Source organism: Pleurodeles waltl, chromosome 8 (genome assembly GCF_031143425.1).
Source record: "Pleurodeles waltl isolate 20211129_DDA chromosome 8, aPleWal1.hap1.20221129, whole genome shotgun sequence".
Taxonomy (NCBI): Eukaryota; Metazoa; Chordata; class Amphibia; order Caudata; family Salamandridae; genus Pleurodeles; species Pleurodeles waltl.
Genome location: NC_090447.1, coordinates 619,966 through 692,054, shown reverse-complemented (window position 1 = coordinate 692,054; position 72,089 = coordinate 619,966). Strand labels below are relative to the sequence as shown.

General features: G+C 47.0%; 1 protein-coding gene across 2 annotated transcripts; it reads left to right on the top strand.

Annotated features, from left to right (window-relative positions):
• Window positions 1–23,885: 23,885 nt before the first annotated feature.
• Window positions 23,886–54,852, top strand: LOC138249648 (zinc finger protein 84-like). 2 transcript variants are annotated; one of them, XM_069203593.1, is made up of 3 exons: window positions 24,026–24,151; window positions 35,105–35,258; window positions 52,416–54,852. In XM_069203593.1, the coding sequence occupies exon 3, from the start codon at window positions 53,181–53,183 to the stop codon at window positions 54,693–54,695; it is 1,515 nt and encodes a 504-aa protein (XP_069059694.1). In that variant the 5' UTR covers window positions 24,026–24,151; window positions 35,105–35,258; window positions 52,416–53,180; the 3' UTR covers window positions 54,696–54,852. The 2 variants fall into 2 exon arrangements, with proteins under 2 accessions (XP_069059695.1, XP_069059694.1); XM_069203594.1 differs by lacking the exon at window positions 35,105–35,258 and having other exon boundaries at window positions 23,886–24,151.
• Window positions 54,853–72,089: the final 17,237 nt, after the last annotated feature.

Sequence of the window (72,089 nt, the reverse complement as noted above, 5' to 3'; positions counted from 1 at the left end):
TTTTAAATTGCATTTTCAATATCACAATCTTGAATAAATTACATCTATGAAAGTTACATTATCATTAGTAAAATCCGCAATCCAGCTACATCGTCATTAATAAAATAGTTTCACATCATTATCAGCAGGAGCCCTTGGTTCAGTCCTTTAACAGCAACATTGGAAAAAACAAGTCATGTGTCGATGTTAACTCACATTCTGCCATTACCATAAGTGCTATTCAATCTTCCTATCTCAAGCAGGTACTGCAAACATTGAAAATCAACAGTGACATCCATGAAGCTATAATGACCACTAGGAAGCTATTCGGGGACATCAAAGGGTGTAACAGAAGGGTGTTGTCACTCACCCATGGACAGGCTGGAAGGGGTTATGATGGAGGTGTGGGAATGTGGATAAAAGGGGATGGGGGAGGAGGGGGTTATGTCCCCGCCAGGGTAGGTTTAAGTACGGGCCACCAACTCTTGAATGTGTGCAAGTCAAGTAATAGTGCTTCCCATTCCACATTTCTGGGGTATTTGCGTAGTCCTCATATTTCTTGCCTCCTGAGCTCCTCTCCCTGTCCCCACTTCAGTATTGCCGCACACCAGTGGGCTATATCTAACAATACCTGGGCTTTCCAGTGCATGGCGATTAGTCTGCATGCTATCAGCAATGCTTGGTTTATAAACCGGTTCGTAGCTTTATCTGTTTTTGAGCACCTGAACAATCCCAACAGTGCAACTTCCATTGTGAACACATCCAGTCACCTCTCAGCAAGTTGGACACTGACACCCATAAGGTTACAGACTGAGCAACTCCAGAATACGTGCATCGTGTCAGCACCTGCATGTTGGCATCTCGGGCAAACAGAGGAGGACCCAAACATTTAGGACAGAGTTGCAGGAGTGAGGTAAGCTATATGAAATATATTATGCAGGATCTACTTAACTTGGTATTCTGCATCATACTGGGGTATGTAAGTACTGTTTCCAGTATTTCCTTGTCGACTCGCCACCTAAGCCCCTCTCCCTAAGGACTACATTTAACAGGTTGTGTGCGGTGTATGCTAGTGCACAAACAAACCAGGTGACAAGTCTACAGCCTCAACCCAATATATACAGTGTGTGTATGAGAGGGTGCTTATGGGGTTGCCATGGAGCCAAAGATGGCAGCCGTGGAGTAACTTTGCTCCAGGACCTGAATGCCGCAATCAACATTAATCCTGCCATTACACACACACACACACGACACACACACAGACAGACACAGTGCTGCATCAGACTGTCGACTGGCCAGAACCAACCTTGCATACCATACCGGGGCATGCCCGGCACAGGGGGAGGGGGAGGGTGTAGGGAGCTGGCTACTACAAAGACCACAGCTGACACTAGCAGACTTTTACCCCACGGAACATGATTTTAGTCATCCTGCATACAGTGATCCAGCAACGTATTGGCGCGGTAGACTGGGAACACACCATGGGTAAACCGAAATCACCAAAACCTCACCCCCGTCCACCCTATCCCACACTCCATCATGGGGAGGAGCCTTGACACGGGGCAAAGACCTCCAGCTCTCCACAGGACTTGGGTGAAAAACAGGCCACCATCCTACTTACCAATAAATCCTCTTGCTCATCAGTAGAAGCGCACATAAAGGAGATATGTGTGGAATTTGGACTCCTTCAGAAGGACCTGCGAAAACTGGCTTCCCGGTTCACCAACACAGAACGTAATATCACAGAGATGGTACCACAGCTGAAGACCCAAAAACAGACCACCCAAGACCTTCTGGACAAAGTGCACTTGTTAGGTACATGCTGAGTCATGCCAGGCTAACGCCAAGTGAAGCATGCCAATGAAACTCATGACCATGTTGTGACCCTGCCATTTGCGGACTACCTGTAAAAACCAAAGACCACGGGCCAGCCCATCCACTTCTTTCTTCAACACTGTAGGCGGCTTTTTAATCAGTCTGCTCCACACTATTAACGAGGGCTTCCTAAGGCACCGTACTGCAGTATCTCTCAGATTGCCAGCCTAACTCTAGCAAATACACAGCTCGAATCCACTCATAAGGGGACAAACCTTGATAACTGCTGGTGTGGTGGTCCCCTACAAGAACAGAAATCACCCTGCCTACAGGCTGGATATTACAATTGCAATCTGCCATTCTTCAGTATGTATCACTCTGACCTACACAGCTAACTGGCCACCCCTATAAATATCTGTCGCCTATTCAGTGTAATAGACCAGGCATCCCCACTATATACTAGATCAGCCTAATAGTCTGTATTGATTGACTCTTATGGAGCACCTGTTTTCCACCCTATCATCCTTCGTTCTAGGTCCATGCCTCCTAGCTTACAACAAACTACTAAACATAAACCTCTCTTCAAGGGTCCAAGTGGGCTGCCTAATATTGCCCCCCTTTCCTGTTGGTCGTGGTTAAACAGGGTTGTCCCATCTCCCCAATCCTGTTCTCCATATCCATGTAGCCAATGGCGCACTGCCTCAGTTGGAAGAGCCCCGTTTGTGGGGGGGGGGGATACAGCTGCACGGAGGAACTTAGTGTTCCTTTACGCAAATTATGTTCTACTTTACATCTGAGACATGAAAATCGACACCTCCTGTTCGACATCTGCCTTTCGGGACTTCGAAGCGGTGACTGGGCTCCAAGTTAACTAGGGAAAATTCTATACTTTCTTGTTCCGAGATGAAACCCCACACCGCCAGCATTGCCCCTACACCCTTAGCTTGGAAGTCCACAGCCTTCCGTTACCTGGGGTTCCACTTCACCACTTGCAGGAAGACAAATTTGAGGGCAACTCTGTCAGCAGCTCCCCAGAGCCCTCACCGGCAAGATTGCATTCTCAAAGATGATAATCCTTCCCCAATTGCAGTATTTTGTCAATGTACCAGCCTTTCCACCATACCACTTCTGTGATCTAGATCATTTGATGGGGGATACAATCTGGAATGATGGGTTGACAGTGGTTCAGGGAGGTTTGAGGGGACCCATGTTTCGAGTCTTACTACCTGGTAGCACAGCTTGATTGGGTGGCTCGATGGCTGGTGGGCAAAAACACATTCAAGATCACCACTGATGATGCCCTGCTCCTTCCCTGGATGGTTGCCGTGGAAATGTCTAACCAGAAACTTTCGCCTAACAAACAAACCAGATTGCTCCATATGCCCCTAACATTGCAATACAGGGCCTCACCAGCGTGTAGGGCTCATTGACAAGAGAGCAGCTACCAGACTGGCAGGCACACTCATTTGACACAGTGGAAGACCTCTTCCGGGACGGCCAGCTTTTGACCAGGACTATGTCATCTCCCAGGACAATTCATCCCATACTGATGCCTGCTGCCTCAATGGACTACCTATGGTAAATCCTTACAGAAAAAACTAGACACAAAGTTGTTTGTACAATATATCAAATGGTACACGGGTGACATCTTATCATTTGGCTTTGTAAAGCCATTGGAACACTTCGACATACCCCTGATGCAACTTAGGCAGTTCTGTATGGAGAACCACAGGAGGCATTTTCATGATCATCAATGTGCCAGGGCCCTGGAATCACATAAGATGGTAAGACATAAAGCATGCTACAAGAATAACCAATAAGTGCTTCTACATAAGGGCTACCTCAACCCCTCCCCCCCCTTAACAGAATATTCCTAGTGGCACACCTCACCTGCCTGAGATGCTCTTTCCCAGTGGTGCACCTTCAACACATGCTCTAGTCCTGCTCCACATTGGCACACTTTTGGGACAAGCTGCATAGCACTTTGGCCACAGTCCCATAACTTAATGCACTGAAAAAATGGGATGCCACCGCACTAGGATTATTCCCATTGATGGAACCAACACAAAGTACAAGCCAAATTTGCTAAGCTGGCCCTCTTATTGGCCAAATGCCTCCTCTCTTTGTATTGAAAGGCCCCGCAACCGCGTCGCAGGCCCATGGCAATTGGCAGTGTCCTGCTAGGATGAGGCAGATAGGCTTGCACTACACTGGTTGTAGGCCGGCTGTATCAGACAGGGCCCCATCGCAGCAGCATGGGATGTGATGTTGCTACAATATAAGGCCCTTACAGGAGGTGCTTCCCCTTGAAAAACCCATAACTCACTAAACCACAGCCTTACCCAATGACAAAGTGGAACCTTACCCATGCCAACGGGAGGCCCCATATTGATGAAGGCATCACGATTTCATCAGTTTACCCACACAACACCTCTCAATTCCCCAGTCAGATGAGAACTTCTCTTGCAATGCCCCTATGCAGGTGTACACATCACAAAGGAGAACCGCCACCTTTCTCCTCAATCCACCCATCCCCTCCTGTTAAAGCAACCTCTCATGTAACTACCCTTTATGTGCTCACTGTCACCAGGAACTTCATACAATTAAGAGGCCTGAAGGACATCCGACACATGGCCAAAGTTTGCCTTTCTGCTCCCAATTAGAGAGTTCAGCTCTTTTCCAAATAATTATTTCTGTTTATTTCCCAACACAGCACTTATTACATACAGCGTAACTCCGAGTGCTCCTGAATTCCTTGACCAGCAGCCTTCCACCATAGTTAGCCGTCCTCAAATTGCAAATCGTACCAGGCAATTTCCACTGTCCCAACCAGACAGCCCTCACAATGCAGTGCACATGATACCCCAAGCTGGAGTACGGCCACCCTCGAGTGACGTTCCCATGCACACGAGATTACAAGGTACCTACATAGCTGATAGCTATGTATTGCATGATGTAATTCACTGCCAAATTTCCTTTTCCACTGTATAAACTATGTGTAATGTGTTGTTTGTCGCTGTACTGGCATATTGTCTGTGATGGCCCAGAGTATTTCTACGGTGGCCCAGCAAGCGCCCGTATGCCAAGAAATGACCTGCTGGAAGGGCATGTTCCTCTTGTAAGCATTTATAAGAAAATAATGTACCCCCCTGATACAAAGCAACTAGTGTACTTATGCCTGCCTCTACCCAGGCCCTCGTGCCCACGCTACCAAACATTTTGCTGAATGAGGTTATGCAGCTCAGTGGTATCTCAAGCAAAGAATCTGCGTGATGTATCGCAAGCTCTGATTAAAACTCTCATGTGATCAGCAATAATCCATTAGCATCATGTGAAAGCCTGTCCTGGGGGAGGAAGATCCGCTAGACCACAAAGTGTGCTCGGGCTGCTGTGGGAGATTCAAGTTCTTCTGTGTGATGGCCTGACAAACAACTTGCCGACCAATGCACCTGGGCCGCCAACTAGTAATGTTCAAAATCTGGAGCCCCAAATACCCCTTAGTCTAGGGACAACTGTAGTTTACGGAGTGCAATGTGGCAACTCCCCTTGTTTTGAATGAAACTCCTTATGGCCAAGTGTAATGGATGGGATGTGCCTCTGGGTGACACAGACCAGGAGGTTATAGGAAAAGTAAAGTAGCAGAGGGAGCATTACCATCTTAGATAGGGACACTCTACCTAGCAAAGTGCTCCAAAAAGCCATGTGGGGATGCGGGTTGCTATGCTTCTTATAAGGTTGTCATCTATTAGATACTTTGGGGGTCATTCTGACCCTGGCGGTCGGTGACCGCCAGGGTCACCGACCACGGGAGCACTGCCAACAGGCTGGCGGTGCTCCCTCGAGCATTCTGACCGCGGCGGTTCAGCCGCAGTCAGAAACGGAAAGTCGGCGGTCTCCCGCCGACTTTCCGCTGCTCGGGAGAATCCTCCATGGCGGCGGAGTGCGCTCCGCCGCCATGGGGATTCTGACACCCCCTACCGCCATCCTGTTCCTGGCGGGTCTCCCGCCAGGAACAGGATGGCAGTAGGGGGTGCTGCGGGGCCCCTGGGGGCCCCTGCAGTGCCCATGCCAATGGCATGGGCACTGCAGGGGCCCCTGTAAGAGGGCCCCACAAAGTATTTCAGTGTCTGCAAAGCAGACACTGAAATACGCGACGGGTGCAACTGCACCCGTCGCACCTTCCCACTACGCCGGCTCAATTCTGAGCCGGCGTCCTCGTGGGAAGGTAGATTTGCCCTGGGCTGGCGGGCGGCCTTTTGGCGGCCGCCCGCCAGCCCAGGGCAAATCTCAAAATACCCTCAGCGGTCTTGCGACCGCGGAGCAGTATTTTGTCAGGGGAAGACTGGCGGGCGGCCTCCGCCGCCCGCCAGTCTCAGAATCACCCCCTTTGTCTCGTGATAGATGTTTATGCCAAGGTATCAAAACGTGCGGGGCTCCTAACACAAAGGATTGGAATCCACAATGAAATGCTGCTGGGGACAGTTCGGGTGCAGCATAAACAGGCATGATTTGGCACAGGTCACCCCCAGGCCAGAAGCAACATGAAACTCCAGGGGTATGTCTTGGATATCAGCTATGCCCTACTGTATGTTTCGGATGTAGAATAATGCATCATCTGCATATAACAAGACTACATGGATCTCCCCAGACAATGGGATACTCCAGGAACGCCCCTGCTGTTGGAGCCTCAGGGATAAGGGCTCCATTGCGAGCAGAGGGGACAGCGGACAGACTTGCCACATTCCTCTGCTCACTCAGAAACAGGGGAAGATACACTGGCCAATATTCACCCGCACTGTGCGTTCAATGTATATGAGTAAAATTAACGCATCTAGTCATCCCTTGATGCCAAAAGTAGTCATGGTCAAAAACGGGCAATTTCAATCCACTATATCAAATGCTTCATGCAAGTCCAGCACCAAGCATGCAGCAAATGGCCACTGGACCAGAGGAAGCTTCATTACCCTGTGCAGAAGGTGTATATTTAAAGTGGTGGTGGACCTACCTGTGTGTACCAGACGTGGCATGTGTTCACACAGCCTGCCCGCTATAACCTTGTTCAGGATTTTATAATCAGACCTCAACATAGAATGCGGGTATTAAGAGGCAAGCTCCATGGGGTCTTTCACAGGCTTGGAAAAGGATACTAAGATTTGCGGAGGGTGGGCAGAAGTCAACCGTCCGTTTGGAACTCTTGTTAAGGTTTGAGGAGTTTCAGGGCTAAAAGGTGCTTGTAGGCTTTGTAGAATTAGATTTGGAATCCATACCCAGTGTTTTATGAGTTGCTGTGCCCCGCATGTCTCTTTCTCTCATGACAGGGGTGCGTTAAGATCTTCCCTATCTAGTGGACGACGGACTACTAAGTTGACAGACGCAAGAAAGTGACATATTGCAACCTGACTGTCCATAATAGAGGGTCATATGCGGTCTGATAATGCATAGTAAATGCCTTGTGAATCTGACTGATTTGTGACAATTGCTGGTGAATCCCTGATTATCGTGATCTGTGTGGGCAGGTTGATGCTGCGCAGGAGCCAGGACAATAAACATCTGCATACTGCTTCGCTTGGTACGCACGGATGTCGAGGTGTTGTAGTTGCTCACTCATTTGAGCATGTCTATGCAGTGCCTTAATCATTGCACCCAGCATTGTACAGTCAGCTTGGGCCGTAGTTTGCAGTGCACCCAGGGATGTCTAAATGCAGGACATGTCACTGTGTGGGCCTGCCTTCACCCCTACAACCGCATGGATGCAGTGACCTCTGAGGATAACTTTCATCGCTTCCCAGTCAATTACCTTGGACACAGATGTTCCCCAGTTGTCGAGTAGGCTATGGGAGAGTGTCTCTGCTGTTGTGTCACAGAATACCTTATCTCCAAGCATGGTGGGCTGTAAATGCCTAGCGGGAACCTGTGACCATGACACACCCCACAAAACTGTACCTGGAGGGGATTAAGGTTGGAATAGGTCTTCCCCCAGATATTCTGCCCTTGATGCCAATAGCCTAGTAGCTGTGACACAGAGTATCCAATCGAATCGGATACGCAAAGCATGGGGGGGGGAGGAGCGGGAGAATTAAAGGAACATTCCCTAGAGTCTGAGTTCAGCAATCTCCTTCAGTCCAACAAAGTCCAGTGTTGAAGCCTACACCGGGGAGTATGGGAGTTGTAGGTGGGATCAATCACGCTGTGGGTCAACTACACACCTAAAGTCAATGATACAGGGGATGTGGGCCCATTTAGTGAATATGGAGAACAAACGTGAGAAGTAGGCCTGCTATGTTGAATGGAGGGCCCTAAATACTTCCTAACAAGACCGTCCTCCCATCTAGTTGCCCCTCGACCAGCATGGGACCGCCCTTCAGGTCAATTTTGATTACTGTGAGCCTGAAGAGAAGACCTGGTCTAAGCAAGATTATGGCTCTGCAAGCAAAGCCAGACTATGTGGTACAAAACATTTCCTTCTACAGCATTTTTTTAAACGGGAACCCTCCCCTCCCATGATATGAGTCTCTTATAGCAGTGCAATTTGAACACCCCATCACCTAAGATACTGCTGAACCGCATGTCTGTTACGTGTGGAGCCCATACCATGGACATTCTACCTGATTATGCTAAGTTTAGACATGTCAGTATCCTAAGTGGGGAGAGTGTGGGCTCTGTAGCGGATCATAGGCCACATCATCACAGTTATACAAAACTGTAAAAAAAAAAAATCCCTACCGTGGACAGCCCTCAAACATTATGATCACCTAACAGTAAAAAAAAAAAAAAGGCCCATGGATGAAAAGGTCCTGCATGTTACCAGCATGCATCATGTTTGCTAGGCAAGGGGGGTAGCCAGGCTGTCTTCAGTTTCCACAGTGTGTAAGCAGTCTGCAGTTCTACTCTCTCTGGGTCAGTTGGGACGACCTGTTACTACAATCTGATGAATACAGATTACTTCACCTGAGGTTCTTGTTGTGATATAAGCTCCTCTGCTGTTTCCCTTGTCAGCTTCTTCACCCCCGCACCAGCTGTCCCTGCCACGCACTGCTCCTGCACATATGTAAACTATATTGATTTAGAAGGAGTGGAGTGGCATTGTGTTGCATGGCACTGTGTGGAGTGGAGTGTAGAGGAGTGAAATTTTATTAAGTGGACTTATGTTATGTTGCAAGAAGTATAGTGCACTGACTGAAGTGGAGTGCCTTGGCTTGGGAGAAGTGTCATTTTGTGGCCTGGAGTGTAGTGTATTGTCATTTAGTGGACTGGCATGGTTTGAAGTAGCATTGTGCAACATGTAAAAGAGTAGCATTGTGTGGATTAGAGTAGTGTGGTACATTGTGGGATGGAGTGGCACTGTGTGGCTTGGAGTGTACTGGAGTGGCATTAAGTGGTGTGGAGTTGCACTTAGAGGAGTGGAGTACAGTGCCATTGTGTAGAACAGGGGGCCTTTAAACTGGGAGGTGGGTTCCCCTGGGGGGGCCTCAAATGATCCCAGGGAGGTGAGGCACCAGGCTATGGCCAAGAGAAGCATTATGCTGAGAACCGTGCTGTGTCTTAAGCTGAAGAAAATGAGCAGTACATGCCTGACCAGAATAGTATGGTTGGCATCATGTATTTGATTGCATTTTTTATAACAGTAACACAAGTTATCTGCAATATTTAAAAAGGTTTAAACATTGCACCTTTAATAGAATAATTGTGAAACATGTGGTGTGGGTGTGTGTGTCTGTGTGGGTGTATGTGTCTGTGTGGGCCTGGGGTTAAAAAGTTTGAAGATCAGTGGTGTAGGGTGGAGTGGCCTAGTGCTGGTGGAGTGGAGTTGGTATTGTGTGGTGTGGTATTAAGAGCGGTGTAATTGTGTGGTGTAGGGTGGCATTGTGTGGCTTGGAGTATAATGGCATGGAGTGTAGTCATTATGTGGTGTGAGGTGTGAAGTGGTGAGGCACTGAGTATAGTGAAGTGGCACTGTGTGGCTTGCAGTTGCATTGAGTGGAGTGGAGCCATACTGGAACCCACAGATATACATGGACTTATGAGAAAAAGAGGAATAGCAATATTCCGGCCATAGACACAGAGGAGTACACCAAGTACAAAAGAGGACTACATGTTGGAATTTGAATAAGACACTATTAAGTCAATGCAGTAGCAGTAGGACAACAATAAAAGGGCACAATAAAATGCAAAGAGTGCAAAAGAAACACACAGACCCACCAGCCAAGACATAACCGACAACAAGCATCGAGTGACAGTGCCTAGGGGCCGAGCTGAGCAATGAAAAGGGCAACTGCAGACCAAAAACGGTGCTAGGAGATGGTGGGGCAGAGAAGGAGCCCTGCTAAACAACAAATAACAAGGCATCAACTGGACTAGCAAGAACAGCTAAGGTCACACAACCAAGGGCAAAAAGAGGCCTACCTCTCTATGTGAAGAAAGTTACATAAACACAAACCAGGCTTGGCTACTATTCAGTCTCCAACAAGGTAAGTGCAAGAAATGCATCCCTGCAAGAGTGAGCTACACACTAATGAAATATACTATCATGAGGTGTGAATAAACTGTCATACAGCATGAGCATTGATACATTAAGACAACAGCTCAGCTATATAAGTAAAGATAGATGCAAATGAAGCACCTTGCAGCTGATGCACGTCTCAAAGGAGTAAGTCTGTGTTGATTGCGGTAGATAGGATTGAGGGATATCCGGGTAGGCTGCAGTAGAGTGGACTGAGATACACTGGAATGGGGTAAATTGGGGAATAGTGGATTGGGGTATACTGGAGTAGATTGGAGTGGAGTAGTTTGAAGTGGGTTAGATTATAGTGGAATAGTGTAGGTTGTAGTGGAGAAGAATGGGGTATAGTGGAGTAGATTGAGGTGAAGTAGATTGTAGTGGAGTATACTGCACTAGACTGTAATGCCGTAGATTGGGGTGGAGTGGGTTAGATTGCAGTGGTGTGTGGTACATTGTTAGTGGGATTGATTGGAGTGAAGTGGGGTAGATTGGGGTTAAATACAGAGTGGTAAAGGGGATTAGAGTGGAGTGGGCTAAACTGTAGTGGAGTACAGTGGGGTGGATTGGACTGAAGTAGAGTGGGGGTAGGTTAACATGGAGTGTGATACACTGGAGCAGAGTAGATTGGGTAATTTAGAGTATGGTAGATTGAAATGGAAGGTTTGAGTGGAGTGGCATAGATTGTAGTGCAGTGGAGTGGGGTAGATTGGGTTGTATTGAATTGGAGTGGAGTGGGGTGGGGTAGAATGGAGTGTAGCGGTGTGGAGTGGAGTGGCGAGCCGTGTCATAGAAAGTCTTACAGTGGAGTGTCTTGGAGTGGAGTAGCACGGTATGAAGTGAGGCTTGCATGGAGTAGAAGGGCATAGAGTGGAGCAGAGTGTTGCAGAGTGAAGTGATGTAGAGTGTTGTAGGGAGGAGTAGTGTAAAGTGGAGTGGTGTGGTGTTGCCCTACGTAGGAAGCTTATGCCCAGATGTTTATCCTGTGGTCACTGTACCACTGAATTCAAGCTAGCCTGGCCCATAGGTGGTGATACCCTAAAAACGGTCCCAGAATGCTTGTTTATGGTCCAGGGAGGATCTGGCCTGGCATTTCAGGCTGGACTGTTCCTTGAGCAGTAGGGTAAAAACTGCTTTGCATATGGCAGGTTCCAAACTGGGGTGATATGGTGGCATGTTGGGCAAAAGAAATGTTGTAATGGGATGCTGCCCGAGCAATTTCCATGGGCCGGGGTTAATTCAAGCATTCCATCCAACACCTTGTCGTTTTTGCGTCCGGTCCAACAGCAAGCAATGAATAGGCTACAAACCCCAAAAGGTAAGCTGTATATATTGCAGAGGCAGTAAATGCACTGTGGGTAGTGCAGACCTAAGAATGGAGAGGAGGTGACCCCTAAGACATCAGACGTACGTACACTCCTAAATCCCATACATTCTTCCAGGCACCTGTGGAATTCAGCTTCCCAGAGTCCCAATAAAAACATAAAAAGAAAATGTAACGGGATATGTATAGTCTAACACACTAGCTTTGGTCCAGGGGTCCCCCTGGGACCCCACCAGGGCTTAAAGGTATTTTGTTTTTAAATCTCTGCAAAATCTGCGGCTGGATCTGTAGATTTTGCAGAGGTTTAAAAAAATGGTCTCCCAAGTTTCACAGTTATTTTGCCCCAGGGTTGGCCAGGTCCTCAGGGCATTATGGCTTAAAAATAGGATGGGGGCACACAGGATCCCCCTTACTAGTGCTTTAAGAAGCCCCAGAGACCACCACCTCCCCAGGGCTAAGCTTAGTAACTATGCAAGGGCTGCGCCTAGCCCCCACACTCTGGAGACCACCACTTCCGCAGGGCTAAAAGTAAAATAATATGATAGAGGTTAAATATAACTTGTGCACTCGCCGTGCGCTGATAATTAACCCATATATTACAGCACTCATTACATCTGTTATAACAAAATTGATGTGTGGCCATAACATTTGTAGGAAAATGTTCGATGACATAACTGCATGGCGGGCGGAGGTTCTAGTTACTGTAGCACGGCTGGGTGCGTTGCGCTGACTGTGGACTGTACGGCCTAATGGGGGAACAAAACCTCGTTGCAGCAAGCTGTACAGTTAACTAGTGCGCCAATACCGTTCAGGCCGGGCACCTCTTTATTTTATAACCTCCGCCCCGGACAACGTATGGTGTCACAGAGCAGGCAACAATGTAGGGGAGAGCCCGGGTGATTGCCTACTTCCCCCCCATGTTTTAGTGAACTACTACAAAAACATTCACCCTCGAACAAGGCATATGAATAAAAATAACAACCAGGGATACAAAAGAAAAGAGAGAGAAAGGAAAAGAAGATAACAGCAGGAGTTATTGGCTGTACACGCACACCAGTCACTTTTCTTTTAAACACATGAAGTCTCTTAAGACTTTGGCTGGGTTCAGGGTTGGGCAGCAGGTGGTACCTTTCACTTCTCCCGCTCTGCTTCAGCCCTCGTGCGGGTCCCCGATATGGGGAAAAGGACCCTTCGAGATCTCTGTTGGGACCTCCGTCACTTCCTGGTCAGCATTCATCTGGAGAACTTGGCTGTGAAACGTAGCCTCCTTCAAGCTCTTCGCCACTCTCCTCCAGCGGGTCAGCTCCTGAATCGCCATCCCGAGGCTCCACCCTCCAGAACCACGACACATTCCGGGTCACCTGACGCCCCACTTTTGTGGCAGAAGCGATGGTCCCAGCGTTCTTCTCGACTATCTAGATGTCAGGTTCAAAAGGGGTACGGAACTTCCAACCTGGGTGGCGATCCTTCAGAATGACGGATTCCCCCACTTTTAGGTCAGAATGTTTCGCCCTTCTCCTCTTGCTGGCCTAGACATTGGTCTGTTTTCGCTTCTCCTGCGTCTTGAGTATATCCAATTCAGTAGGTTGCCACTGCTCATCAGCGTATCTGCAGTCCTGTGGTGGCGAACGAAACATCAACGCTGCCGGGGCACACCCCGTCGTGCTATGGGTTGTCTGCCGGTATGCCCTCAGGAACGCATGCAGGCATATCTTGGCGTTCTCTTGTTGACTTACTCCAGTTCGTAAAGCGGGGTTCAAGGTCCACATGAAGTGCTCAACATCCCCGTTTGCCTGGGGATATTGAGGGGTAATTCACCAGTGTGATATGGCGAACAAAACCTGAAACTCCTGGCCGTGAAATGGAGGACCATTGTCCATTGTTATGTCCTCCAGCAGACCCAGGAGAGCGAAAACCTTCTCCAAGACAGGATGGACATGCTCAAATGCCGTGGACGTCACCAGTTCCACCATCGGGAACCGGGCGCACAAGTCAGTCATGACAGCCGTCAGCCAGCCATCAGGAAAAATACCAAAATCCAGGCTTACCCGGGGCCATGGTCGAGTGCTGGGCGGTTTGGTCATCACTGGAGCAAGGACGGGATCTCGAGCAGTGATCGCACAGGGATCACCTGTTGGTATCAGGTCATCTACCATGGCGTTCATCCTGGGGAACCACACCTTCTCACACAAACAGTCTTCGCTGTCCCCTGATGACCCTGGTAAGCTAATTCTACAACTCTAAGGTGTAGACTGCGGGGTATTACTAAGCGCTGGCCCTGGAGAGGAAGACCTTCTGGACTCACGGAGAGCTCCAGCCCTCACATTCCAAATCCACTGCATCGTCTTGCGCTCCTCAGAGTCAAAATCGTACTTCTTGTCAAGGAAACATTTGCATGACCGATTGGCTCAGCCGATGACTGCATCTCGGATTGAGGCGTCAGTGATCTCCGTCACCATCAGCGCTGTGGGACATGCTAGGTTCACAATCATGTTTACGAAACTCTCTGTCCGTCCATCCTCCTCCTCTTCTTCTACCTGCGTACGTGGCCGCAACGGATGGCGTGATAAGTAATCTGCAGGTTTGTTGACTACAGGCCAGTAGACAATGTAAAACCGGTAGGGCTGGAGGAGCACCGCCCACCTTTCAATTCTTGGCGGGGCAATTCGGGCCGTGCCCGCAAAGAGGGATACCAGTGGTTTGTGGTTGGTAACCATCATAAATTTGTGCCCTCAAAAATACAAGTTGAAATGCTGACAGGCCCGTCGTATGGCCAGCGCTTCCAGCTCAATTTGCGCATACCGGGCATCCGTTGCCGAGAGGGCCATGTTGGCATAGGCCACTAGCGTCCACTGCTGGTGGCTCTGTCCTGCAGCAATACGGCTCCGAGCCCAATGGGGCTGTAGTCCACCATGACTTCCGTTTTCTTGTGCGGGTGGAAGTATGCCATGACCACAGAGTCCAACAGTGAACTTTTGACTGCTTGGAACGCCTTGTCCACTTCTATGCCCCACTCCCACGGGGTGTTGGCCTTCGTGAGCTGTCAAAGAGGTTCGGAAAGTGTGGCCAGATTGGGGATGAACCTCCCATAGTACGTTGCCATACCTAGGAAGCTCCTGACTTCAGTGGCGTTGCGAGGTAAGGCTGCTCCTTGGATGGCCTCTAGTTTCTTGGGGTCAACCTTCAGAAGTTCCCTTGAAAAGATGTAACCAAAAAAAGTCAATGGAGTTGTGGTACAAGGCGCATTTCTTCCGGTGCAACGTTAGTCCTGCTTCTGCTAACCTCTGGAGAGTGGCTCTCAGCTGTTTTTGATGTTCCTCTAACGTGTTGGAGAAAATTAAGATGTTGATTAATGACGCCGGTCAAACCGGACAGTGTCTCCCGTATGGCATTGTGGAAGATATGCACGGCCGAAGAGCCCCCAAAGCTAAGGCACTTGTAACGTCGCAGCACCACCTGGTTTGAGAATGTGGTGACGTTACGGCTTTCTGGGGTTAGCTCCCGCTGATGGTATCCCGAGTATAGGTCCAACTTAGAGAACCACTAGGCCCTGTTAAGATCCACAACAATATCATCCATGGTGGGTGTGATGTGGCGTTCTCAATTTATGGCAATGTTGGGAAGGCGCATGTCCACACACAGGCGAATGGTGTCAGGCTGCTTAGGCTTTGGGGCGATGACGAGTGGCGACACCCAGGGCGTCGGGCCGGTCACCTTCTCTATGACCCCCACTCCTCAATTGTCTGTAGTTCACTCTCCACCTGGGTCGTAAGTGGAAAGTCACCCGCCGGTGCCTTAGGGCAATGGGTCGTACTGCAGGATCAACATGTAACTGGAACTACTTTCCTTTCAGTTTTCCTAGCCCCTGAAACAACTCCGGGAAATGGGCCAGCACCGCCTCAGCCAGGGAGTCGTGGACTTGCCGGGCGAAAAACACTAGCTCCAGGTCTTCCACCGTGTGGCATCGGAGAAGGGTTCCTTTCTTGCCTTCCAACACATGGCATTTGGCATGTGTCGAACGGCGCTCACTACCAACAGTAACCTCTATCGCCCCTCGCCGGGGTAACGGGTCCACGCCCCTATAGGCATATATCTTGGTCCAGCATGGTGTGAGCTCTGGTGGGGGAGATATCTTGCTGTATTGTTCCACATCCATAACGTTTACTGACGCCCCAGTGTCTATGAGCACTGTCGTGCCATTTACCGTTATGGTACACATGGGTGGTGGTCTCCACCTCTGGTCCAACCTGTCAGCAAACGAAACAACAAATATCTCCTTATCTTCATCATCCTCGTAGGGTTTGTTTCCTGGGTATGCGTCAACCGCCACCATCCCAGTGCCATCGTCTGGCGTAACTTGCTTTATTGCCGCCTTCCGGGCCAACATGGTCACGGATCTGGGCCACCTCCCTCGGAAAACTTTGGCAAAATCGTTGGGCTTATCACATTTGGAGAAGTTCTTTCCCTTGGCAGGGCATATTCCTGGTATCCTGTGCTCTAGACCACAGCTACCGTACCTCTTTTCCTCCAGTCTCGGTGGTCGAGCCACATGCGGCTGATTGTAGCATCCTTGGACGGCGTCAACCCGTTCTTCCTTTACTGGGCCCAATTTGGCCTGGCCTGGTGCCGGAGCAGATCGCGCTAGGGCAGCATCCATGTCCTCTGCGACTATTGGACAGATTGTATGACCTTGCAAGGATAAGTATTTCATCCTGCGATATGCCTGTATAACATCACGTTTGGGGAGGCAACGACAGACGTACAAGCTCAAACATACAGGCAGCAGCGGTATTCCTGAGCACCCTCTGACATCAGGGGGAGCGAAGACAGACGGGGATGCGCAGACAGACGGGAATGCGCAGACAGCTAGAACACCGGAAGAGAAATGCTTTTGCATTTCTCTTCCAACCGGGAGGTGGGGCGGGAGGGACAAGAAAGGAAAGGAAAGACCTTACCTTTCTTGTCTCTCACAGCATTTCTGCTGTTCGATCGCAATGCGATTGGGCAGCCGAAATGACCACTAGACACCAGGGATTTTTTTTTTAGGTACTGTCAATAAGGGGAGCATCCCCTTGGGCAAGGATCGCTCCCTAGGGGTCCATATTATTTTTAGGCCATTTCTGCCGCCCCGGGTGGCAGACAGATCTAATATAATTAGGCCGATCTGCCCCCAGGGGGCAGAAAGCCCCTAGACACCAGGGATAATTTTTTTTTTTTTTTATGTGTGGGGAGCAACCCCTTAGGCAAGGGTCACTCCCCGGGAGCCAAATTATTTTTAGGCCAATTCTGCCCCACCTGGGGGCAGAAACCACTAGACACCAGGGAATTTTATTTTTTTAGCATGCTGACACATAAGGGGAGCGGCCCCTTGGGCAAGGGTCGCCCCCTAGGGGCCCATAATATTTTTAGGCCATTTCTGCCCAGTCCCACCAACCCCATGGGGGCAGATCGGCCTAATATAAGCCCCTAGACACCAGGGATATATATATATATTTTTTTTTTTTTTTTTTTTTATATGTGGGGAGTGACTCCTTAGGCAAGGGTCACCCCCTGGGGGGGGGGGGGAATTATTTTTAGGCCATTACTGCCCACAGGGAGGCAGAAACCACTAGACACCAGGGATTTTTTATTGTTTTTATAGTTACTCAGAAGGGGAGTGGCAAAACATTTGTAGGCCATTTCTGCCCCCACGGTGGCAGATCGGCCTAATATAATTAGGACGATCTGCCCCCAGGGTGGGCAGAAAACCCCTAGAGACCAGGGATAACTTATTTTTTTGTTTATTTTTATTTTTTTATATGTGGGGAGCCACCCCTTAGTCAAGGGTCACTCCCGGTGGGGCCTAATTACTTTTAGGCCATTCCTGCCCTCCCCCCCAATTATTTTGGATCTTGGTTTTACGTTTGGGCCATGAGAGCTTGGTAACTCTCAAAAGTGTGCCACTTGGAATGTTGAGGGCTGCGCTTTTTGGACTTTGGGACGCTGCCATTTAGAAACATCCACAACACCTAGACACATCTGAAAACTAAACATCTAGTTGATTCCAGGATAGTGTGCTTCACATACACCCCACACCATTTTCTTTCCCACAATGCCTTGCAAACCTCCAACTTTGCTGGGAACCACACATTTCTACTACATTTTTGTGATGGAACCTTCCGGAATCTGCAGGAATACACAAACCTCCTACCTCTCAACATTGTCTCATCTATACCGATAAAAATTATGCTGCATTTGTCAGACAACATTTTTTTTATTTCAAACTGCCTTTTTGGACCCGCTTTGGTTCCCCCTCGATTTCCACATGTTTTTGGCTCTTCCCTATCACAGGCACTTGGCCCACCTACACAAGTGAGGTATCATTTTTAACGAGAGACTGAGGGGAACATTGGGTGGTAGGAAATTTGTCCCGGTGGGGTGATCCCAAACAGAAATGTTGGAAAATTTAGATTTTTTAGCTAAATGTGAGGTTTGCTGAGGATTCTGGATAAGAAAACATTGGAGGATCCACGCAAGTCAAACCTCCCTGCACTCCCTCTAGTGTCTATTTTTCAGAAATGTCTGGGTTTGGTAGGTTTTCCTAGATGGCTGCTGAATCCAGGAACAAAAACGCAGGTGCCCCCCTCCCCACCAAAACAGGTAGTTTTGTATTTAATAATTTTGATGTGTCCAGATAGTGTTTTGGGGCATTTTCTGTCGCAAGACCTAGGAGTACCCACACAAGTGAGGTACCATTTTTATCGGGAGACTTGGGGGAAATGCACAGGTTTGGTAGGTTTCCCTAGGTGCCGGCTGAGCTTGAAGACAAAATCCACAGCTAGGCACTTTGCTAAAAACAGCTCTGTTTGCTTTAGGAAAATGTGAAGTGTCCACGTTGTGTTTTGGGGCATTTCCTGTTGCAGGTGCTAGGCCTACTCACACAAGTGAAGCACCATTTTTATCAGGACACTTGGGGGAACGCTGGGTGGAAGGAAATTTGTGTCTCCTCTCATATTACAGAACTTTCTGTCACTGAAAGGAGAGGAAAATGTTTTTTTTGGGACAAATTGTGAGGTTTGCAAAGGATTCTGGGTAAAGGAACTTGGTGAGTGCCCCACAAGCCAACCCATTCTGTAATCCCATAGGTGTCTAGTTTTCAGAAATGTCCTGGTTTGCTAGGTTTTCTTAGGTGCTGAATGAGCTAGGGGCCCAAATCCACAAGTAGGCACTTTGCAAAAAACACGTCAAATTTCAATGTAAAAATGTGATGTGTCCATGTTACGTTTCCTGTCGCAGGCACTTGGCCTACCCACGCAAGTGAGGTACCATTTTTATCAGGAGACTTGTGGGAAAACAGAATAGAAGAACAAGTGTTATTGGCCTTTGTCTTATTCAACATTTTTTCTTTCCAAATGTAAGACAGTGTGTAAAAAAGACATCTATTTGAGAAATGACCTGTAATTCACATGCTAGTATGGGACCCCGGAATTCAGAGATGTGCAAATAACCACTGCTTCTCAACACCTTATCCTGTGGCCATTTTGGAAATACAAAGGTGTTCTTGAATCCTATCTTTCAATCTTTATATTTCAGCAAATGAAATGATGTATGCGCGTTATAGAATGAAAACCCATTGCAAGGTGCAGCTCATTTATTGGCTCTGGGTACCTAGAGATATTGATGACCCGACAAGCCCAATATATTCCCGCAACCAGAAGAGTCCAGCAGACATAACAGTATATTGCTTTCAAAAATCTAACTTCGCAGAAAAAAGTTACAGAGTAAAACGTGGAGAAAAACAGTTGGGTTTTTTTTTAACGTCAATTTTATTATTTTTTATTTATGTTGTTATTTCTGTAGGAAAACACTGTAGGATCTACACAAATGACCCCTTGGTGAATAATAAATTTTGTCTACATTAAAATGGGGTATGTCCCAGTAAAATGCCAAAATTGGGTTGAAAAACTGCGTTTTCTGATTCAAGTTTGCCTGTTCCTGAAAGCTGGGAAGATGGTTATTTTAGCACCGCGAACCCTTTGTTGATGCCATTTTCAAGGAAAAAACACGAGCCCTCATCTTCAGCCGTTTTTTCCCTTATTTGAAAAAACGAAATTTTTGCCGCATTTTGGCAAATTTCTTTGTCTCCTTCAGGGGAACCCACAAAGTCTGGGTACCTCTAGAATCCCTGGGATGTGGAGAAAAAAGGACTAAAAGTTGGCTTGCGTAGCTTATGTAGACAAAAAGTTATGAGGGCCTAAAAGCGAAGATCCCCAAATAGACCAAAAAATCCCTGGCACCTGAGAAGGAAAAGGCCCGGCAGCGAAGGGGTTAAACATTGGCAGCGACGGGGTTAAACATTGGCAGCGATGGGGTTAAACATTGGCAGCGATGGGGTTAAACATTGGCAGCGACGGGGTTAAACACCTCGTTTGAATCTGTGTTGCTGCGAAGGGGTTAAACATTGGCAGCGACGGGGTTAAACACCTCGTTTGAATCTGTGTTGCTGCGAAGGGGTTAAACATTGGCAGCGAAGGGGTTAAACATTGGCAGCGACGGGGTTAAACATTGGCAGCGACAGGGTTAAACATTGGCAGCGATGGGATTAAACATTGGCAGCGAAGGGGTCAAACATTGGCAGCGAAGGGGTTAAACATTGGCAGCGAAGGGGTTAAACATTGGCAGCGACGGGGTTAAACATTGGCAGCGAAGGGGTTAACATTGGCAGCGACGGGGTGAAACATTGGCAGCGAAGGGGTTAAACATTGGCAGCGACGGGGTTAAACACCTCGTTTGAATCTGTGTTGCTGCGAAGGGGTTAAACATTGGCAGCGACGGGGTTAAACATTGGCAGCGACGGGGTTAAACATTGGCAGCGAAGGGGTTAAACATTGGCAACGAAGGGGTTAAACATTGGCAGCGAAGGGGTTAAACATTGGCAGCGACGGGGTGAAACATTGGCAGCGAAGGGGTTAACATTGGCAGCGACGGGGTGAAACATTGGCAGCGAAGGGGTTAAACATTGGCAGCGACGGGGTGAAACATTGGCAGCGAAGGGGTTAAACATTGGCAGCGACGGGGTTAACATTGGCAGCGACGGGGTGAAACATTGGCAGCGATGGGGTTAAACATTGGCAGCGACGGGGTTAAACACCTCGTTTGAATCTGTGTTGCTGCAAAGGGGTTAAACATTGGCAGCGAAGGGGTTAAACATTGGCAGCGACGGGGTTAACATTGGCAGCGACGGGGTGAAACATTGGCAGCGATGGGGTTAAACATTGGCAGCGACGGGGTTAAACACCTCGTTTGAATCTGTGTTGCTGCGAAGGGGTTAAACATTGGCAGCGAAGGGGTTAAACATTGGCAGCGAAGGGGTTAACATTGGCAGCGAAGGGGTTAAACATTGGCAGCGACGGGGTTAACATTGGCAGCGAAGGGGTTAAACATTGGCAGCGACGGGGTTAAACATTGGCAGCGAAGGGGTTAACATTGGCAGCGACGGGGTTAAACATTGGCAGCGAAGGGGTTAAACATTGGCAGCGACGGGGTGAAACATTGGCAGCGACGGGGTTAAACATTGGCAGCGAAGGGGTTAAACATTGGCAGCGAAGGGGTTAACATTGGCAGCGAAGGGGTTAAACATTGGCAGCGACGGGGTTAACATTGGCAGCGAAGGGGTTAAACATTGGCAGCGACGGGGTTAAACATTGGCAGCGAAGGGGTTAACATTGGCAGCGACGGGGTTAAACATTGGCAGCGACGGGGTGAAACATTGGCAGCGAAGGGGTGAAATATTGGCAGCAACGGGGTTAAACATTGGCAGCGAAGGGGTTAAACACTGGCAGCGACGGGGTTAAACATTGGCAGCGACGGGGTTAAACATTGGCAGCGAAGGGGTTAAACATTGGCAGGGAAGGGGTTAAACATTGGCAGCGAAGGGGTTAAACACTGGCAGCGAAGGGGTTAAACATTGGCAGCGACGGGGTTAAACATTGGCAGCGAAGGGGTTAACATTGGCAGCAAAGGGGTTAAACATTGGCAGCGAAGGGGTTAAACATTGGCAGCGAAGGGGTTAACATTGGCAGCGAAGGGGTTAAACATTGGCAGCGACGGGGTTAACATTGGCAGCGAAGGGGTTAAACATTGCCAGCGACGGGGTTAAACATTGGCAGCGAAGGGGTTAACATTGGCAGCGACGGGGTTAAACATTGGTAGCGACGGGGTGAAACATTGGCAGCGAAGGGGTGAAATATTGGCAGCGACGGGGTTAAACATTGGCAGCGAAGGGGTTAAACACTGGCAGCGACGGGGTTAAACATTGGCAGCGAAGGGGTTAAACATTGGCAGCGAAGGGGTTAAACACTGGCAGCGAAGGGGTTAAACACTGGCTGCGAAGGGGTTAAACACTGGCAGCGAAGGGGTTAAACACTGGCAGCGAAGGGGTTAAACACTGGCAGCGAAGGGGTTAAACATTGGCAGCGACGGGGTGAAACATTGGCAGCGAAGGGGTTAAACACTGGCAGCGAAGGGGTTAAACATTGGCAGCGAAGGGGTTAAACATTGGCAGCGACGGGGTTAAACATTGGCAGCGAAGGGGTTAAACATTGGCAGCGACGGGGTTAAACATTGGCAGCGAAGGGGTTAAACACTGGCAGCGAAGGGGTTAAACATTGGCAGCGAAGGGGTTAAACATTGGCAGCGAAGGGGTTAAACACTGGCAGCGAAGGGGTTAAACATTGGCAGCGAAGGGGTTAAACACTGGCAGCGACGGGGTTAAACATTGGCAGCGACGGGGTTAAACATTGGCAGCGACGGGGTTAAACACTGGCAGCGAAGGGGTGAAACATTGGCAGCGAAGGGGTGAAACATTGGCAGCGAAGGGGTTAAACATTGGCAGCAACGGGGTGAAACATTGGCAGCGACGGGGTTAAACATTGGCAGCGACGGGGTTAAACACTGGCTGCGAAGGGGTTAAACATCGGCAGCGAAGGGGTTAAACATTGGCAGCGAAGGGGTTAAACATTGGCAGCGACGGGGTTAAACACTGGCAGCGAAGGGGTTAAACATTGGCAGCGACGGGGTTAAACATTGGCAGCGGCGGGGTTAAACACTGGCAGCGAAGGGGTTAAACATTGGCAGCGAAGGGGTTAAACATTGGCAGCGACGGGGTTAAACATTGGCAGCGAAGGGGTTAAACATTGGCAGCGACGCGGTTAAACATTGGCAGCGAAGGGGTTAAACATTGGCAGCGACGGGGTTAAACATTGGCAGCGAAGGGGTTAAACACTGGCAGCGAAGGGGTTAAACATTGGCAGCGAAGGGGTTAAACATTGGCAGCGAAGGGGTTAAACACTGGCAGCGAAGGGGTTAAACATTGGCAGCGAAGGGGTTAAACACTGGCAGCGACGGGGTTAAACATTGGCAGCGACGGGGTTAAACACTGGCAGCGAAGGGGTGAAACATTGGCAGCGAAGGGGTGAAACATTGGCAGCGAAGGGGTTAAACATTGGCAGCGACGGGGTTAAACACTGGCTGCGAAGGGGTTAAACATCGGCAGCGAAGGGGTTAAACATTGGCAGCGAAGGGGTTAAACATTGGCAGCGACGGGGTTAAACACTGGCAGCGAAGGGGTTAAACATTGGCAGCGACGGGGTTAAACATTGGCAGCGGCGGGGTTAAACACTGGCAGCGAAGGGGTTAAACATTGGCAGCGACGGGGTTAAACACTGGCAGCGAAGGGGTTAAACATTGGCAGCGACGGGGTTAAACATTGGCAGCGAAGGGGTTAAACATTGGCAGCGAAGGGGTTAAACATTGGCAGCGAAGGGGTTAAACACTGGCAGCGAAGGGGTTAAACATTGGCAGCGACGGGGTTAAACACTGGCAGCGAAGGGGTTAAACATTGGCAGCGAAGGGGTTAAACACTGGCAGCGAAGGGGTTAAACATTGGCAGCGACGGGGTTAAACATTGGCAGCGAAGGGGTTAAACATTGGCAGCGACGGGGTTAAACACTGGCAGCGACGGGGTTAAACACTGGCAGCGACGGGGTTAAACATTGGCAGCGAAGGGGTTAAACATTGGCAGCGAAGGGGTTAAACACTGGCAGCGAAGGGGTTAAACATTGGCAGCGACGGGGTTAAACACTGGCAGCGACGGGGTTAAACACTGGCAGCGAAGGGGTGAAACATTGGCAGCGAAGGGGTTAAACACTGGCAGCGAAGGGGTTAAACACTGGCAGCGACGGGGTTAAACACCTCGCTTGGATCTGTGCTGCTGTGAGCGCTCGCGCATGCGCAGCACCGCGCTGGGGGAGCGGAGACGGACGCACGAGCTGACACCTGCAGGAAGCAGCTGAATGAACGAGCCCCCTCTGACGTAGGGGGGGCAGGGTCGGACGGGGAGCGTCAAGAGGCAGCACTCCTGCGTGTAGGGGCTGAAATTGGCCCAGTGAGGATGCGCAGCAAAGAAAAAAGTAGTGTGAGGACTCGCGAGCCGCGGAGACCGGATATCCGGCCTCCGTGACCTTCCCAAGATGGCGGCTGCGGGAGTCGGTGCCGAGGTAGGTTCCGGGCGTTTGAAATGATGGGTCTGAGGCGCCCGGGCCGGCTCCTGCCCTGGCCCGCGGGGCGCACTCGGGGGTCCGACGGGTGGGGAAGCAGCGGGGAGGCGCCCTCTCGCCTCCGGTGGTTCTGGGCCCCTCGCCCTGTCCCCAGAGAGCGGCCCTCCCTTGTGGGGTGTGGCGGGAGCCGGTGTGAGGCGCCCCCTGCCCTGGGCCCGACCCCACCCTGTGCCGTGCTGACCCTCAGGCTGGCAGGACGGGCCCTCGCAGCGAGCCGCGGACTCGGCGCCTTCACACTGACATGGCGACCAAGGCAGGCGCCGGAAACAGAAAATACCCCCCGTTTGAAACATTCCTGTAACGGGACTGGGCGAGTAAATGCGACCCTCCTTCAATCTACTCCTCCACCCGTCCACCGCTTCCACTCCCCTCCTTCCTGCACGTTATTGCATCCATCCATCATTTCAATGACCAACTCTTCAAGATGTTCGGCATCCATCTGACCTCTAACCATCCAGTCTTCGGCATTTGCCTATTTTCCATCCTTCCACCCAACACACAGTCACTTTACCCTTCCACCACGCACAGGGAGGCACCCAGATGCTGCTCACGTGATCTGCTGCGTGAAGTAAACAAAACAATGATTGGGGAAATGCATTAATCCCAGCCACTTGCAACTACCCGGGGCTGCATCCGAGTCCATAGTTATTCTGTGCAGATGAGACCTAGATGTATGCAAAACACCCTTCTCCAGTGGGAAGAGTCCAGCCTCCACTGCCAAGCCAGGCCCTCTCCGAGCCTTCCTTCCGATACCACTGTAGCATTAGTCAAATCATAGCTAGGAGTCCTAGTTTTACCCAGCTCTGGTTTTCTACTCTCTCCAAGACTGCCCATGCATGATGTTTTTCTAGACGGCTTTCAGTTGCTCCATGTGTAGCGATATGGCAAGAGACACAGTTCCATTTGCCAAGGTTATAACCCCTGCTTCTTCGATGCATCTACACCCCTGCTAAGATGCCACAGTTACCCACCAGGCACAACCTCTTGCTGTTCTCTAGAGGTTCACTGCACTGAAGGCATTTTATTCCAGTTTCCTCTTTTTGTTCCCGTCTGGGTCACAGTTGGTTGTGGCTCAGTTGTAGGAATCTGTTGGGAGCATGGAATGCTGCTAGTTTCAGGTGTTGTCTGTCAGATACTGCAAGCTGTCTCCTTCCGAAAGTCCTTTTTGTGGGCTCACCAAAAAGTTATTTTTGGCTTGCAACCTTCCAATTGCATTCCATTGGTTGTCTTTATAGTCGCTCTAATTTTCTTGCTTCTTATTCGAGGGCTTTCCTCCCTCTTCTTGTGTTTATGCCTCCCCTGTAGCATAGTCTTTTTTCCATGCTTTTGCTTCAGTCTTTCTTCCTCCATCTGCTCACTTTTAAAGACCCACTTTTACTTTCCTTTTGGTTAAGTCCTCCATGTGAAGTCACATGGCTATAGCTTTATGCACCCCATGCTTTTCTCTTGTCAAATAGGCTTCCGCTCTCTCTATCGTGTGCCTCTCACCACCCTCTGTTTCTGTCTCTCTTGTATGCTGCTTTTTGGGTTCTCCCCCAATCTGCTCCTTCATTGCCAACCCACACAGTTTCCAAGACCTGTAGATAGCAGATGTTTCTATTGCACCCTTTACAGAGAAATGTGGTGTGTGTCGCAAATCTAATCACAATAACTGCCGCCAGTGCATAGAGACAGCCAGGACAGTGCCCGAGGTTAAGGGTGGTGGGTCACATGCCTTGATTAGAAGGCTTGAGCAAGGATGCCATTAGGAGATTGCTGGGGGACTGCTTGTTAACGTGTACATTTTTATCTCCTCTCTCTTGAAATGCACATTAAATCAGAGTTATATACCTACTGGCTACCCTGAGCGGACAATGAATTAATTTAGTATTTAATAGCGGATCTCAGCATTTCGTTTCCTTGTATTTGCAAGGTGCCTGGCTCTCTTTGGAAGAGCCTACTCTTGTGAGGGAACTGGGTGCCAAAACCCAGTAGATGCTGGGCCCGTTCAACTTTATTGGTCCACTTTCATTTTTTTAAGCTCAATGTTTCGTGTTGCTCGACAGCCCTTGGCCATTTTCCCACATCCCTGGTGCTGGGCAGCCATTTAAAACTACTGTGTACAGAGATGTGGTGGCACTGGTTACTCGGAGCGAACAGTTGATTACTTGGGTATTTGACAGTATATTTGCACATTTCATTTCCTTTTTTGCAAGGTGCCTGGCTCATATTGATAGTGTCCATTCACTCAGTTTTATTTTATAGTTAGGAGTTTGTTTTCCATGTTTTATTTTGATTTACTTTAATCATGCCATTTTAGTAGGTGCAATGCCTAGTGCTACTTTCTGACATCAGGACCTGCTCATCACCCTTTTGGGTTTATCTCCCAATCTTCATTTTTTTGTCTGTACCCCTCATGTTGCTTGGGAACCTTTGGCCACGGCCCCAATGCCAGTCGGCCATTTAAAGCCGGTGTGTGCATGAATACCCCACTGGAGGCCAAACTCTGATCCATCTGCACCCAGCACCAGCCATGCTTCCTCTTGAGTATTTTCCTGCCTTGCAAAACTCAAGTGAGTCTCCTACGTATTTATTATTCAAGAGAAATTCTGCTTTCCCTGAAGGCCGGACATTCAAGTTTTTTTCTACCTTTGACGCCTCTTCAAACCTCCTTAACTCCTGGGTCACATAGCTGCGTTGCGGCAAATCATGTAAAGTAGTGCAGTATTTGCAGTTTCATCTGTGCTTTAATTAGTGCTCTCTTGCTGACTTGTATCCGAAATGTATAATTTGTTAGCAAGTAACATCTTATTAATTACCAAATGCCCCCAGGTGTGGCATGCAAGGTGACCACTTCATTGTATATTCCTTCATCTTGGATACAGCTTTAGGGAAGTGCCCTCTTCCCTCAGAAAGTGGTCACATTGTGAGTGTAGCCACCTAAGCTAAGTGGTCCATTGGCCACTACCAGATACTCCCCCTAACACCCACTAAATGCAGTATTTAGTGGGCATCTCTAGACATGCAGATGAGATTCAATGGGCACAAGAAGACTGCTGCAAGAAGAATAAGGTGCCAAACCCTGTCTGCTACACCCAGGACTCAACAATTGCTTCTGAGGGGTCGACTGGACATCAGATGGACTCCAAGAAACACCAGGGGACCTCCAACCATCTAAAACTTGCCAAGAACCATCACTCCCTGCACCCAGCAGGCAAGAACCAGTGAAGTCCAGTTCACTGAGCAGTAAACCGGACAGAGCAGCCGGACCCAATTGCAGTACAGATAAGTATTGTCAGTCCACTGTGTCAAAGAACATAGCAATATCCACTGACACGGCCGCCAACTCCCCCCCCCCCCCCTCCCCAACCCTTCAACCTTGTGCATTATGTGTTCGTTTCTTTAAGTTTATGGTTGTGTTTTGCCCGGGGATAAACCCACACTGATCAGGGTGTAGTAATTGAGAAATCGTTGGTCTCAGTCAGATAGCGAGATGTGCAGTACTTTGTGTCTTTATTTATCATTGTGAATGGACAATAGGAAGAAGGGGAAGGGTCCGGCGGGTCAGATCCCGGCTTCAGTATCATGGGGATACATCCCTCCCTCATAGTGGAGGAGGAAGCACTCCCTGCTCTTTTGCTTCAAGATATACCTCTAGAAGGTGTAGTGTGATGTCTGATGTGTAAGCTCTGTAAAATGTCGCTGAAAATCCATCGCTATCTGGTGACTTGTTTCCAGGGAGGGATGCTAATGTCTGTCTTGCACTCTCCTGCGTAAGATTGGTGTCACACGCTTGTGCCGTTGGTTCCTCCACTCGTAGGAGTGGTAAGCCCGACAGATAAGTCGAGAGCCGTATCCCCTCAGGAACATATGCATCAGTATATACTATGTCAAGATGGTCCCCAAGTGTGTCCGTATTTTATCACAAATATTATCAGGATAATATTTGGGAACTGTCCCAAATATTATCCGGAAAAATATGGGACTTGATCCTTAAATTAACTTTTTTACATTGAGAAATACCATATAATTAAGGGATGAGAAAATGAGTTGTTTAACATTTTTGAATTACATAAAGGTTATTTAATTTGCTGTAGGAAAAACGACTAGAGGTGTTTTAAATGCCATTAGGAAACCGTTTTTGGAGAGCAATGCTAAAATCTTTGAATCTGTATGCGAGTGGCCATTTATTTTTAGTTCCAATAAAAAAGATCTGTGATGAGGATTAGATTTCTCATATAAAGATTGCAAAATAAATCTTTATTTTATCTGCTTTTAGGTGCTACCGGCATAGAGGAACTTTCAGTCCTGTTGGTGACCCGTTATTGATTCATGTCTTTATATAGGGTTGAAACTTCGACATAATTTGATGTGGATTAATGTAAAAATACAAGGTGACTCCAAGAAGCCTGGAGTTAAGGCGTTATCTTTGAGATCACTGTTTTTAACTTTTTTTTTTTTTTAACCACATTTTGTATATATTGTATATAACACTTTGGCACTTTAAATATTCACAGTAATCACTTTCACTGCACCGTCACTATAGGAGCACCTAAAAATTGGAAATTTATTTTAATTGATAAATATATTCTAAATGTAAAAAAGATTTTAAAAAAATGAATTAATTTAAAGATACCATATTGAAATAAAAGGGTTCTTTTTTTTAATGAAAAACAATCTAGATTTGCAGTGGAAGTCAAGGCATATTCCTTCCCCCTTGGGGCCAGTTTCTGTTTGTTTGTTACCTCTGTGATCTGAGCAGCCTACTGTGTAGTCATTAGAGTTAGAATCTAACCTGCTGAATGTGCAGTGTGTTGGGGAGTAACCGCTATATTCTCACTTATTTGGGTGTGTGCATCTCCATATATTACAGAAGCCCAAGAGTGTCATAGACCACCGCAACTGCACTATCATTTTTGGTTTAGTGTTTCCTCGTGTCGGGCAGTGGTCCCTCTCGCCATCAGTTATTCAGTCCATCTCTAATCCCGTAACAGAAGTCAGTATCCACGTTCAGTCCATATGAGTTTAGAAACATCACATCTACGCCATCCAGTCTGCCCTGTAGGACTATATATCGTCTCCCTACATCTGTTTCCTTATATGTCAGTGCAAAGGGGACACCCAGGGCAAACCATATCAGAACTCCCCCTAGAGTAGGGGGGGGTAGTTTGCAAAGTACATCTGTCCCCTCAATCTTTTAGCCAATTTAGTAGCTTTGTCGTCAGTGAGATTCATTTCTTGAATCCATGCAGCCCATGCCGATTATGTTATGATAATACTCTAGATCTCTTTTGCGATGTTCCCAAGCACCGCACGTTCCAGGTCAGGACTTTGAACTTAGTTATAGTCGTCATAGATAGGGCCCCATCAGTGGCTTCTCTTCCGGGAGCCTCCGCAAGTCAGTCACACAGTAAACAAAACTCTTCAACCATGTAACTAGCCAGGACCACAAACCGAGGGGTTATCAAAAGTGTGTTTTCCCTGCATTGATAACTTTGAGTTTAGCAGGAAATAACAACATGTATTGGAGTCTCATGGATCACAGACATTAAGGGGGTCATTATGACCCTGGCGGAAGGCGGAGAAGCGGCGGTAAGACCGCCAACAGGCTGGCAGTCTTTTTTTTTTTTTTTTTTTTTGTATTATGACCATGGCGGTTACCGCCATGGTCATCCGCCGATTCTATGTTCCGCCCGCCGTGCTGGAGACCAGTGTCTCCAGCCTGGCGGCCGTTACTATACCGCCGGCTTACCGTCGTGGATTTCCTGCGGTTGGAACCGCCATGAAATCCATGGCGGTAAGCACTATCAGTGCCAGGGAATTCCTTCCCTGGCACTGATAGGGGTCTCCCCCACCCGACTCCCTCCCCTACACCCCCCACCACCTCTGCCACCCCCCCAAAGGTGGCAGGGCCCCCCTCCCGACCCCCATCATCACAGAACACACCAACACACGCACACACCGACATACATGCCTACTTCCACACACAGTCAGACACGCACAGCCATATACAAACATACACGCACACATCCATACAGACATACATGCACTCATTCCCAAAACGCGCAACACCCCCGCAAGCATACACGCACTCACACACCCCCTCTACATACAGACGCACACTCCCATGCACCCACACAACACCCCCCCACCCCCCTCACGGACGATCGACTTACCTGTTCCGTCGATCCTCCGGTAGGGGACGGGAGCCAAGGGGGCTGCTCCGCCAACAGAACCCCGCTGCGCGAATCACAGGACGTGATTCGGTGGGCGGTGTTCTGTTGGCGTGGCGGTGGAGGTGGAGCAACCTCCAATTCCCCGCCGCCTGCCAGTATGGCTGTTGGCGGCTCTCCGTCCGCAAAAGGACGGAGAGCAGCCAACAGCCATAATACGCCGAGCGGCAAGCCGCCACTACTGGCGGTCTTCCGCACGGCAGTCCCTCTGCGGTCTTGTAAAAAGACCGCCGAGGTTGTAATGACCACCTAAATGTTTTGCCTTTTTCTAGCTTGGCCTGTTTGTCAGTGTGAGTCCATACACTCTGCGGGCTCTTTAGAGGACTCACAGTACTGCCATTACAGCCTTCTGAGGGTTCCCAGGCAGCCCAAGCTGCTGCCACCTTCCAGACAGGATTCTGCCCTCCTGTTGCTTGAGAAGCTCAAGCCCAGGAAAGCAAAACAAAGGATTTCCTTTGGTAGAGGGGTGTTACACCTTATCCCTTTGGAAATAGATGTTACAGGCTTGGGAGGGGTAGCCTCCCAGGCCACTGGAAATGATTTGAAGAGCACTCCTTGCATAAATCAGTCTATACCGGTTCAGGGACCCCCAGTCCCTGCTCTGGTGCGAAACTGGACAAAGGAAAGCGAAGTGATCACTCACCTGTCCATCACTACCCCAGGGGTGGTGCTCAGAGCGCCTCCAGAGGGTCCCTGGATTTTGCCATCTTGGATACAAGGTTGGCAGGGAACTCTGGGAGCATCTGAGTGGCCAGTGCCAGCAGGTGACGTCAGAGACCCCACACCCCTATCAGTGGTCACTTAGATAGGTGACCAATCCCCTTTCCAGGGCTATTTAGTGTCTCTCCTTTGGGTAGTTCTTCAGATTCGGCTGCAAGACTCCAGCAGGAATCCTCTGCTCCCTGCAACAAAGAAGCAAGACGCCTTCTGCAACATTGTATCACCGGCTCCTTCCAGCAACTGCAACATTTCCCCGGTTCTGCATCCTCTGAGGACAGTCCGTCTTCAGCCTGCATCAGAAGAAAGAAGGAATCTTCCTCAGAGTGAATGAGTCACTCCCCTGCTTCTGCAGGCACCAATTGCGACGATGACCGGCTGCATGGATCCTGCATCATGGGTGGTGGAGTGAAGTGGTCCTGACGATCCTCTCTTCCAACTGTCCAACTTGGGTTAAGCTAAGCCCTTTCCTGCCTTCGTCCAAGATCTTCATGCATCCTGAAGCTCCAGCCCCCAGCACTTCTTCCTGTGTCGCACAGATCCCTGAGTGGTTCTCCGGTGACGTGGAAGTCTTTCTCGTAGTGCTGCGCGGGCCTCTTCTGCGACTTTCCTGTTCCTATCCTAAGAGACTCCTGTGGGAGCTGCCTGGTGCTCTGTGGGCTCTCTGTGTTGCCGAGGGCCCCCTCTGAGTCCCGCTCTTGGGCAGAGTCCACCTGGTTCTTCCTGGTCCCCGGCATTGCCATTTTCCACTAACTGCGAGCTTTGCGTGTGCCAAGGCTTGCTGGCGGACTCCAAAGCAAACCCGACTGCAATCCTCTGTCCGGCGTGGGACATCACCTGCACCCTTCAGGGACCCGACTTCGTCTTCTTGAGTGCAGTGCTGTCTCGTCTTCACCAGTGGTTCACTTTTTGCACCTTCATCTGGGTTGGTTGGTGCTCCTGTCCTTCCTGGACTCTTCTGTGCTTCGTGGACTTGGTCCCCTTTTTCCACAGGTCCTTTGGTCCAGGAATCCACTGTTGGTGTCTTGCACTCTCTTCTGGGGTTTGTAATATTGTTCTTTACTTCTCTGTGTGTGTTCTGAGAAACTTACTGTGATTTACTCCTGTTTTCCTGATCGCTGGGGTGGGTTGTGGTGCCTACCTTTTGGGCTTTTCTAGTACTCCCTGCTCTCCTCTACACACTACACTTGCCTAGGTGGCGGACCAGCTTTCACATTCCACTTTCTTAGTATATGGTTTGTGTTCCCCCTGGGCCCATTTCTAACTATTGTGATTTTCACTAATTGCACTGTTTTATGCCTATTTTTGTATACTAGTGTATATAATTTATGTATTACTTATCTCCTAAGGGAGTATAGTCTCTATGGTATTTTTGGTATTTGTGTCACCAAAGTAAAATACTTTTATTTTTGTAACACTTAGGGGGTCATTCTAACCCTGGCGGTCGGCGACCGCCAGGGCTAAAATGACAGAAGCACCGCCAACAGGCTGGCGGTGCTTCCTTGGCCATTCTGACCGCGGCGGTAAAGCCGTGGTCAGAAAAGGGCAACCAGCGGTTTCCCGCCGGTTTACCCCTGCCCAGGGAATCCTCCATGGCGGCGCTGCTTGCAGCGCCGCCATGGGGATTCCGACCCCCTTACTGCCATCCTGTTCCTGGCGGTTTTCACCGCCAGGAACAGGATGGCGGTAACGGGTGTCGTGGGGCCCCTGCAGTGCCCATGCCACTGGCATGGGCACTGCAGGGGCCCCCTGACAGGACCCCAATAAGATTTTCAGTGTCTGCAAAGCAGACACTGAAAATCGCGACGGGTGCCACTGCACCCGTCGCACCCCTTCGACTCTGCCGGCTCCATTCGGAGCTGGCATCCTCGTAGAAGGGGGTTTCCCGCTGGGCCGGCCTTCTGGCGGTCGTCCGCCGGCCCAGCGGGAAAGTCAGAATGGCCGCCGCGGTCTTTTGACCGCGGTGCGGTCATTCGGCGGGTCGCCGCCCGCCAATGTAGGAATGACCCCCTTAGTGTTTTCTTTCATGTGTGTAAGTACTAAGTGTGACTGTAGTGGTATTGCATGAGCGTTGCATGTCTCCTAGATACACCTCGGTTACTCATCCACAGCTACCTCTAGAGAGCCTGGCTTCTAGACACTGCCTACACTACACTAATAAAGGATACCTGGACCTGGTATAAGGTGCAAGTACCATAGGTACCCACCACACACCAGGCCAGCCTCCTACAATGGAAAAAAAAAACTGGCAACACAAACACTGAAATAAATGCATAATCAAATAGTCTACTACATCTACAAACGACTACAGGTGCTCATATACTAAAACACATCATTGCCATGATGTGTATTACCGGAATGCTAAAAAGTAAACCAAAAAAGCAAGATTAGTGGAGCACACTAAAAAATAAAATATATCAATAGTTTAAAGACAAGTTATATCTTCAATACAGTATTAGGGAATAAACATAAATTACACTAACATTCACTATGAGGGTGTTGGTTCTCGGATCATATAATATATAATAACAAAACAAAAACATCGCGGCCATCTTTGTATTACTTTGCGAACCTATATTAGACTACTTCAAAAGAAAAACAGTGATGTGCTGATATAAAAAAAAAAAAAAAAAAACAGCAGAAGAGGACTGAAAAACTAATTAAGGTACATGACGGCCATCTTTATTTACTCAACCTTTGTCAAACAGACTGAAACTAGGGCAATAGTCACCCATTACTGACATGAAGTCACAAAACCAAGACGTCCCAGCAAAACTTAGCCGCCATCTTGGAATTCTAATCCTTTGATAAAGTATAATATTCAAAAAATAAATAACTAACAAACTTATCAATAAGTTGGATAAATGCCCATAATAAGAATATTTTTTCAATAACCAGTATCAGCTCACATATATAATCCTAAAGAGGCAAATGAAAAATGTCAAACAAAATACCAAAGAATGTTAAAGGTGCCCATACAGAAATTAACGCCCCAATTAGTAAATACACCACCGTACCTACCCTTGGGTGACAAAAATGCAAACAAATTGACAATACGATTTCCACATGAATTCATAACATTGCTACTTATTAGTGTCGTATGGGAACATGGTCAAAGTTAAAGGAAATGATATAGTTCATCATCAAGATTCATCCCCAGTTCTATAGTTCTTAACTTAATGATCCATTTTGCTTCCTTCTTTCTCAAGTCAAGTGTCCTATTACTACCCCTGGGGTTTGCTGGAGTATGATCTATGCCCATATAATTAATGAATGGGACTTGTGTACCCAGATGTCTTTTTAATAATGTCGTAATATTGGTAAAGCCGTATCACAATTTCTAAGAGCTCTAATATGCTCCTGAATTCATTCTTTCAAGGGCCTGATGGTACTACCCACATATATTTGACCACATTCACATTCCAACACATATACCACAAATTTAGTGTTACAATTGATGAAAGTTGAAATTCTAAATATATCACTACCATAGTAACTAAATTCAGAAGTTTTATGGAATTCCAAATTGCACATATTGCAGTTACCACATCTATAGAAGCCAGTCATTTTATCAGGGAGCCATGTAGGTTTGTGCTCCCTTTTATAGGAGGTAAAAAACTTTTGCAAACCTCATTCCTAATAGTTTTGCCACGTGCCGGCTGATGATCTTTGCTTATTGTATTTATTGTATCATTGTTTGACTGCTTTGTGCTTTTTTATATTTATTGCATCACTGTTTGTTATGTATTATTGGCGCTACATATGTTGTTTGTTATAAATACATTTTATATGTTTGTATATATTTTTCTTTTGTTATTTATATATGATCCGAGAACCAACACCCTCATAGTGAATGTTAGTGTAATTTGTTTATTCCCTAATACTGTATTGAAGATATAATGTGTCATTAAACTATTGATATATTTGATTTTTTTAGTGTGCTCCACTAATCTTGCTTTTTCAGCCTCCTACAATGACCCTGAAGCTTCATCAGCATCCACTGAAGTTCAGTCCAGATGAAACCAAATATTCAATGAGTCTTGTAGCTGCTGCATCCTTTCCTCCGGAAGAGACACCGTCTATATATCTGTTTTAAATCCGGACCCTATGAATATCAGGTCTTTCTTTCTTGTGGGGATGTCTGACATGAGGAAAGTTCAGCAGAAATTAATGACAGCTTCCAGTATGAATGGTCTCTTGCAATGCTTGAAGTACTTCTTTTGATGGAGCTTGGGTCAACCAGTTGTCTGTTCATCATTGTTGAGGTCATAGAGCCCGACTACCATCAGGGGGGTGACCATTAAGGCGATTGTGTAAGTGCACGTACTGCCTCTTGGTGTCGGTTTGCTTAACCAAGCCATCTTAAGGGGCCTATGGTGCCAGCTAAACCCCCAACTCCTCTGGCATGGGAGCTGTAACCAACCTAATACAAGGTGCCCCTCCATTTCTTATGGAGTTTGTCCGTTTCAGCAGGGAAAGGTCAAGGAAAATCACAAAAATTTTACTAGACCTGCAGGTCTAGTGACTTAAATAATCTACGCAACCTAATTATAATGCTCTTGACCCCTAAACTGGTTTCAAATTATGTGGTCCTTGTCAAATACTTTAATTTACTGAACTTCCTTTATCACATATGAGAGCACCTTCAAATATGCAAGTTCAGGATGTCGGCTGTCCGGAAAAGTTTTGTTTGATTTAATAGACTAAACCTTTGATCCATATATAAAACAAATCTAGCTGTATATAGGACACACATGACTGCTGACTTGCCTCTTAGTTCAATAACCGCACTGTCATCAAGGCGGGTGGAGGAATGTTTCTCAAATCGTGTTTAAAAACTATTACTTTTAATAAATACATAACTAACGTATGAAGTGGTAGCACACTTATTTGCAGTCAGCAGATTTTCCATTGAAATGACCACAACATTTCCCACTTGGGTAGTTTTAATGATAAAACCAAATAGTGTACAATGTTTGGAAATCGAGTGCCTGCAAATATTTGTCATTTGAACATCACCAATTAAAGTGTTCTGATTTGTTTAGCTCCTATTTAAATACTTGTTTGCATCACACTTCAGAGTTACAAAAATGTTCTTTACAAGCTGTATAAATGTTGAGTTAGAAAAAAAAAAAACTGACATCTTACAGCCTATTGCTTCACAATGATTGTCAGACAGCTCACTTGACAAAAGCCTCTAATTGTAACGAGAGAAAAAAGTAAACACAATTTTCCAGAATAAGCTAAGCAACAATTAGTAAAAAAACAAGGTGACATTTGACCTCTGGCCTTGAACAGACAGCAATTGTGTTGATAAAAGATTTAAAGGTCTTTATTGCTCATTCACTCAATGAATGAACAGAACACCTGTTCTTTCCAGCATAAGTTCACTCTCCAGAAGGGATAAAAAGGCGCTAAAAATAGCTCAACCTGATAAAATCTAACTCACCTTAGCAAATGGGCGAGAAGAGTTTTCGAGGCCTGTAAGAAGCGGTATATCTCATGTAAGTGTGCTCCTGTGACACCCCTCCACCCCCTTGTTCAGGTATGTACCCACTCTCTCCCTTTTTCTGTAATTGTTCAGGCCCTTGCAGATCCAGGTGACCATTCACATAGTGTCAGTGTCCGCCATCTGCACTTTAGCTACTGTCCAGGCAGCCCCCACCCTTCCTAATACCTCCTTTCAGTTCCTTGCCATGCATTGCAATGGCATGTATAGAAACAATGTGAACTGCATCTCACTCAGGCTGTTGAACTCTGGCCCAAACAATCTTGGCCGGTGCCACCTACACCGGCACATCATGTCTGATCAATACCTCACAAGGTAGAGGTGCTCAAGTCTATGGAACAATGAAAAACTCTGAAAGATTCAACTCCTGCTTTAGCTGATCCATTGTACTTGAGGCCCCTTTAGTGGAACAGCCCCGGGCTGCAAGTCCCTCTCAGCCCACCCTCCAGGATGCGTGGAATTCTGTGCTCTATAGTCAACTTTGTGTTTTAAGTTCAGGTGTGTGGGAGTGTGACTCGCGAGTTCTGATGTCCCTGGTTGCTTTCAGTGTATACATCTCCCTCCCAGTGTGTTCCTCGTGCCCTCCAGTCAGCCATGCAGCTTTGTCTCACTGCCTCAAAGTGGTGTGAATGGGGAAAAGAAAAATGCACCTGGCTTTGCTTCTCAAGTAATTCCTCAGCAGCTCTCTAGGGCCACTTAGTACACTACTGCCCCATCAGCGGGAGCCACGAAACCTCAGACTGCCAAGACTACCTTTGTTTCAGGCTGACCCTGTCCGGAGCACAGATTGCACCACTTGGCGTGAGCAAACACAGCAGTGGCAGGGGAGCCTCACCTCAGCAGCGCCGGCTCCTGTATCTCTCCTCACCACTACCTATTCCCAGTAGGGCACAGTCTTTGTTTGTTACTATCAGGGTCTGTCTGCAAACGACAGCAACAGCACTCCAAAGTGCAAGAGAGGGGGCTATCATAAAGTCAACAAATCTAAACATGGCTGTTAACCTTTGAAGATTGGATGTGCAAATTTAGGCTACATTTTTAGTATGATGATGTTCCTGGGGGTCTGAGCTCCGAGCTGCAGGTTTCACAATGCTGCAGCTGGCCACGTCCCTCAGTACTTCCCTTCTTGGGTGTAGTTAAACACCAGTGGAGTGATGGGCAAGCCAACAAATTAACCGAGGGAGCCGAGCCTGAACAAAGCGGAGGGTCTGGCTGGGCAATCAAAACCCATGCACGAGCGGAGCCCTGACAATGTTTACCACACAAACTGCCTTTCATGAAAGTGCTTTTTTTTTTTTCTTTTACCATACATGAGCATTTTTACTTGATGCAGTGATATAGTCTAATGTATTAACAGGCAATTATTAAAAGTGATATGTAGGAAGGTGCTCCTTTTGGCATGGTCAGCACCCACACTCTGCATTTTCGGCTGATATCTGATGCTAACTTGACCAAGTGTGCTGGGATCCTGCAAACCAGACCCCAGCACCTATGTTCTTTACCTAAACTGTACCATTGCTTCCACCACTGGCACACAGCTACGTCCCTTGTAAGAGGTACCAAGGGCTCTGTGACCAGGGAAGGTCCCGAAGGGGTGCAGCATGTATTATGCCACCGTAACCGACGCCTCATCAAACACACACACTGCCATTGCAGATTGTGTGAGTTGGTGGAGAGAAAAAGGTAAAGTCAACCTGGCACCCAACCCTGGGTGCAGTGCTTACAAAACACTGCCTGCGGCATAGGTGAGTCACCCCTCTAGCAGGCCTTACAGCCCTACGACAAAGTGCACTATAGCTCAGGTGAGGGCATAGTTGCATGAGCAATATGTCCCTACAGTGTCTAAGTTCATACTTGTAAGTGCAGTGTGGCCATATTGAGTACATGGGCTGGGAGTTTGTCATTATGAACTCCACAGCTCCATGATGGCTTCACTGAAGACTGGAAAGTTTGATATCAAACTTCTCAGTTCAATAAACCCACACTGATGCTAGTGTTGGATTTATTGAAAAAGGCACACCGAGGACATCTTAGAGATGTCCCCTCAAAATCACCCAACTCTCTAGTGTGTGGCTGAGCAGTCTGTGCCAGCATGCCATCACCAGACAAGTTTCTGACCACCATGGGGTGGGAGCCTTTGTGCTCTTGGGAGTCAGGAACAAGCCTTCTCTGGGTGGACGTGCTTTACACCTCCCCCCTGCAAGACAGCAGCACTTGTCGGTGAGCCTTAAAGGCTCCTGCCTTTTGGTCTGCTGCTTCAGGGCACTCACACTAGTGAAGATACCCGGACCAAGCCTCACATTTTGCGGCAGGTCCAGCAGCAAAATTAGTAAATGTGATTAGGAGTGTCCACCCCATCTGGGACCACCCTTAGGGTGCTCAGCGCTGAGGTGAACCCCTCTCTGCAGAATCCCCCATCTTGTTTTGGAAGGAGACAGCCACTAGGGTTAGGAAAGTGCCTCCCTCCCCAAAGGGAGTGGGCTCAGGAAGGGTGTAGCCATCCTCAGGGTCAGTAGCCATTGGCTTCTGGACTCTATAACGCCCCAACATCTAGTATTAAGGCTCACCCCTGAACTTTGCTCTTCAGATTCCTGACTACCTCAAGAAGGAGGACTGAAGAGCCGCACCAGCAGTGAATACGCCAGAGGATAACTGACTTGGCCCCAGCCTGTCTGCAGCTTCATGACTCCTGCTGCAAAAAGACAACTTGTCCTGCATGCCCAGCGGCCTCTACAAACCCCCAGAGGACAACAGCCCTGTCAACAAAGAATCCTCCAACAAGGACTCCAGAGCCCTCTGGATCCGCGATTCCTGCCCACTCTGCACCAGACGCCCACAGCCTTTATCCAGGTGGCCCACCAGTCCAGAGAAGATCCTGAGGGGATTCTGACCTCTGGTCCATCCTGTGTGGACCCCTCCTGACCAACATGACAACACCTGCAGCCTGAATCCAGAGGACCCCCCCCCCCCGACCATGACTGGCTCCAATGAAGTTTTCAGAGGCCTAAAGGTACCCCTGCACCTGTCCTTGAGGAACCCAGCCGACAGTCCACTGACATCCAGTGGCATCCCAACTTACCTGTCCAGCTGCTGGTTCACCTCACCAACTTCCCTGGTTCAAGCCTGCAGCTTCTTTGTGCTGTGCAACCGGAAATCGTTGTAGAATCGCCTTGGGCACCCAGTGCTGTGTTGCACCTGCAGGGACGGGTCATGATCCAGAAGAGATTTATGTCAGCACGGGTTGTGGGGGGGGTTGTGGGAGGGTTGGGGGGGGGGGGGGGGCAGCATTACAGGTAGGCATACACCATCAGCGGCACAGGGGCGGACAGGTGCAGAGTGCAAACTGTTCTCTTCTGAGCGCCCCAGTCTCCATTGGGTGCCTGACACCAACTTTGACCTCTGCACCCAGCCGGCCATGTGTTGCTGGTGGTGCACCCTTGGTGTCAATCTGAACCCTATACTGTTGACACCCTAATCCCCGAAGAGTGGGATCATAAGTTCAGTACTTACCTATAAACCTTGTATGTACTTATCCCTTTTAGGTCTGCATTATCTTGAATGGTATTTGTACTAAGTAGGAAACAGTTGTGAGCACCCTGCCTCACACTCCAGCATTCAGTCAGCCCCATGGCATCATGGTAAATGTAGTTCAAATTTGTTCTTACTTCATTAAGTAGTCTGTAGTTTTTCACCTTAGTAGGTGCAGCTAGTGCTGTATATCTTTGGACACGTGTTTGTGGGTTTAGCCCTTCATCAGCTGAGAGCAGCAGGTTTATCTCTGGGGTTGCTGGAAATGCTTCCAAAAGTCCTCTTGGGTTTCAGTACCTCTCACTGGCATGCATGTGCTGCAAACAGAGCTCGTCCGCTCACTGGCTCGAGTGAGCTAAGTGTACTAAGTGTCTACTTTTGCTATTGAAAAGTGTTACTTACCTGAAATCTGTATGAACTGTAATTTTTCAATCAAAGTGCATTTGATAGTTGAAAGTGATACATGCTTGAAACTGTACTTACCTTCAACAAAGATCCTTATGGTTCTAGAAATAAAGTAACTATATATTTTTTGATACGTAAAACATTGGACTGGAGTTAGTCATTGAGTTTGTGCCTCATTTCTTGACCGTCTGTACAACAAACGCTTAGCACTACCCTCTGATAAGCCTAACGGCTCGACCACACGACCACAAAAGAGAGCATAAGTATTATCTACCTGAGCCTCGGTTAAGCCTCTGGGGATCCACTGGACTCTGTGCACACTATACTTCATTTAGGTATTGTATATACAGAGCCAACTTTCTACAAAATGAACAGTGACACTAAACATGAACTTACAAATATTCATGGATCCTCCCCCATTGCCACCTTGCCAGTAGTGAATTAAGAGTCAGGTGGTTGTTATGAGCGTCCTTTATGTGTCCTATAATCTTAGGTGACGCAACATTATAGTCTATTTAAATCAGTCACAAGAGAGGTGGTTCTACAGCACACATCCTGAGCTCACGTATTTCAAAGTGCTCTCGAATTCAAGAAGGTAAAAAAGGAAGCACAGGGAAATACAATATTTGCCTAGGATCTCAGAGTGCGGTCAAGGAGGGAAGCCAGGAAAATTCCAAGGCTTTCTGATTGCACTTTCTGCCATTTAGCCATTAGATTAGTATCTATTTCCGTCTCCTGTTTTTTTTGTTTTTATGTGGCATTAGATTTGATCATACGTGGCAGGCAGAAGGCACATTAAAGCTTGGCTCGTCTTAAGGCTCAAGTTGAACCACAGACAGGCATCTGGCTCTAGTCTTCAGTGGCTCTCCCCACCAGTGTGTACGCAAAGTTATTTCTCGGAAATGTACATATTAAAGAATGGCAATTATTGGTCTTGTGCTGCCTTTAAAAAGCCTCGGGCCTGCATCTAGAAGAGCCGACATGTGTTGGCTGTCCATGAAGCGAATGCATCAAGTGAAATGAATGATCCCATCATGATATAGATGTCTCTGTCTTGTGTCTGTGATTTTACCAATGCATATCTTATAAGAACGTTGAATCTAATAGCGTAAAACATTCAAATATAAGTATATGGTGATTCTCTGCCTGCTGGTTAAGTGGCAATTATTCATTGGATGACAGCTGATTGAGGGCAGCAATTTTGTGCACTGTACTTGATTGCCAGAATGATTACTTGTGAGACGTAGACTTTTAAGCTATAGAAACATGACTGTCTGAAATCTTAAAACATTGGAATAAATTTTATTTTAATTTTATTTTTTTATATTAAATTATGTTCCACAAATGAAGAAAGGCAAAGGGTGACACATGCTTAATTTATTCAGAACCAAATCACTGCAGGTTTTTAATTGTTTATGGCAAGTACGTTTTTTGCGTACATTAGGGAGAGGTGGGAACTGTAACACCCCAGGAAGTGTTGTTTGTTTTCCATAATTTCAGTGACATTGACTAGGGACCCCCTTTTTTCTTTACTGTCCTCATTTTAAAAACTGATGAATGGGTGCCTTTTCTTAACCCATTTACTCATTCAAATAAAGGTAGCACTGTACCAGTCTATGCAGGGAAAAATAAATGGTTATCCTTCATTCAGTTATGCATTTTACCCGTCTATGCACTTCTTATTCCCCCTATTGACACAAGTCAATTAATTTTTGAATGTTCTTCATGGGTTGGGATATTTTCTTTTCAGGAGTAGAGAGTGGCTGCCTAACCTCCCCTCTGCTGGGACGGAATAGTCCTTTCCATGGTAATGGACATGCACCTTTGCTCTGAGTACCCACTGTAACTCATTTCTGGATCCCTGATGCTTCTTTTGTTTGTCATAGACAAATATGGATCATGTGTTTGCGCCATGTCATAGGCCTGTCTTGCGGGTTGCAGTCTTGTTGGGCCAGGAGAGGCACCCAAAGCTCTACTGTTACAGTGGTGGTAGGTGCCTGCCTTCACCAGAAGCTAAGCAGCCCACGCGCTGTGGTGACGGCATATCGTGTAGTGATCAGTAATAGTGCACAGGTGCTTTTTGGGGTCAAGCAGGCACTAGTGCATGTCTCGACTTGTGAAAAAGGACTTGGAGCCCATGTCGGCTTCTTCGGATAATGAAACTCGATCTGTATACGTCAGTCCCTTCTGCAAGTGTTGAATCAATTGACATTAAGGGTCTCTGCAGTTAAGAGGGTAAAGGAATATCGCTTGCATTGATGAGGCCAGCAGGCCCACTGTTCTTGCAATCACCCTTAATGACACTTTTGGTAATGGACCTCGGTTGCTCCCTGATGCCTCATATCTTGTGTTTGGAAAGCTGAAGTTGACTCTTCAGCTAATCAGTCTGGAGACTCAAGAATTCCAGCAATTGGGTAGGGGGAAAATAGATTTCTTCACATTGTTTATGAAACTCAGTTCCTGTAAAGTCTGGAGTGTCCAGTCCAGATGTAGAAGAACCAGTTCTGAAGATTGAGCCATAAGGATGAGGTTGTCACTGTTCTGTATTCGAGAAACATGATAATTAGTAGATTGCTCCATGTATGATTACTGTGTGTTTTCTAAGGCTGCTCAAAACATCATTTAATGGTGATGTCAAACGCGGCTTTGCAAAGCTTTTGAGAAACAACATTTATTAGCAATATGAAATAATTGATCAGTCCTCAGTATATTCAGGCATTGAGCTTATATAATTCAAACTGGAGCCTATGACCCACAGATGTGTTAGGTGTTAACCATATATCAGTATTTACCTTCAGGGCTAGCATATTGTCAATTGGACCCCATTTGCCATGGGTGTCCAAAGATGGCAAGAATCGCCTACAATGTGCCAGAATTTTGCTCTTGGTGCCATTCATATACCTGAACTGAGACACATAGGCGGACATGCTGTCAGGCTTGTACTTTGCTGCAGCCTCAAAGGCGACCAAGCACTGAAACAGTGAGAATGCTAGCGGTCTCCAGTAACCATGCCTTAAGGTACTGAGCCCATGATGAAACGCCAGCCTCACTAACCCTCCTTAACTCTTAGAGTAGTGATCAGAGAATGGTAAAGGCCTAGCTAAATGGAGGGGATGTAGGCACTTAATTATCGTAGTTGTAATTAAGATGCGAGTCAGAAACCAGAGATGTTGAAGGAACAGAATAGTTTCCTAATAAATACATAGGAAAGTAGAAGTATTGTTTAAACAAATTACAATACTATAAAACAATATATTAGTGAAACCAGGACGTCTGGGTTTGCACACTGTACACTGGTAACAATTTCTAAGCATAATAACATATCAGTACACTTAATAATCCTTGAGGGGTAGGCAGTGTTTGCAAACGTACAATGATCTGAATTACTAACTGACCCCCAATAAACGGGCTATGAAATTGAGTGACTTTGCTATAAGTCAGCCTCACTTTTTTCCACCCTGGATATTAACGAACGTTTGAAACGACTCAGAAAGTAAGCAAACGTTTCAAAGCAAGTGGAAAGGTTCTCGAAGAGTGTGTTTACTGATTCTAGTTTGGTAAGCCTACCTCCTGGTTTTATGGATAAGTGTCTTTAACCCCAGATGGAGATGCCTTATTACATAGCTGCCCTTGAAGCTCTATGTCAGTGCTCCCACACTCAGAATGGACCATTATTTGTGGTGATCAGGTTCTGTCCTCATGATCACTGAGGTTGGCCAAGCCCACAGATGCTTTTTTCCTCACCGATCTCAAAGGTCTGTCTTCATCCCACTAGCTGGCAAGCCAAGCGAGACCTGGACAATCACAGGTAGGGTCAATCAAGAAAATCAAACTTGATACAGATAGTATTATGAGAGAGTGCTTGCCAGACTGGGTCACCTCTCAGCTTAACTGCATCGTGTAGCAGTAGATTAGTTAGGCAGATGTCCTCCCTCTGGCAGAGAAGACTTCAAGGTACTGAGTCTGTGAGCTTCCACATTGGTAAATTCAGCAACTGGGCAAGCCAGCAGCGTTTTACTATGCACATTAGTCTTCTTACTATTGAACTGGAAGTGGAGAGCTCTTCAGTCCAAAATGTGGCATTGCTAATAGCAGTAGGGTCCACACAGGTGTAGGTCTAAAGGATATTCAGTGAATTGGTGGGCAACTCCGCCTTAAATTCACAAATTTGGGCCACTGCCAGGCAAAGTGAGAGCATCCTCAAGAAAGTGTGCCAATGTTTCTCCTCCTCAGAGAGGAGTTTGGAAAGAGCCTTTCCCCAGAATGTCATGCATTGGCCACTGCCTATGTGCAGATGCCCAGTTACACCTTTACACCTTGCATATAACATTTACTGGTGGAGAATTTATTTATATATATATATATATATATATATATATATATATATATATATATATATATATATATATATATCTTTCTCTCTCACTTTTTTTTTTTTTGTGCAAAATAAAGAGGAGCATAGAAAGAAAAGGTTGATAGTTTTACTCAGTGGGAAAAATCCATTTTGCAACCTTTATTGTGAAAAACAAAATGTGTACAGCTACTGGAAATACTAACATCAGAAGTGCCTGTTAGAATACATCCCAAACAAATAATATTTGCAAAGAGGCCCATCTGGCCCATGTATGTGGACTTAATTACTATATAGAAGAAGACAATAGGCAGCTCCTCTTGGTGAGACTGTGTACTTCTAAAAGTGTAAATGTGCTGCTGCCAACCAGGGCTTGTCCAGAGGGTGCATAAGAGTTTTACAACTACAAGTAGGAAGAGCAATTGAAGGTCTCCCTTCACATTACACAAAAGGTTGTCCATGATTAACAGCTGCTTGTTTTGAAGGGTCCCTCCGGGCCCATGGCTATACAGATTGCTGCTAGAAAGCAAAAAGACTGGGAAACTTTCAAGGGGAGGGAAAACTAGTGGCAATACCACAGATCCTAGACTTTTGGAGATGTTTTTGCATACACTACTCCCTGCTCAGATTAGACCAAACCTAGAAGCTACTTAAGAATCCTAGTCATGTTAGTCCATTTTGTTGAACTTCCTCAAAAACATACACACATTCGCATTACCATGAGAAGCTCCAGCAATCAATCAAACAAGTTTCTTAAGCGCACTACTCACCCGGTAGGGTCTCAAGGTGCTGGGGGAGAGGAGTGGGTTTGCTGTGTTTTGAGGTGCTTTCTGATGATTAGGAGGTCCTGGGTCTTGCGTCGGTTGATGGGGAGGGAGTTCCAGGTTTTGGCGGCGAAGTGGGAGAAGGATCTGCCGCCAGAGGTGGTGCGTTGGATGCAGGGGACTGTAACGAGCCGAGGTCGGTGGAGCGGAGCTGTTGAGTTGGTTTGTGGAAGTTGATTCGCTCGTTGAGGTAGGCCGGTCCGGTGTCGTTAAGGGCCTTGTGAGCGTGGACAAGGATTTTGAAAATGATCCTTTTGTTAATGGGCAGCCAGTGTAGGGATCTGGGGTGGGTGGATATGTGTTTGTGGCGAGGGAGGTTGAGGATGAGATGTGCAGCTGTGTTCTGGAGTTTTCTCTGAAGCTTGGCTGTGGTCCCTGCGTAGAGGGCGTTGCCGTAGTCCAGTCTGCTGCATATGAGGGCATGGGTGACTGTTCTTCTTGTTTCTAAAGGAATCCATTTGAAAGTCTTGCGTAGCATGTGGAGGGTGTTGCAGCAGGAGGATGATATGGCATTGATTTGCTGAGTCATGGAGAGAGATGAGTCCAGTATCATCCTGAGATTGTGTGCGTGGGTGGTGGGTGTTGGGGGTGGTCCAAGGGGTGGTGGGCCACCGAGTCGTTCCATGTTGTCTTGTTGGGACCAAAGATGATGATGATGATGATTTTTTTTTTAGTTCAATTTGAGGTGGCTTGCTGTCATCCAGTTAGCGATGGCAGAGAGTCCGGCGTGTAGGTTATTCTTAGCAGTAGATGGGTTCTTCGTGAGGGAGATGATGAGCTGGGTGTCGTCAGCGTATGAAATGATGGTGAGGCCGTGGGGGCAGATGATGGTGGCGAGAGGAGCCATGTAGATATTGAAAAGGGTGGGGCTGAGGGAGGATCCTTTGGGGACCCCATAGATGGTCTTGGTGGCTGTAGACTGGAAAGGAGGGAGACCAACTCTTTGGGCTCTTTCGGAGAGGAAGGAGGTGAGCCAGTCCAGGGCTTTGTGGCGAATTCCGGTGTCGAAGAGGCATGTGCGGAGGGTTTGGTAGCATAGGGTGTCGAAAGCTGCAGAGAGGTCTAGGACGATGAGGGCGACGGTTTCACCCTTGTCCAATCTGGTCCTGATGTTGTCTGTACAGGCGATGAGGGCAGTCTCAGTGCTGTGGTTTTTGCGGAATCCAGACTGGAAGACGTTGAGCAATGTACTCAACAACAAAATCTATTCCCAGGAAGAGATGACTCACCTCAGCAATTTGGGATTATCCCCTTTCATGGCCATTAGTCATTTGATGGGCTGATGATTAATCTAGACATTGGCCAACAAGCCAGGGCTTAACCTCTTCAAAACTCTCACGATGGGAAAGCACTTCCAGTTGTTTACAAGGTATAACCTACTGCTAATAAAAGCTGCAGTGTTTTTGTGACCCTTCTTCTTGAATTAGAACAGTATTGTGCCAACATCCTTAATCCAAGACATCAGCCACTGATGATTGCTCTGGCTGCATTCCAGTCTAGCATTTTTTTTTACCCTCCATGCCTCTCTACATAACGGCTCATACTATGGATATCGGTGCTGACCCCTGTTTCTCATGGGAACAATCTTTCCCAAGTTGCCTGGCAAGACCCCCTCCAAACTACTACAAGCAACAAAATACTTTTCTGCCTATTTGGGCCTCGTCAGTAGGATGTTACTCAAGCTCTAAGGTGCAGTAAACACTGGACCTATGTCTGTACATACCTGGCAGCATCTGTCCAAAGAACAAGGTGATGGATGGAATACTTCAATTAATTGTAACAACTCTAGATCACTAAAGCCCTTTAAGTGCGACGGCTATGCCCACTCATGGGGGTCCTATGCTCATTGTGCCACTGTGGCTCAAGCTATACCCTACTCATGAAGCACAAATAAGCTGAAACTGGTCTGGGGTTGCTTGTACTTGGTTCTGAGGGAACTTGGCTGGCAGTTTGGCCTGGACTATTTATATTGGGGCAGGACGTAAACTAATATGCATAAAGCTGTTTCCTGTCTAAGGTGGTGTGGTGGGAAAAAGAAACCAATGAGCTAGATGCAACTAAGAGTTGTTTTCATCAGTTCAAACATTCAACCCATCAATTTATTGTATTTCACAGAAGACGTGAGGCATCAGTCTGCACAGGGTGTGGATGCACCATTCTTGCTTTAGAATAGAACTGTGCCAATATCATTATCTCAGACTTCAGTCTGCCCAAGGAAGGGATGACAGAATTCCAGTACTGTTAGAATTGGCATGGTCTTCCTTAACTTTTTGCCTCTACTTACCAGGTTGTCTCTGTGTGCTGACTCTGTTTTTGCTGTTTTTTTTTGTTGCTCTGGACACTTTACCACTGCTGACCAGTGCTAAAGTGTAAGTGTTCCCTGTATAAATTGTATGTGTACATTGGCTTATCCATGAATGGCATATTTGATTTACTAGTAAGTCCCCAGTAAAGTGCACTAGAGGTGCCCAGGGCCTGTAAATCAATTGCTACTAGTGGCCCTGCAGCACTGGTTGTGCCAACCACAGTAGTAGCCCTGTAAACATGGCTCAGACCTGCCACTGCAGTGTCTGTTTGGGCAGTTTTAAACTGCCAATTTGACTTGGCAAGTGTACCCACTTTCCAGGCCTAAACCTTCCCTTTTTATATATGTAGGGCACCCCTAAGGTAGGCTCTAGGTATCCCCATGGGCAGGGTGCAGTGTATGTTAAAGGTGGGATATGTACTTATGTGTTTTACATGTCCTGACAGTGAAATACTTCTAAATTCAGTTTTCAGTGTTGCAAGGCCCATCTCTCTCATAGGTTAATATGGGGGCTGCCTTTAAATATTATTAAAGCACAGAATCCTTTTGGGAGCAGATAGACATATGGAGTTTGGGGTCTCTGAACTCACAATTTTTAAAAATACATCTTTTAATGAAGTTGGTTTTTAAATTGTGTGTTTGAAAATGCCACTTTTAGAAAGAAGGCATTTTCTTGCTTATACCATTCTGTGACTCTGCATGTTAGTGGATTCCCTGTCTGGGTCAGTTTGATAGTTGGGCTGTTTACACCTCTCCGCTAGACAGTGACACAAAGGAAGGTGGGGTGTAGCCTGCATATCCTGATGGGCCATGGGGGGTGGGGGGGGAGTGGTCACTTACACCTGAAATGTCTGTGCCTGCCCTCACACAATGCAGTCTCCAACCCCCTGGTGTGTGTCTGGGGCCTGGCCAGGGCAAGGAAGGACCTTGAAAAAAACAGAGACTTTTCTTTGAAATAGGCCTGCTTCAAAGGCAGAAAGGGGTATAAGAAGAGCACCGAAAACCCCTGAAAATCAGATTACTTTTGGAACCAAGAGGGACCTCTGCCAAGGAGAAGAGCTGGAGAAACTGGAGGAATACTGTCCCCTTGCCTGTGCTTTGCTGGGTTGGCTTGTAGTAGCTGCTTCTGCCTGTGAGAGGACAAATACTGACTTTTGTGTGCCTTCCCACTGGTGAAGAATCTCCAAGAGCTTGAACTGAGCTTGCCTCCTCTTGTTGAAGACTAAGGAACAACAAAGACTTCTCTCTGCCAGCACTTGGGCTTTCTCCTGAGAGTCCTGCCTTCCAAGTGGTGTCCTAACCTGTCTCTGGGCCCTTGAAAGGTGCAGCTGGTGGAAAATGACAGAAATCCACGCAAAGACTGCAGTGCAGGGAAACTTTCAACGCACCACCCGGCTCATGGCTGAAAGAGGATGAGCCGCCAGCCTCGCGGCTAACATCAACGCTGCGTAGGCATTGCTGCTAGAAGATTGACGCAATACGGCTGGAGAAATGATGCACAACACCCGCAGCAGCTGCTGTTAACAACGCAAACCCCCATGCAGCTCGGTTTCTTGACACCATGCGACCGGATTCCCGTGCAACATCGCTGGATGCAGAAAATCAATGCAAAGCCTGCCCGGACCCGAGGTGCCCGTACGGATCGACACATCGCTCTCTTGCGGGAGAGAAAAAATGAACCGACTGGAGGAGGAACGATGCACGCTCTCGCTTGCGAAGGAGAAAGCAACGCATCTCTGGCCTTTTCCTACACATGCTCGCCCGTGCAGCTTTATTTTGAAGCTACCCAGGTACTTTTGTACGCTAACAACCTTCTCACTGTTTTCTAAAGGATTTTAGATTCTTTTGCTTTTTAAATTCATAACTTGACTTGTGTATGTTGGATTTTTGTTGTTTTCGGTCTTGTTTTGTTTAGATAAACACTACCTATTTTTCTAAACCTGTGTTGTAATTTTGTAGTGTTTTTACTGTGTGTGTTGGTACAAATACTTTACACATTGCTTCTGAAGTTATGCCTGTCTGCTCGTGCCAAGCTACCAAGGGGGTGAGTGGGGGTTAACTGAGGGTGAGTCTCCTTTACCCTGACTAGAGTGAGGGTCCTTGCTTGGACAGGGGGTAACCTGACTGCCAACCAAAGACCCCATTTTTAATGGTTACCTTAAGTGGTTCCTCACACATCAGCTGCCTAAAGGCCTACTGATATTATGTAGTCTGAGGCACCTTCTGGGACTACTTTCTGGATGTCAGCACTAAGAGTGGAGCATTGATAGAACTGTAATTCTCTACAGAGGTTCATAATCCCCAATAAGTGCCAAGAATGCCTGTGTATGCGTCTGGGTGTTTAGGGTATTTCATTCCTTGATACATTGCATTTCAGCCTTCTGTCGTGAACACCATCATAGTCTTCGTTTTAGTTAGTCTGTTTCTATTCTGTCTGCATTCAGCCTCCATTATCTTTAGTAAAAAGTGTGAAAGTTTTATATACACACACACAGAATGCTGAAATTGGCATGGCTGCCTGCTAACAGACACTGCCATTGCAATATGGTCCCTCGCTTAAGTTTTTTTGTTTTTGCTTTTATGATTTATAATTATGGCCATTCAAAGATCAATATATGGATAGAGCTGACATATTTTATGCCATAGTAGTTTAGTCTTGTAGAAGCTTCAGTGTCTCTGAGCCCAGATTCATTTAGAAATCATGAGACAAAATCAGTTATATAAACTCCAGAGGTCACGCCAGATTACTGAGCCATTCACCTTTGGTTGGAAGGTTGGCTCTGCAAGCCGTGCAGAAGGTGCGCTTCACTGAGCGCACGTATTTGCGCTTCCTCTGCACTGATGAACAGCTCAACTGGTTGTTCCAAGGTATGATGTGTGATCCATTTTAAGAATCTTGAGAGGCATGTTTTCTATTTAATGCCGTAACTAAAATGCTGCCTAGTTCCTAGAAACCGCTTTGGCTGTTCAGATGTCAGAAACTATGTAAAATTTTTTAGTGATGTTTATCTTGTTTTCACCAACCATGACACTAGTTTCGCTTTTCATAGCTATATTTGTGACGGTGTAAGATGGGATTGTATGTATCAGATTAAGGGCCTGGTATAGATTTTGGCAGAATAGTAGAGCCTGATTTAGATTTTGGCAGAAATCCTCCTTACTACAAGTACTTTGCACAATTATGCACTTGTAATATGACAAGCAGGATACTCAAAAACTCTAATTCAGAAGCTACCTTTTGATAGTGGTTTCTACTTTCCAGTAATGTTTTACTTTGCATAAATGTGTGATGGTTTATGGAACGCTTTTGTGATAGTTTGTTGTACTACTATCTGCTCATTATTTTCTCCTGTGTTTTAATTTTCATTAGTGCGTCCTATGGGGATGTGGAATGAAACTGTGCAGTAGTTTTTTAATTCATAATGTTTCTTTGAACGGGGCAGCTAAAGTTGCAAACACTAATGATTTTATAAAGTGAGCTAGGGATAGCACTCAAAAGGTTTTTCAACACAACAAGTAACAGATATTAAGCTGTATTACAAATTACTATTATGTTTTACAAGCTGTATGTCTGTGCTGAATTTTGAACATACATGGTGATAGAACTGTATAAAAACAACTTGACATTTTGTATATTTTGGCTCTGGGAATAATAATGATTATTATCAATATTGTTGTTATTCACATTGTTATTGCTGTTAATATAATGCAGCTATTACATTTAAACTGATAGCAAATAATATTAATAAGGATATTTAGACACTTGCAAGCATTGTCTTCAGAATATACATTAAACTATTGTATGAAAGTTTCATATATATCATCACAATTTAAATTCCAGAAATCTTGTTATAAACCAACATCATTTATTGCAGCCTTGAAGAATGTTAGGAGTTGCAAAAGAGAATTCAGCCAAAATGTGTATGGAATAAAAATGCTGTAGCCTAGATGGATTTAAGTAGCTGAAGGATTCAAAGTTTTCACCAATAATGTACATAGTATTGTGAAGTAACGCATTGGGGATTATTACATGGTTATATTATTAGGTAGGTGGTAGATCACATGTATCTTGACATGTTAATCCCTGCAAACGATGTGCACATTCTGTCTCAAGAATCAAGGTTTCCTCATCAATTCAAACTGTGAGAAGAGAGTGAGAGATGGGAAGGAAAGAGGGAGGAAATTTCAGACTGATCATACCTCTGTAATAAATTCATCCGCTATACAAATTTCAATTAGATCTCCTTTATTATTAGCATAGCATGATAGAGACGACTCTGTGACTTTCACATACAATAATGCAATTACGATTTAAGGGAACACTATTAACTCCAGTTGTCTTTTTCGTCACAGCAGGTGAAAGAATTCCTGTAAGGAAGAAAGGACATCCAGGCAAAGTCTGACCAAGCATTCACCATGATAGTGCTCACTAAAGCATATAGTTCCTAAGGCAACAATTGGCCAAGCAAGGCCTTTAAGGATACATGAAAATCCTGTCCCAACTTAAAGATGCTTACAAGAGAAAACAAATATTGGAGATAGTGCAAACTGTTGCTTTTTTTTTTTTTTTTAAGGAAAGCAGGTATCTTGAACCAAAGAGATGATTTACATGTAATGAACATGATGACACTCTAGAGTAAAAAGGTACTTTGAATCATCAGATAATTCATACAATGAATTTGCCACGGAAATGTACTACATTAAGCTGGATTTCAGCACATCTGCAAAGACAATATTTGCAAAAAAGATGTGTGAAACAACCTTCCTGCATCAACTGATCCATGTTTTAAACAGATACCTAAATGTTAGTTGCAAGCCAAAGACGCATTACAAAAATGTACAAGATATGATAAAGATTTTCTATCATATCATAGACTTAATCACATAACTAGACATTAAAGCAAGAAAGCATTATGAAGGCAACTCAAATAATAGGATGTAAAATCGTCACAGGAGTCACTGATCCAAGAAACAACCATGGATATTGTCTACCTCTGAACCCATTTTAATTCTAAACCACTGCTTACTGGCATACCAAAACATCTGGAAAAAGGAGATACCTTATGCATAACTAATTGTGAGAAGAATATACTTCCAAGCGAATATATTTGCAAATAAATGATGGAGACACATTTTACATGTTCTAAATGTCGCAAAGCTTTTCTTGGAAATGTCCATCAAAAGCAGACTGCTCAATCTACATTTACTTGTAATCGGTGTGATAAGACGTTTGCTAGATCAGGCCAATCACTGCTACGCCACCAAAACCATATGGGTAAGAAAAGACATGGTCTTAAGAGTTTCAAAGACTTCAGTACAAATGATACCTTAAATAAACACAGAGCAGCAGACAGGGTACTAAAACCATATAAATGTACTGAATGTGTCAAGGCTTTCCTTACGGAGTGGCTGCTGGTGACTCATCTGCGACAACACACTGCTGAGAAACCGTATAAATGTTCTGAATGTGAAAAAGCTTATAGTACAAAAGGCTGTCTAAAGACTCACCAGGTAAGCCACACAGGAGTTGTACCATACGAATGTGTTGGGTGTCACAAGGCTTTCATTAAAATGAAGCAGCTTAAGATTCATCAGAGAAATGGCACCTGCAAGAACCCATATAAATGTACTGAATGTGGCAAAGCTTTCAAGTTGATGAGTCGACTGTCTCGACATAAGAAAGTACATACCAGGGAGAAACCTCACAAATGCACTGAATGCGACAAATCTTTCTCTTCAAAATGCAGTCTAAAGAGACATCAGGCATGCCACACAGGACTGAGACCATATAAATGTTCTGAATGCGTCAAGACGTTTATTCAAAAGGCAGATCTGTTAAGACATCAGAGATTCCACACTGGGGAAAAGCCATTTAAATGCTCAGAATGTAGCGCAGCTTACATACAGAAGGGGCATCTGACAGTGCATCTGAAAACCCACACTGGAGAAAAGCCATATAAATGTACTGAATGTGACAAGGCTTTCATTACAAAAGCAGAGCTGGTGTCACACCAGAGATATCACACAGGAGAAAAACCATATAACTGTTCTGAATGTGAAAAGACTTTCAAGCATATGGTTCAACTGTCCATGCATCAGAAATGTCACACTGGGGAGAAACCACATGCATGTACTGAATGTTACAAGGCTTTTATTTCAAAGGGGAATCTACTGATGCACCAGAGAACTCACACAGGTGAGAAACCATATAAATGTTCTGAATGTGACAGATCTTTTAGAGCCAGTAGCACTCTTAAGTATCATCTATCACACCACACAGGGTTTAGACCGTATAAATGCACTGTATGTGATAAGGCATATAACATAAAGGCACTCCTGATTACACATCAGAGAATACATACTGGTGAGAAACCATATAAATGTTTTACTTGTGACAAAGCTTTCAATACAAGAAGCTATCTGAAAGAACATGAGGCAGTACACAGTGGTCTAAAATCACATAAATGTATTGAATGTGACAAAGCTTTCTTTAAAAAGAGCCATCTGATGGAACACTATCGAATTCATACTGGTGAGAAGCCTCATAAATGTGATGACTGTGGCAAAGCTTTTCGTTTAAAAGGAAAGCTGAAGATACACCATAGAATCCATACCCGTGAGAAGAAAAAATAATCCAACTGACAGTAGAAACACAAATTACTTCTTAGCAGTTAGATTTATAATGATTGTATATATCTGCTCATTTTCTGATAAATTATTTTTTTGACAAAACTATTTAACAATGTCTGCCATGCATCTACCATAAAATAAACATAATCAGTCACTCTGTGTTGCTGCTTTCTTTATTAGCTTTATAAAATACTTTTCTCAATAGACGTATTAAATGCCAGCTTATTGGCTTCGTCAGTGTTTTTTTTTTTTTTTACATTAACTGCAACCTCATTCGGAAGCAAGTGTTGGTGTATAAGGTTCAGCATTTGTTTCTCATATTCCTTGTTGCACTGTTTGATGCTTGCATTGTGCCAAGAAGGCCTACTCTCCCGAGGTTATATGTTGGTTTTAAAGTATAGGTCACATTATTGGGTAAAGACTTTACAGAGTAAGTCCTGTCAGAAAGATGAGAACTCTTTCTGTTGGTCTTGAACCATTACACTGATAAGGAGGGGCTGTATTTTGTTACCAGGTATTCAGGACACGGTGTTGACTGAGAGCTTGCATCTCCACAATGATAGCCTTATTTGTGAGTTTTCTCTTAATATTATGTCTGATTGGTATTGGTATGTCCCATGTTATTTGAAGCATATATGATTTTTGCAATTCTAGCTGCTCCTCTTTATGCTAGCAGGAAGCCACTCTTTGCATAAGCCACTGTCAAGAGCTTCCACTATCAGTCTTCTGTGAATGTCCGGGACCTGCTATGTAGTAACGTATGTGCCCATTCTTGGTACGTGTGCTTTGTTGTTGGCTTAAGCCAAAGCCTACTCTTGCTTTTAGAATGCACAGCATGAAAATTGTTTTAATCAGGTAGGCATAGACCTGTAAAATGATTATATGGATTTTGCACAACCAAAGTTATTTTTATTTTCTATCTGTATTACGCCAATGCACAGCACTAATGTCCCTAGTAATTAATGCTGAACTGTTTAAGCAAACCGAAGTTAAATGTGAAGATGGGATATTTTTAATGAAATACTTTCAGTACATAGACCATCACTAGTGACTGAATGTGGCCAGAGAATTCTGCATAGTATCATTGAGTAAGGTGTATACTGCTCAAACTGACCATTTATTATGCACGTTTGTTTAACTTTTTTAACTACACATCTCTGCAGAATTTTGTTTCAAACTAGTTCTCTAAAGATGCCTGAGCTAGAGAGTGCTTAGCATGCTGGCAACTTAACTGTGCAAGGGAGAAATAGATTTAGATTATATTTTTCGGTGAGCATTTTATTTAGGGTGTACAAAAGTTTGTTTAACCATGTTGATTCCCATTTAAAAGGAAAGTGGAAATGTCATAGCCCGGTCTTCCTGTGCTGTTTGTTCTCCTTTATCATTACCTTTTTCTCATTAGGCAGGTGCCATGTACTCTGCTATCCATTGTTAAAAAAACAAAAATCTGTTTACATAATTGTTTCCTGCTGACCTCAAAGTTGCCCAATATGCTTGCTTGCTTGTTTATTTGTTCGACTGCCCTGCCATTTCATTAAAGACTTCCATTTCCTGTGCAGTATCCTTTCAGAGACGGCTTCTAAATGACCGGGAACATTCAGTAATCTTCAGGAAGGCTTTTTCTTTACTCAGTCTTCTCTTTCCTGCCCCTGTCTTCCGTTAGAGACAGCCTTCAAATTGGCAGGAAACGCTCAGTATCTTTTAAAAAGGCTCCAGATTAATGCTTGCATGGCAGGCTGTAAATACTGCTTTTAAACACAGCGTCGTCCTTAATTTTGTTAGTCTGTCTGATGACACACCTGTGTCTCCAGTCAGCACCATCTTTGGGTTCCAAGCCTTGCCGCCTGCGACAAGAGTAACATTCCCACCTTTGCGTGGGAGATCAGGGCAGCAACCCGCCTTGGAACTCTGTTCCTTTGTGATAGCTTCCAACAGTCTTAAACCCTGGAACCTGGCCGTTCAGTCGCCTTCTAGTTTTTCTTCAAGAACACCCTAGCAATTTGAGTTTGAATATGAAAGCCTTTGCTAAAGGGAAAAGACTAGTTCCGTGAAGTAACACAATGTTAAGGACAAATAAAGATTTAACAATCAGCTGAGGCTCAAGGATTCATGCTCAGGATTTAGCGCTGTGGGTCAGTGATCATGGATCATCTTAACATGGACTCACAATTCTTCTTTGGTATGTTTCTTTAAGGATTCACACCCAAAGCTGATTGTAAAGCAGTCCTGTACGGTTCTTTTGACACATGGGCTCTCATTATCCTAATGAAGCTGCTGGATTTGGGCAGCAGTGTCCGCTGAATTGTAGAGAACTGAGTCCAAACCCACACCATGTGACAACTGTCGGCTTAATCTGTTTCCGGCCAACTAGCAGTGCTTCATCTCTGCCCAAGAGCAGGGATGCTCTGTGGCAACCAGGCACACAACAAGAATGACTTCACAGGGAAATCGTGGTGTATCAGATCTCATCCTTTTCTCTCAGTTACATTAGTCTCACACATGCAAAGACGGAGGCAGAAAATGGTTCAAAAAAATGTATTGAAGCAGCTGCGTCTTAGATAAAATGGCATGAATTGCAATAATTAGAATGATAAAGCATGCTAGAAGCAAAACGGTGACAAGAAAAGTGAAGCAGGAAAAGTCCAACCAGACTGTCACTATGCATAATATATGTGGCTCCTACCTAAGCTATGTTAGAGCACAGCGTGATAAGCCCTAATCCGCCTTTCAGGATTCCCCGCAGGGAAAACATCATTCCACCATACCTGAGCAAGGAAGTCTGTAGTATAGGGAGACACCGTCACCATGTAGGCCAGGGATCCAGTGGTCTCAGCAAGCAGCTTTAGCAAAGTCAATCAGCATGCGTTTGTGTTCATCTGGCTGGAATCTCCCTCTAACGTGCTTGGGACAGAGACGTTTTTTTATTATAAAACAACTGATGTTCTGAGAAAATGTCCCCGCGTACTAATGTGTATGTTTCTGTGAATGTTGGAGACGCAGTGTACCACTTTGCCGGCAATCCTATCTCACTGCAGACTTTAGGAAAACAAAGTGAAAAGAATGTCTTGCTCAGAAACGGAATGCTGTCCTACGTGAAAAAACAACTAGGTAAAAAAAACAAAAAAAACAGCAACACGAATGTGGCTAATTCTGAAATAATATAAATAAAGCTGAATAAAATTAGCTGGGTTAAAGGGCACAAGCAGCAGGCCTAGTTGCTAAAATAAAGTGCCTAGACACATTAGTAAAATGGCTATACAACACTCTGAAGTCGTGTCCTTGTTGCAGAGTACCTTTCTTGATGGAAGGAGTGCTACTTGCCAATAGATCTTGCCATCTCCGCCACTTATTTTCACTGGAGTGCCAAGTGTACACGCACAGACACAAACTCGCTCTTTCTCTCCCCCTTACTCTCCCCTCCCCCCCATGATTAGTCTCCGGTATCAATCATCTCCTTTGATTCAGAAGAGTAACAAGAAATTGACATGGTGGAAGATCTTCGCTTCACCAGTAGCTATGGACATGCAGGTGAGTGGCCATTGGTGTGACAGAAAGCCAAACCTGTGAAAAATGAGTGCCCCAGCGAACATGTAGTCTGATGACCCCATTGATACTTGAGATTTCTCCCAAGCCCTTTCTGAGGGTGCCCCCCTCCCCTTCAGACATGGCTTAATCCCTGCCAATCTCAAAGCAATTGGATAACCCACATCAAGAGAATCGGGTACTGAATTCAGAACCAACAAGATGCAAGCTTTGGACTAGCCTTTGGGCGGTGAATCTGGGAGCAAATACCTAAGACTATACCTACCTTCTGCAATCCTCCAGATTCATGAATGCCAGTCTTATACTGCAATACCTCTAGCTCCTGTGGAACACTTCTCTGGGGACTGTTCAAAGTTCGGAAACTTAATGAATAAATGTCAACTGCAGTTCCTTTGATCTTCTGCATCTTTTAATCATACTTTCAAAGTGACTTTGATAAAAAAAAATTATGATCTGTACTCCTAGTTGGAAATGAGTACCTGATAGTATACAATATTGCTGCATTCAAGAAACCATGCACAAGTTATTTGCTAATCAATACTTTTATGCAGGCAAGCGACAATGAGTTATTGAATCTCAAAAAGGGGAACAAAGTCCTACCCCTGTATAACCAATTTTAACCAACTAATACTGGAAACAAACAGACCAGAGGGAAAACAAATCCTTGTTCAACTGGGTCCTGAATAAAACATTCTTGCTCAGATAATAGATCCCTCTGAAGCCTGTATAGAATTTATTGATCTAGTGGTTGTTAGGCTGTAGAATTAGCGTAAGGGGGAAACAAATCCCGGTTCAATTCAAAAGTAGTGATAGTCTGAGAAGAAAAGAAGGCAGCAGAAGTCTGTCATGGGGAACTCGGGACCATTAAAAAAAAAAAAAAAAAGGTGAGAAGCAAGACTGCCTTCACTGTGCAGAGGCTATGCATTTTACCCATTAATGCTCCTTCAAGCCCAAGAATCTCAAACAAATAGTTGTGAGGGCTCAGTGTAGGGTGGAGACCCACAGAGTACAGGCCACACAGTGCAGAGGGCTCAGTGCAGGGTGGAGACCCAAAGAGTACAGGACACACAGTGCAGAGGGCTCAGTGAAGGGTGGAGACCCAAAGAGTACAGGCCACACAGTACAGAGGACTCAGTGCAGGGTGGAGACCCAAAGAGTACAGGCCACACAGTACAGAGGGCTCAGTGCAAGGTGGAGACCCAAAGAGTACAGGCCACACAGTGCAGAGGGCTCAGTGCAGGGTGGAGACCCAAAGAGTACAGGCCACACAGTGCAGAGGGCTCAGTGCAGGGTGGAGACCCAAAGAGTACAGGCCACACAGTGCAGAGGGCTCAGTGCAGGGTGGAGACCCAAAGAGTACAGGCCACACAGTGCAGAGGGCTCAGTGCAGGGTGGAGACCCAAAGAGTACAGGCCACACAGTGCAGAGGGCTCAGTGCAGGGTGGAGACCCACAGAGTACAAAGGGCTCAGTGATGGTTGACGGACAACAGAATACAGAGGGCAGAGTATGGAGGGCTCATTGCAGAGTGAAGGACCACAGAATACAGAAGGTTCAGTGCTGGGTAAAGAACACAGTGCAGTGGTCTCATTGCTGGGCAGTGGATCAGAGTACAACTGGATCATTGCTGGGAGGAGAACCTAAGAGTACAGAGGGCTCGGTGCTGGACAGAGGGACAGAGTGGGCTGAGGACCACAGAACAAAAGTGTAGGAAAGTACCATCTTCCTTGGTATGTTACCCCCCATTTTTACCTGTACGGCAGTATGTTTTTGCCTGTCGCACTGGGATCCTGCTGGCCAGGACCCCAGTGCTCCTAGTTTACGGCCTAATGTGTGTGTCTGTACAATGCTTGACTGTGTCACTGAGGCTCTGCTAATCAGAACTTCAGTGCTTATGCTCTCTCTGCTTTTAAATTTGTCACTGTAGGCTAGCGACTTTGTTTACCTATTTGAATTGGCACACTGGACCCATTGGCATACTGGACCCACCCCTTATAAGTCCCTAGTATATGGTACCTAGATACCCAGGGCATTGGGGTTCCAGGAGATCCATATGGGCTGCAGCGTTTCTTTTGCCACCCATAGGGAGCTCAGACAAACCCTTGCACAGGCCTGCCATTGCAGCCTGCGTGAAATAACGCACAAGTTATTTCACAGCCATTTTCACTGCACTTAAGTAACTTATGAGTCACCTATATGTCTAACCTTCACTTGCTGAAGGTTAGGTGCAAAGTTGCTAAGTGTGAGGGCACCCTTGCACTAGCAAAGGTGCCCCCACATAGTTCAGGGCCATTTTCCCAGGCTTTGTGAGTGCGGGGACGCCATTACATGTGTGCACTACATACAGGTCAATACCTATATGTAGCGTCACAATGGTAACGCCGAATATGGCCATGTAACATGTCTAAGCTCATGGAATCATCCCCCCATTCCAAATCTGGTATTGGGGAGCCAATTCCATGCATCCTGGGGGCTCCACTATGGGTCTCCAGTACTGCCAAACCAGCTCTCTGAGGCTTGCTCTGTAGCTACAGCTGCTGCCACCTCACAGACAGGGCTCTGCCCTCCTGGGATCTGGGCAGCCCAGTCCGAGGAAGGCAGAACAAAGCATTTCCTCTGAGAGCAGGGTGTTACATCCTCTCCCTTTGGAAATAGGTGTTACAGGCTGGGGAGTGGTAGCCTCCCCAGCCTCTGGAAGTGCTTTGAAGGACACAGATGGTGCCCTCCTTGCATAAGCCAGTCTACACCGGTTCAGGGACCCCATTTCCCCTGCTCTTGCATGAAACTGAACAAAGGAAAGGGGAGTAACCACCTCCCTGTCCATCACCACCCTAGGGGTGGTGCCCAGAGCGCCTTCATTGTGTCCCAGACTTCAGCCATCTTGCTTTGCAAGGTGTGGGGGCACTCTGGAGGCCTCTGAGTGGCCAGTGCCAGCAGGTGACGTCAGAGACCCCTCCTGATAGGTGCTTACCTGATAAGGTACCCAATCCCCCTCCCAGGGCTATTTAGGGTCTCTCCTGTGGGTTCTCTTTATATTCTACTTGTAAGTTTCCAGCGTGAGTCCTCTGCAACTACTACTTCATCCTCTGACCTCAGATCAACCACAGCCTGGTCCAGGAACCGCTGTAACAGCAACAAAGTATCCACAAGGGATACTTTTCTTCTGCAACTTCAGCTCCAGCCAGCAACTACAACAGTTTCCACAGTGTGCACGCTCTGAGGACTCCCTGTCTTCATCCTGCACCAGAAGGACCGAAGAAATCTCCCATGGGGTGACAGTGTCACTCCCCTGCTCACATAGGCACCTTCCAAATCGACGACCGGTACTCCTGGACTCCGCTCACAGCGACGAGCATGCTCTTTGGAACACAGATGGTATACCCAATCGACACAGACTGCCCCGAGGTCCTGCTGACGCAATTTGGAGGAGGTAAGACCTTGCCTTCCCTGAGAGTGACAGTACCCCTATGCACCGCGTCTTCTTCACCTCCTGAGGCCTCTGTACACTATTTGCAAAATCTCTTCATGCAGAGCCTGGCCCAGGTCACCAGCACTCCATCCTGCGGCGCTCAGCTCGCTAAGGTGACCTCCGCCGACGTGGGACCCTTCTTTGTAGTGCTGCACCAACTGCATTTTGCACCTCCTTTGTCCCCATGTCCTGGGACTCCTGTGGGTGCTGCCTGGCATCCTGAGGGCTCTCTAAAATGCTGAGAGCCCCCTCTTCCTCCTCACAGAGTTGAGGCCTCCAGGTCTCTCCTGGGTCCAGCCAGTGCCATTTTGACACAAAATGCACATTTGTCGTAACCAAGGCTTGTTGGTGACTTCCAACACAAAATCACGTCTGCATCCATCTTCACGTCATGGGACATCTTTTGCATCATGCAGGAACCCGCTGGCATCTTCCTAGGTACATTCCTATAGTCTTCGTCCAACGGAGGACTCTTCTTTTGCACCGTTTTCTGGGTTGGCAGAGGCTCCTGTCCTTCCTGGAACTTCTTTTGACTTCTGGACTTGGTCCCCTTCTTTTGCAGGTCTTCAGGTCCAGGAATCCAGCAGTTGTTGTTTGCAGACTTGGTTGGTTACTGCAATAATCCATATCACGAGGTATAGTGTGTCCTAGGGAAACTTGCAGTACTTTACTCCTGCTTTTCTGGGGTGGGGTAATTTACTTACCTTTACTGTATTCTTACTCTCCCCGTGATTCTCTACACACTACACTTGTCTAGGGGGGGGAATTCGTGATTCACTTTCCACTTTCTTAGTATATGGTTTTTGTTGCCCCTAGACCTATTTTTTCCCATTGCATTCTATAGCATTTCCTATTGTTTGCACTATCCTATGTCTAATTACTTACCTTATTTTTGTGTATAGTGTATATATTGTGTATAATACTTACCTCCAGGAGGAGTATTGCCTCTAAGATATTTTTGGTACTGTCACCCAAATAAACTACGTTTATTTTTGGTAATACTGAGTATTGTCTTTTATTGTGTATAAGTACTGTGTAACTATAAGTGGTATTGCATGAGCTTTGCATGTCTCCTAGTTCAGCCTAAGCTGCTCTGCTATAGCTACCTCTATCAGCCTAAGCTGCTAGAACAGTACCCCTTCACTAATGAGAAATAACTGGACCTGGTGTAAGGTATAAGTAGCCAAGGTACCCACTACAAACCAGGCCAGCATCCTACAAAAAGGCTCAGTCCAGGGCATAGCACCACAGAGTACAGTGGTCTCAGTGCCGAGCTGATGACCACAGAGTACAATGGGCTCAGTGCTGGGCAGAGGGCCACAGAGAACAGATGGCTCAGTGCTGGACAGACGACACAGTACAGGGTGCTTGTTGTAGTTGGACTGTTGCTCCCAGGCGAGACTGCTGGTTCAGGGATGACAGCACTTTTGTTTGTAGCCGACTAAGCCAATCCTTCAACAAGTCACAACTGTCGGCCCAACGCTCCCAGGTTACAAGCAGTGCCTCAGCAAAAACCCAACCAGTAAAAGGTGATTTCCGGCAGCCTTTACGCATTGACTCGAGTGTGACACATCATGTGAGTCGTGGTAGAACAGAAGTTATCTATTCTCACGTTAGTAATAAGTCTCAGTCACACACAGGCAAAGACGGAGATGCAGGAAAGTTTTCAATTGGTTTAATAAAAAGACTGCAATCTACTGTAAAATGCATGAGCTGCAAAGATTAGGATAATGAACAATGCAAGAAGCAGTATTGTGAAGATGTAGTGAATACAAAGACCTCCACCACCTTGCAATAATCCTGAAATGTAAAATATTCCTAAAATCCTAGCATGGAGAACCTAATCTCTTGTCACGTCTGTCGAATAGAAATAAAGTACAAAAGGTATCAAAGAAGAGATACATATATTAATTCACTAGTAATCATAGATGAGTGTGCTTTTCCTTGCATAACTACTTAATTAGATGGCAATATTTTGTTCAATATTTATTTCATTGTTTGCCAGTAATTCCCCAATCTTGCGCTTGTATCTATGTATTTAGACCAAATTGGACCACTGAAACTTGTTGCTAACCCGATGGGGCCCATCCCCTAATATAAGGAGGGTAAGCATGGTTCCTCTTGAATTAAGGGATACAATGTTTGTTCATTTCTTTTGTTCGCTCCTTTTTTTTAGTCCTGCACATCACGTAGGGGACAAATCACCAGTGTGTTTTTTAATCTCCCCACGTTTTTCACATTGCACATCACCAGTCTTTTGTGCTATGTTATATGCTTTACTTTAGTCTACCTTTTGTTTTCCAGGTTCCTGTGAGATATTGAATTACCTATTGTAGGCCTTGTGAAGAGAAAGGATTAGGTAGGCTTATTGGTCCTGATGAATCGCATTTGATCTTTGTAGATTAAAAGAAGCGAGAAATATGTTGACCTTCATTTAGAAGCAGTATAGGGGATCCTGTACTTGCACACACTACACTCCCAGACCATAGGGTTAGTGTAGTCTTGACATCTTATTAGATTAGGGGAGACTAGACCTTATCTTTTACCCTCCCACCCCCCATTTTTGTTTTTAATCATGACAGAGGTTCAACATCAAATAAATTAAAGTTTTTACCTCTAGCCATTTTTAACCATTTTTTCATACCAATCCTACGTACAAACCTACACCGACCGGCAATTATCCACAGTAAAAAGACCTCCGGCAAAGAGCCCCCTCGCGGGGCCCGTCAGGCATTGCAGTGCCGGCTTGACGAGGAGCAGAGCCCGACGATGAAGCATGTCACCAATTGGTGAGTGAGGGCTCTTGTTCCGTACATTTGGACTCTCAGGTAGCCCCCCTCTCTTTCCCTAGTTCTATCCAGGGATCGGTCTTTTATCTCCCAGTGGAACTGTGTGTTCTTTGTATTGTGACTTAGATGGGAGTACTATACACAGGACCAGGTCTATCTTTCCGAATCTCCCGATATTTGAGCCCTCCCTTTGGTTTTTGAAGAACCTAATCTCTAGCCTAATGAGTGCTAGGTGTGATAAACCTAATCTGCCAGCCCCAGGTCCATGAGGTGCACCCCCAACCCTTGTTACCTTGGAATGAGGTCTCTAGATCAGACTCCGTGGTGACACGAAGGCTGAGTCTGCATCAAGGCAACGTGTAGCATAGATAGCGTTGATGCATCTGGTAGGAATCCCTCTGATGATCTTGTCTGTGTGAGATGTGTTTATACAGATAGTGTAGGACCCCTGACGCAGGTATGTTCCCAAACAAAGATAAGGAAGCTGGCTTGATATGGCAATTATATAAACAATTCCCTGCAAAAGTATATTATGTTCCTGTCACATGTAAGTGGGAAAGGGACATGATGTGAATACCTATGTATCTTACTTGACTTTGACGATGATAGTGAAATGTTATGTTATCAGTGGCACTCAGTAAAGGCTTCACTAACTATAAACATAGCCTATTTATTTATTTAAAAAATGGCTGCTAAGACCGAGCAAGCTAAGTAGGTTAAAAGTCCCTAGGTGATGGGGGCACAGACCTGTAAGCTAGAAGGCTAAGCTAAACTCCTGAGTCCCATTAAAACTAAATAGGATCCACTACATGCTCAATTGTGGGCAGAGGACCACAGAGTACAGAGGGCTAGGTGCAGGGTAAAAAAAACACAGAGGACTCAGTGTTTGACAGGTGACCACAGATTACACAGGGCACAGTGCAGGGCGGAAGATGAAAGAGGACTCCGGACACGGTGGAAACCCACCGAGTACAGAGGGTTTAATATAGGGCAGAGGACCAGAGAATACAGAGGGCTCAGTGCAGGGTGGAAAACCACAGATTACAGAGGGCTCAATGCTGGTGGAGAAGCACAAAGTACAGAGGGTTCAGTGCTGGGTGGAGGACCACAGAGGGCTTATTGCTGGGTGGAGGACCACAGAGGGCTTGGGGCTGGGCAGGGAACTAGTTCAGAGCGGAGGGTAACAGAGTACAGAGGGCTCCGTGCTGGTAGGAGGACAACAGAGTAGAGAGAGCTTAGTACAGGGTAGAGAACTATAGAATACAGGGTGCTCAGTGCTGGCAGGAGACCCACAGAATACAGAAGGCCCGGTGCTAGATGGTTGACCAGAGTACTTTGGGCTCGTGCTGGGTGGAGAACCACAGACGGCTCAGTACATGGCAGAGACCCACAGAGTACTCAATGTTGGACGAGGACAACAGAGTACAGAGGACTACACAGTACAGAGGGCTCAGTACTGGCAGAGGACCACACAGTACAGAGGGCTCCGTGCTGGCGGAGAACCTCAGAGTACAGAGGGCTCAAGGCTGGGTGAAATATGAGTTCTGGGAGGAGGGCAACAAAGAACAAATGCTCAGTGCTGAGAGGAGGAACACAGAGTACTGTTAGTGCGTCTGTCCTTAATAAATAAACTTACAAGATGACACGTATAGGTCAATGAACCTTTGGATTCGCATGGAGTATCCTAGCTACATAGTGACGAGTGTATACAAATACCAATGTGTAGTTCAATATCATTAATCAAAACATTAGCAATACAATCCAAACCACAATATTACTTGACGCACCATGACCTTGCAGTCATGAATAACCACACCTTAGTTTATACGTTTAGTAGTTTTATTGCCCTTTGATTACGATACTAAGGCATGAGGTTAATTCAATCTAATAAAACAACTAATCAATTTAAAGATGCCATGAACATAATCTAATCAAAGCTTGCATCAAGATACATTCTAGAGCATTAGCACAATTCAATAAGAAGATCAATCCCAGCAACCCAGTCAATAGCATAAATTCAGCAGAATTTTGTCTGTCAACCAATTGTCAAAAAGCCATATCAAGTACTGCCGTGTAGAAAATCCTTAGCTAAACCAGATCAGCATTAGCATGTGGGGCATCATGCGAAAACAATTTAGAACACAAATTTGGAGAAAACATCAAACTAAGGGCCAGATGTATCAAAGGGTCTTACCCATTCTGTGTCTATGGGAAAATGCTTTAGTACATATGGCCCTAAGTGTGCTATAAAAACAGCTCAGTTGGTACCTAGAAAAGAAAAAGGAATGCATATGGCCACATTGTCATATCTATCTATCCTCGGTATGGGTCAGCAACAGAGTCAGCCTTCATCCTCAGGTCATCAGTCGATAAGCATCACTTCAGGCTCTCAGTCACAGAGTCGAGCCCAATGACAGAATCTTGAGTCACCACTAAAAGTTCGATTTAATCTGCTCCCCCCTCGGTTCTGAATCTTCCCCTTCTGTCACGATGTTATATCAAAGTCACCCAGACTGCCCCCCTAAGCCCTAATTGGTCAATTAGTCACGTGTTTACTTTCATAACCAATGGATAAAGCAATATAGATTCTAGTAATTCATGTTTCCCAAGCTGTTGATTGGTTCGTCTTGCGATGTCCTCATCATCCGACTCGTCAGGTAGTGAAAATGTTGCATCTTCCTCTCCAGCCAGTGTCTCTATTGTTCAAGTCCTGGATAAGTACACTCCATCTGCTTTACACAGTCCTTGATACTTTACTAATTCCATCATCTCCTGTTTGTCAGTTCACGCAGAAAACCCTAACTAAGCAGACTTTATTAAACAACAAGCAGTTCATGGTCATTTCAGCACATTAGCTTCTCTACATTACATTTCTATTCAGCTTCTGCATGAGGCCTGGCAGAACTAGGCTACAACTTCGGCTAAGTTAGCTCTACAATATAATGCAAAACATATATTATATATTTCAATATGACAAATTACTACTTTATTATTAAGCATTTTCAACATTTCACACATTTTTTGTCACTTTTAATATTATTTGTGAATCTTGGTGGCCACCCTCAGGGGCACATTTTCAAACGTGCACATTAATTCTCTACGTTATTTGATTCTACATTATTATTTATTGTTCAAAATACATAAACACTCACTAATATTTCTAATTAACATATCTGCTTCAGCAGTACCAAAGGCTCCCTGCTGGGTGGAGGATGAGAGAGTAGAGAGAGCTCAGTGCAGGGTGGAGAATGACAGAATACCCAGCGCTCAGTGCTGGGTGTGGGACGTGTCCTGGGGAGAAGGCCACAGAGCAGAGAGGGCTTAGTGCTGGGAGAAGACCCACAGAGTATGGTGGGCTCAGTGCTGGACTGAGGACCACAATGTACAGAGGGCTCAGTGCTGGGCTGAGGACCACAGAGTAGAGAGCTCAGTGCTGGGCTGAGGACCACAGAGTACAGAGAGCTCAGTGCTGGGCAGAGGACCACAGAGGGCTCAGTGCTGGACAGAACCACAGTGTACAGAGGGCTCAGTGCAGGGCAGAGGGCCACAGAGTACAGAGGGCTCAGTGCTGGACTGAGGACCACAGAGTACAGAGGGCTCAGTGCTGGGCAGAGGACCACAGAGTACAGAGGGCTCAGTGCTGGACAGAACCACAGTGTACAGAGGGCTCAGTGCAGGGCAGAGGGCCACAGAGTACAGAGGGCTCAGTGCTGGACTGAGGACCACAGAGTACAGAGGGCTCAGTGCAGGGCAGAGCTCCACAGAGTACAGAGGGCTCAGTGCTGGGCAGAGCACCACAGAGTACAGAGGGCTCAGTGCAGGGCAGAGCTCCACAGAGTACAGAGGGCTCAGTGCTGGACTGAGGACCACAGTGTACAGAGGGCTCAGTGCTGGGCAGAGCACCACAGAGTACAGAGGGTCAGTGCTGGACTGAGGACCGCGGAGTACAGAGGGCTCAGTGCTGGACTGAGGACCACAGAGTACAGAGGGCTCAGTGCAGGGCAGAGGAGCACAGTGTACAGAGGGCTCAGTGCTGGACTGAGGACGACAGAGTACAGAGGGCTCAGTGCAGGGCAGAGCACCACAGTGTACAGAGGGCTCAGTGCTGGGCAGAGGACCACAGTGTACAGAGGGCACAGTGCTGGACTGAGGACCACAGTGTACAGAGGGCTCAGTGCAGGGCAGAGCACCACAGTGTACAGAGGGCTCAGTGCTGGGCAGAGGACCACAGTGTACAGAGGGCTCAGTGCAGGGCAGAGCACCACAGTGTACAGAGAGCTCAGTGCTGGACTGAGGACCACGGTGTACAGAGGGCTCAGTGCTGGGCAGAGGACCACAGTGTACAGAGGGCTCAGTGCAGGGCAGAGGACCACAGAGTACAGAGGGCTCAGTGCAGGGCAGAGGACCACAGAGTACAGAGGGCTCAGTGCAGGGCAGAGCACCACAGTGTACAGAGGGCTCAGTGCTGGGCAGAGGAACACAGTGTACAGAGGGCTCAGTGCTGGACTGAGGAGCACAGTGTACAGAGGGCTCAGTGCTGGACTGAGGAGCACAGTGTACAGAGGGCTCAGTGCTGGACTGAGGACGACAGAGTACAGAGGGCTCAGTGCAGGGCAGAGGACCACAGAGTACAGAGGGCTCAGTGCAGGGCAGAGCACCACAGTGTACAGAGGGCTCAGTGTTGGGCAGAGGACCACAGAGTAAAGAGGGCTCAGTGCTGGGCAGAGGACCACAGAGTACAGAGGGCTCAGTGCTGGGCAGAGCACCACAGTGTACAGAGGGCTCAGTGCTGGAGTGAGAACCAGAGGGTACAGAGGGCTCAGTGCTTGACTGAGGACCACAGAGGGCTCAGTGCTGGGCAGAACTACGGAGTACAGAGGGCTCAGTGCTGGGCAGAACCACGGAGTACAGAGGGCTCAGTGCTGGACTGAGGACCACAGAGTACAGAGGGCTCAGTGCTGAGCAGAGGACCCCAGTGTACAGAGCACTCAGTGCTCGGCAGAGGACCACAGAGTACAGAGGGCTCAGTGCTGGACAGAGCCACAGTGTACAGAGGGCTCAGTGCAGGGCAGAGGGCCACAGAGTACAGAGGGCTCAATGCTGGGCAGAGCACCACAGAGTACAGAGGGCTCAGTGCTGGACTGAGGACCACAGAGTACAGAGGGCTCAGTGCAGGGCAGAGCTCCACAGAGTACAGAGGGCTCAGTGCTGGACTGAGGACCACAGAGTACAGAGGGCTCAGTGCAGGGCAGAGGACCACAGAGTACAGAGGGCTCAGTGCTGGAGTGAGAACCAGAGGGTACTGAGGGCTCAGTGCTGGACTGAGGACCACAGAGTACAGAGGGCTCAGTGCTGGGCAGAGGACCACATAGTACAGAGGGCTCAGTGCTGGGCAGAGCACCACAGTGTACAGAGGGCTCAGTGCTGGAGTGAGAACCAGAGGGTACAGAGGGCTCAGTGCTTGACTGAGGACCACAGAGTACAGAGGGCTCAGTGCTGGGCAGAACCACGGAGTACAGAGGGCTCAGTGCTGGACTGAGGACCACAGAGTACAGAGGGCTCAGTGCTGGGCAGAGGACCGCAGTGTACAGAGCACTCAGTGCTCGGCAGAGGACCACAGAGTACAGAGGGCTCAGTGCTGGACTGAGGACCACAGTGTACAGAGCACTCAGTGCTGGGCAGAGGACCACAGAGTACAGAGGGCTCAGTGCTGGGCAGAACCACGGAGTACAGAGGGCTCAGTGCTGGACTGAGGACCACAGAGTACAGAGGGCTCAGTGCAGGGCAGAGCACCACAGTGTACAGAGGGCTCAGTGCTGGGCAGAGGAACACAGTGTACAGAGGGCTCAGTGCTGGGCAGAGGAACACAGTGTACAGAGGGCTCAGTGCTGGACTGAGGAGCACAGTGTACAGAGGGCTCAGTGCTGGACTGAGGACAACAGAGTACAGAGGGCTCAGTGCAGGGCAGAGGACCACAGAGTACAGAGGGCTCAGTGCAGGGCAGAGCACCACAGTGTACAGAGGGCTCAGTGTTGGGCAGAGGACCACAGAGTAAAGAGGGCTCAGTGTTGGGCAGAGGACCACAGAGTAAAGAGGGCTCAGTGCTGGGCAGAGGACCACAGAGTACAGAGGGCTCAGTGCTGGGCAGAGCACCACAGTGTACAGAGGGCTCAGTGCTGGAGTGAGAACCAGAGGGTACAGAGGGCTCAGTGCTTGACTGAGGACCACAGAGGGCTCAGTGCTGGGCAGAACCACGGAGTACAGAGGGCTCAGTGCTGGGCAGAACCACGGAGTACAGAGGGCTCAGTGCTGGACTGAGGACCACAGAGTACAGAGGGCTCAGTGCTGAGCAGAGGACCCCAGTGTACAGAGCACTCAGTGCTCGGCAGAGGACCACAGAGTACAGAGGGCTCAGTGCTGGACAGAGCCACAGTGTACAGAGGGCTCAGTGCAGGGCAGAGGGCCACAGAGTACAGAGGGCTCAATGCTGGGCAGAGCACCACAGAGTACAGAGGGCTCAGTGCTGGACTGAGGACCACAGAGTACAGAGGGCTCAGTGCAGGGCAGAGCTCCACAGAGTACAGAGGGCTCAGTGCTGGACTGAGGACCACAGAGTACAGAGGGCTCAGTGCAGGGCAGAGGACCACAGAGTACAGAGGGCTCAGTGCTGGAGTGAGAACCAGAGGGTACTGAGGGCTCAGTGCTGGACTGAGGACCACAGAGTACAGAGGGCTCAGTGCTGGGCAGAGGACCACATAGTACAGAGGGCTCAGTGCTGGGCAGAGCACCACAGTGTACAGAGGGCTCAGTGCTGGAGTGAGAACCAGAGGGTACAGAGGGCTCAGTGTTTGACTGAGGACCACAGAGTACAGAGGGCTCAGTGCTGGGCAGAACCACGGAGTACAGAGGGCTCAGTGCTGGACTGAGGACCACAGAGTACAGAGGGCTCAGTGCTGGGCAGAGGACCGCAGTGTACAGAGCACTCAGTGCTCGGCAGAGGACCACAGAGTACAGAGGGCTCAGTGCTGGACTGAGGACCACAGTGTACAGAGCACTCAGTGCTGGGCAGAGGACCACAGAGTACAGAGGGCTCAGTGCTGGGCAGAACCACGGAGTACAGAGGGCTCAGTGCTGGACTGAGGACCACAGAGTACAGAGGGCTCAGTGCAGGGCAGAGCACCACAGTGTACAGAGGGCTCAGTGCTGGGCAGAGGAACACAGTGTACAGAGGGCTCAGTGCTGGGCAGAGGAACACAGTGTACAGAGGGCTCAGTGCTGGACTGAGGAGCACAGTGTACAGAGGGCTCAGTGCTGGACTGAGGACAACAGAGTACAGAGGGCTCAGTGCAGGGCAGAGGACCACAGAGTACAGAGGGCTCAGTGCAGGGCAGAGCACCACAGTGTACAGAGGGCTCAGTGCTCGGCAGAGGACCACAGAGTACAGAGGGCTCAGTGCTGGACAGAGCCACAGTGTACAGAGGGCTCAGTGCTGGGCAGAGGACCACAGTGTACAGAGGGCTCAGTGCTGGGCAAAGGACCACAGAGGGCTCAGTGCTGGACTGAGGACCACATTGTACAGAGGGCTCAGTGCTGGACT

Coding starts and splice junctions, on each gene's coding strand:
- LOC138249648 (XM_069203594.1), top strand. CDS start 53,181: ATGATGGAGACACATTTTACATGTTCTAAATGTCGCAAAGCTTTTCTT.